At 42.7% G+C, this 70,829-nt stretch overlaps 4 protein-coding genes across 5 annotated transcripts; all 4 read right to left on the reverse strand.

Annotated features, from left to right (window-relative positions):
• Nucleotides 1–2,729: 2,729 nt before the first annotated feature.
• LOC102050210 (serine/threonine-protein kinase SBK2-like) lies at nt 2,730–12,796 on the reverse strand. Its single transcript, XM_055705551.1, has 4 exons — nt 12,707–12,796; nt 4,831–5,020; nt 3,876–4,078; nt 2,730–3,607 (listed from the first exon to the last, which is right to left on the reverse strand). The coding sequence occupies exons 2-4, from the start codon at nt 5,009–5,011 to the stop codon at nt 3,038–3,040; spliced, it is 954 nt and encodes a 317-aa protein (XP_055561526.1). The 5' UTR covers nt 5,012–5,020; nt 12,707–12,796; the 3' UTR covers nt 2,730–3,037.
• Nucleotides 12,797–31,880: 19,084 nt separating this feature from the next.
• On the reverse strand, nt 31,881–39,858 carry CMBL (carboxymethylenebutenolidase homolog). Of its 2 annotated transcripts, none has more exons than XM_005434480.4 (6): nt 39,708–39,858; nt 37,025–37,247; nt 36,125–36,232; nt 34,895–35,037; nt 33,339–33,430; nt 31,881–32,310 (listed from the first exon to the last, which is right to left on the reverse strand). In XM_005434480.4, exons 2-6 carry the CDS (start codon nt 37,237–37,239, stop codon nt 32,131–32,133), a joined length of 738 nt encoding a protein of 245 aa, XP_005434537.1. In that variant the 5' UTR covers nt 37,240–37,247; nt 39,708–39,858; the 3' UTR covers nt 31,881–32,130. The 2 variants fall into 2 exon arrangements, with proteins under 2 accessions (XP_005434537.1, XP_055561243.1); XM_055705268.1 differs by lacking the exon at nt 31,881–32,310 and adding an exon at nt 32,690–32,916 and having other exon boundaries at nt 39,708–39,798.
• Nucleotides 39,859–41,827: 1,969 nt separating this feature from the next.
• Nucleotides 41,828–45,984, reverse strand: LOC102048126 (carboxymethylenebutenolidase homolog). Its single transcript, XM_055705269.1, has 4 exons — nt 45,815–45,984; nt 44,769–44,911; nt 43,911–44,002; nt 41,828–43,203 (listed from the first exon to the last, which is right to left on the reverse strand). Exons 1-4 carry the CDS (start codon nt 45,865–45,867, stop codon nt 43,048–43,050), a joined length of 444 nt encoding a protein of 147 aa, XP_055561244.1. The 5' UTR covers nt 45,868–45,984; the 3' UTR covers nt 41,828–43,047.
• Nucleotides 45,985–56,585: 10,601 nt separating this feature from the next.
• Nucleotides 56,586–62,044, reverse strand: LOC102048298 (carboxymethylenebutenolidase homolog). The gene is made up of 5 exons (XM_005434481.3): nt 61,839–62,044; nt 61,096–61,203; nt 59,064–59,206; nt 58,553–58,644; nt 56,586–56,871 (listed from the first exon to the last, which is right to left on the reverse strand). Exons 1-5 carry the CDS (start codon nt 62,042–62,044, stop codon nt 56,692–56,694), a joined length of 729 nt encoding a protein of 242 aa, XP_005434538.1. The 3' UTR covers nt 56,586–56,691.
• Between the last annotated feature and the right edge of the window lie 8,785 nt (nt 62,045–70,829).

The following is a 70,829-nucleotide window of genomic DNA, read 5'->3' on the forward strand; positions in this document are numbered from 1 at the left end:
TGGGCAGTTTCATCTGTTTCCCCAAAGATGTCAGTGTTACACCAGTTCAAGTTTTCTTTAATTTGGAATAAACCCTTAAATCTTGCTAATCCTTTCTTGTTGAACCAGTTTTGCATCTTGTGCCCAGCTCTGCTGAGACCACCGCATGCAACACTGAGCAGTTCCAAAGCAGAGATGCTGGGGGCCCCACACATCTCCAGCTGCAACACATGCTGTTCTCAAAATGAAAAATGTTGCAGCATGGTTGGTGCTGGACAGGACCTCTGGAGATCGCCTAGCCCAGCCTCCTGCTCAAAACACAGAGCAGGTTGACCAGGGCCCTGTTCAATCAGCTTTTGAATATCTCCAAACACAGAGAAACCACAACTAATGTTCCAGTGTTTGGCCACCATCACTGTAAAGCCATTTTTCTTATGTTTAAATGGAATCTTCTGCATTTAGATTTGTGTACATTGCCTCTTGTCCTATCACCCAGTACTGCTGTGAAGACTCTGGCTACATCTATTTTGTACCCTTCCATTGGTTATTTATACACATTTATAAGAATAGAATGGAATAGAATAGACTATTTCAGTTGGAAGGGACTTACAGCTATCATCATAACCAAAGAGCGTTCCCAACTGACAAGTATTTCTTCTGTCCATCAGAAGTTCTTAATTCACTTAATGTATGCTTTATTGACTTTGCATAGTACTCCATCTTCTTAATCAATACAGCATAATGTAATTTTCTTTCTATCAATAGGCCATGCCTTACAAAAGTTGTGTAACACTATGAATTTACTTTATTAAACACAACTTTATTATCAAATAGAATGTTGAGTTGAGTGTTGCATTCCAAAAAGCCATGTTCCTGTTCTATAATTCTCTATTAGTAAGCATCTGTATCAGATTTTCCATTATTTTCACTGAATAATTGTCAGCTACCTGGCCTGTAAATCCATTGGTGTTATGGCTTCTCCCCTTTTTGTTGGTACCTTAACACTCCTGTGCTGTTCCAATAGTAATCAAAGAGTAATTAAGGCCAAATCTCAGCCGGCCACAGCTGAACAACATTTACTATGGTTTTGGGTAATGAAAGAGTCTAAGAAATGGAAGCAGCCAGAAGAAAACTGTGTCTTGAGTAGGGTAAGCAAATGCTGGTTGATAAGATAGATTGGGGAGTTGGAAGGAAGACACAAGGGTTAAGTGATGTAGGGAGCAGGAAAAGTACAAAAGAATAGTATGGAGGTGATGTTGCTGAGAAAGGAATGAGTGAAAGTTGCTTACCAGGAAATGGATAGTAGAAAGGGGATGTTAGTGAGGAAGGCAAGCAGTGGTAAAATGCCAGTGGGTGAAAAGAACTTGGAAAAAGAGAGCTGGAGTCTGGGGAGCTACAAAAGAGTATGTGCAGGAAAGGATCTGAGATGAAAGAAAATCTGGGATGCTAGAAAGTGTGGTGCTTGAACATTGCATTTTTAGAAGTTACAAAGCCACTGAGAATGGATACTGAGCTGGAGATGTTTCCAGGAATAAGATCAGGCTAAGAGCTGGAGGGGATTACCAACAGCGTAATCCTGGGGACTGGAAAGAGGAGCAAAGACGAGTTTCTAACACCTAATTCCCTCCTTACTACCTCTTTCCAGGATTAAAATGTGCACCTAGAAGGACATTGCGGGATTAGGAAGGGTGTGTTGCTGGGGAAGGGTTAAAGCAGTGAAAGGAAATGGGAGAAGAAAAGTCTTGCAGAGGGGTAACCAGGCATCTACAAGAGCATGAAGAAAATTCTCTTAGAACCTGAAGGCAGTATAAGGGAGGAGATGTGCTTGGGCTGGCATTGGATAGTCTTGGAAATGGTTTCTTGGGACTGGAGGATTCAGGAGAATAGGAGCAAGGAAGAAGTGGTAGTGGAGGCTTGTACAGAGGGGCTGGCTCTACGAGGAGAGAGCAGTCAGTCTGGAGGAGGATGAGGAGTGAGAGCAAGGCAATGGTGTAGGACTGCTAGGAGGTATCACTAAGGCAATTTTGATGGGGTTATTCATACAGATAAATTTATGTAACCTGTGGTTACAGCTCCTCTGTTAGCCTTTCCCGGTGATGCCCAGGCCAACCACCCTCACAGTGCTACTGTCTTCTTAGCTCAATCATACATGTGGATGTTCATGAGAGTGAGCTCACTTTTCCACTTGCACCTAAGCCACTCAGGGAGGCAGAGGGGTGAACTGTGCTTTACCAGGGCTCTCAGTGTTTGCAGAAGGCCATTCTCCTAAGTGGCAGGAATTAGAGGGGAATTTTTGTGCAAACTAACACTAAGACTCCTGCTGCTAACAACCTCTGTGCACAAGAGCCTGTCTGTTAGCTGGTTCTGAACACAAGGAAATGGGAAGAAACCTATGGCAGTGGGTAGGTTACAATGTGTGATTCCCAGCGGCTTTCTCCAGCACTCCACCTCCATGGCTCCCACCACCTTCTCAACACCATCATCAGTCCCCAGCTACCATCTGCAGTCATATGCTGGGGGGTCCCCAGCACTTCTAACCCACCATCCTGAAGCCACCCTTCAAGGATCCTGATGGAGGCCCAGGCAGCATCCAGGGGTGGCCCCTGCCTTGCGCAGGTTCTGTCGTGCCCCTGCTCCCCCACAGCAAGTGGGGCCCCACAGGCCTTTTGTTATGAGGGAAAAAGAGCCACATACAGAAACACAATAGTACATGTTTTGCTCTATTTTGAGACAAGGCAGGTGCTGCAGCCCCTAGAAAATGCCCTGGAGTCCCTGTTGTCAGGAAGCGAGAGGTGCCTCACATGCAGATAGATATTTCCAAGAGGAAGGAGATGTTTTCGAGCCCCAAGGAAACACGAGGAAGTTGCACTGGGCAGCCATGGGGTTAGGACCATCAGGGGGGGAAGGAGCCTGGCTCCATGACAGCAGGGAGAGTACTGCAGAAAAGTTGCTCTCTGGGTCATCATGGCCTCTCACGCCCGGGCCATTGTAATGCCCCAGACCCCACAGCCCCTTGCCAGGTGAGGCATGCCTTCCCTCCTCCCATGGGGAGCAGGCTCTAGGGCTTCACCACAGCCTCCTCGCTGTGCCCATCCTCCAGCCTCCAAGGGCAATCCACATAGCGCAGCGCCCCACTGACAGGGCCACGCTTGGTGGGATCCAGGGCCAGCAGGCTCCGCAGCATCAGGGCAGCCTCAGCCGTCAGGCGTTTCCAGTGGCGGGGCAGGTCCTCCTCCAGGCCTGTCTCCTGCCACAGCATGAAGTCCTCAAAGAAGGGGTCATCTGGCAGGCTCTGCTCCCAGGGGAAGTAGCCTGTCAGCAGGCAGAAAAGCAGCACGCCGAAGGCCCAGGCATCCAAGCTGGTGTCAATGGGCACCCCCTGGGCATCAGTGGTGTTGCTCAGCTCGGGGGCGGTGTAGGGGATTACCCCTGCCACCAGCTTGAGCTTGGTACCCTTAGGCCGTGTAAGCCCGAAGTCAGTCAGCTTGATGCGCCGGCACTCGGGATCAAAAAGCAGCACGTTCTCAGGCTTGACATCACGATACACGAGCCCTCGGCTGTGGATGAACTCCAGCGCGCTCACAAGCTGCTTGGCACACTGCTTCGCGGCTGGCTCGGGGATACCGTCCTGCACAGGGAGAGAGGCAGGCGGTATGGCACACGTGGGGCACCTTGGCAGCCCTGCCAGCTGCGCTGTCACCTGCGTGCTCTACACTGGGGGACACTTTTGCATTTCTGGTCTTGCAAGCCTGAAGCTGCTTCAACACTATAGACCCCAGAGAGACCCACAGCCCACTGCCTTTATCGCCCTCCCTCCGACCCAGGCAGACTACACAGGGACAGGCAGACAGGAGGACAGTCCCAGTTCCCATGGCCTTGTAGCAGCGCTCACTTACCCGGGGTTTGATGATAGAAATGAGGTCTTTGTGCAGTGCTGGTTCATAGAGGAAGCCATAGTATTGGCTGGACTCAATGGCAATTCCAAACATGCCGATGATGGCAGGGTGAGTGGCAAGGGAAAGCGCCACGCAATACTCGTACAGGAAGGTGTGCAGCTTGGTACTGGCTTTGGGTAGCAGCTTGAGAGCCATAGGAGTCCCTGGGGATGGGGAGAGTGGGTTAGACATCCCTGAAAGTCACTTACCCCAAGGCCAGACAGAGAAGGCACTGAGTAGCCATGGGTCTCAACACTCACAGCCACAGGGAAGTCTCTGGGATGAAGCTTTCTGTGGTTATATCCTGTGGACACCAGATCTGGGAGCAGGCATTGCCAGTGTGAGTTTTGAGCCAGTCAGGGCATGCACAGGAGCACCGGGCAGAGCAAGGGAACTTCAGGCTACATGGGCCATCAGTCTGGGATGAGGAAGCGTAGTGTCAGGGCCTCTGGGCACTCACAGGCCTTAACAGCCTGGCAAACCCCACCTAGGACCCCCACTCACACATTCTCTCCATGGGCCTTAGGGCACCATTGAAGTTCAGGCTTGGGGCTTCACACTCTGCCTGAGCTGTGTGGTGGGACTGCTGGTTTCCAGCTGTATCACACCCACAGTGGTGCCTAGCCATGAACCCTATTGATCCTGACTTGTGGATTGACATCCCAGCTTGACCTTGGACCTGCTGCTTCACTGTAACCTTGCCTGATGTTCTGGGCTGCCCCCTGGCATCACCTTCTCCTTGGCCGGGTGCAATGGGATGATCCCTGGCTGGGGAGGTCTCTACCCCACCGGTCTCCCTGGGGACCCCCCATTGTACCTGGTGCCTGGCCGCAAGGAGCCACCAGCCCACCCAGCGCCCTGGTCAGCAGAGAGGAGGCAAGGCACAGTAGCTCATCGGGCGCAGTCGGTTCCTTACCTCTCTGCCTGTGGGTCACTAGCATCACGTGGCCATACTTGCCCCTGCCCAGCTCCTTGATAACCTCATAGTGTTCGGCCACCTCGGTGCGCACCAGGCTCTGAGCTGTGATCTCCAGAAGCTCATCTAGCACTGTTGGTGCTGCTGTCCCTGCCGCTGCCACAGCTGAGCTCTTGGCCATTGATGAGCGCTGCAGAAACACCACAGCCCAAGTCAGGAACATCACAACATGCACAGAAAAAAACCAGACTGGACACGCCATGTAAATCCTGCCATGGCAGGGGATATTTCTGCCACTTGGAGACTGAGCACTCTTGTAGCTGTGCTAGAGTTGAGCTTGTGCTTTTATACAGTACACCTCTGGGCAAAGACCCTCATCATATAAAAGGTCCCTTTATTGAAGAAGACCTCCTTCAGTCCTCTAATCCTTCCTGGCCTCCAGGCAGGTGCTTTACTCTTGTAATTGAAATCCCTGGAGCCTCTAATTTCAAAGACCTGGATCACCTTTCTGTGCCAGCTATACTAAAGCTTGGCCTTCCAGGCCTCCTCTTACTCTAGTCTTCAAAGTGTTAGGCAACAAGCAAAACATTAGCAGGGTCCCAGATTATCAAGCATGACCCAGTCCTCTTGCTCTCCTTAGCCTATTGCAGCAAGACCGTGTCTCTCTACTCAGAAACCCACCCCTACTGCTCATTGAAGAAAGTCCTTGAGGCAGTTGCCCCTCAGGCAGAGGCACAGCTAGCCCATTATAGAAAAGGGACTGCTAGTCAGAGCCAGTGTGCTCTGAGCAAGTCGAAGGTTGCTCAGTACCTCTGACTGATGACACATCTGCTGACATTTCTGACCCAAAGTCACTTATCTGTGCAGCCAAGGAACTTAGGCAGGAAGGAAGCTTGGACTTCAATGGCATTTTGAGCTACAGCCAGCTGCTTCTGACCCATTTCAGAGAAATGCTTTTTCAGTCCCCTCAGCCAGCTACAAGGCAGCATTTTAAGGCACCTGTGGCAGCACTCTCCCCATGACTATTTCCCTATGCTCTGAACACAGGCACTCCAGGCCTGGGAACCCATCCTGGCTTTGGAGCAAGGTCACAGAACCAGAGTCACAGGATGGTCAAGGTCAGAAGATACCTCTGGAGATCACCTAGTGCAACCTCCTGCTCAGAGGAAGGTTAACTAAAGCAGGTTGCTCATGACTGTGTCCAGACTGGTTTTGAATATCTCCTGGAATGGAAACTCCACAACTGCTCTGGGTAACTTCTTCATGTCTGGTCACCATTATGGAAAAAAAAACTTTTTCTTACGCTTAAATAGAAATTCTGTGTTTCAGGCCCACTGCCTCTTGTCCTGTCATTCTGTATCACTAAGAAAACTCTGTCTGTGTCTTTTTTACAGGTATTTACACACATCAATAATATGATTCCCTTGAGCCTTCTCCTCTTGAGGCTAAACAAGTCCTAACTCTCTTAGCCTCTCCTCGTATGAGAGATGATCCAATATCTTAATCATCTTCACAGACTGGATGTGTTCCAGTATGTCCATATCATTCTGCTGAGGAGGCCAGAATTGGACCTGCTACTCCAGATGTAGCCTCACTAACACTGAATAGAGGAAGGATCACCTCCCGCGACCCGCTGGTAGCACTTTGCCTAAGGCACCCCAGCATGCAGCCCAAGAGCCTGAGTGCTGCAGCATTTTCAGATGAGTCTTACACACTGTGCAGTGAGCCAGAGCTCTGATGTAAACCCAGTGGCTCATATCTGCACCTACAAACTCAGGATCTCTTCCCATCAAATATTCCATGATAAAGGCATATCACATGATGCCTTTCTGGGGAGGAAACAGGACCTCACATTGCTCAAAAGGAATATGGCATCCTGGGAATATGAGTGGGAACAGAAAGAATTAAGTCTTTTCCCTTAGTTTTTATATTACTCTATCTGTGACAGAGCTTATTACAGTTCCTTCAGGTCCCAGCCCCCACTGCTGCTAGCAACCTACAAAAAGGCTGGAATTGTATAGGAGACAGGGACTATTTGTGGGACAGTTCCCCTTCTTTTCCCTTCCCTTCTTGCCTAGACAGCACTGCTAAATCTTATCCAATTCAGAAGCACAAAGTAATTGGCTCCATTTTTCTGCAAAGGCTTTGTCTTGATGTGAGAGCCAACAGCAGCCACAGTTAGTACAGTCCACAGGGAGTTCAACAATGAACAAATGCATGCATGGGAGGGTATGAATGGAAGGCTGGGGAGAAATTTGCAGGGGAAGACAGTCTGAAAAGTATTTTAGAGAATTTGCTTTGATGTCCTCCTGTTTGCTGCCCAGCCAGCACAGCTTGTGAAATTCCACACAGCAAGGGCATCGCAGAACCCACAAATGGACCCACACGGCCACTAACATTTCCAAGATGGTGTTGCCACATTGAAATGTTAAAACAAACAGTTGAAAAAGCTTTTTAAAGAGTCCTAGCTAGGAACATAGTGAAAAAACTTAAAATGTAATAGAACTTTGAAAGGCATAGACCTCTCTTTGATATTAGATAGGGTAAAGCCGCACTAAATGGGGAGTGGAACAACAGGGGAGACGTCTGCTTGTCTTGTGCAGAACACATTAGATTTATATTTGTGAAAAAAATATCAGAAGATCTTTTCTGTAAGACAGTGTTCCTCCTATATCAAATTCATGGTCATATACAAGTTCTTGTCAGCAAATAGTTCATGATCTTCTCACATAACTTAATTTCTCAAACTTCAGTTAGATAAAATTTCTTCCCTTGTAGCCTAGCCAACTATCAGTGCTATCTAACCCAAAGTTAGAATCTTTTCACTGCATCCACTTAGTGTATTATTCAATAATTATATAATTTTCAATATCTATTCATTAATCTGGTTTTTATTTGTATTGAATTATTTATTATATGATTCATCTACTCTGTTTTTTATATGATTAATTCATTCTTTCCTATTTACTGTGTGAAAACTTGCTTTTGTGAATGGGACAATGTGCTTCTCTGTGTATTCTTGGTTTTCACTCCAGCTTTGGGAGTCAATACACTTCAGTCCATAAGGTTTTGCAGTAAAAAACATTCCAAAAAGCTCTTGTGTCTTTCCACTCCATATTTCAAGTGAGCTGCAATACAGGTTGCAAGGATCCTTAATTCCATACATGGCCCCATTGGCATGGGAGGGCAGATTGTCTGGGTACAGAGTAGAACATCAAAGTGAAATAGCCTGGAAAAACAGAGCAACCGGAGGATATGAGTAGAGCATCTTGAGGAACAGTGACAATCCTGTGGGTCTGATCAGGGCTTCATATGAATGAAGCCCCAGCTGTGGTCACTCCAGAACAGTTTGCAGGCTTTGGCTCTTGCTGCCCTTGAGTAAATTGATTACAGGATGCAGTCCATACCTCAAGGAATAGCCAAAGGTGTCAGGTCTTTCCCTGAGATACCACTGCCATTAGCTAGGAAGCTCAGTGAGAGCCAGATTTAGGTCACTACTGAGTAGAGTGTGCCTGCGTGCTCTGCACCTGTCTCTGTTACCTTCTAGAGTGCCATTTGCCCTTTGCAGAATGACAAGCACTGGGGAGGAGGCCACCAGGCCTGGCCAGGATGCACTCACCATTTGGCTGTGCTGTACTGAAGATAGAAAGGAGGGTCCTTTTCAAAACTGTTCTTTCCTCCACTGTCCTTACTGTCTTCATCCCTGCTAGGGGTCCTGTTTCCAGGCTGTCAATATGTGAAAAACCCTAATTCCACAAAAGAGTCTCTGATTACAGCAGCAAGAAATTCACCCCCCTTCCACTATCTCAGATGCTTCCTAGCTTCCTGAGTTGAGAAGGAGCCAGCCGACAGAGATATAGTATCTTAGTCTAGGAAATGTTATTCCGGAAATGTTATTCTAGGAAATGTTATTCTTCAACCAAAATGATTAATATATTTGGTCCAATAAAGCACTTCATACATGTCAAGAGCCAAAGACAGTATAATCTCTGTGTAACAGAGATGGTGCTATGACATCAGGATCACAGAGGGTTTTAGGCTTTAAGGGAGCTCTTGAGATCATCTAATCCAATTCTCCTGCTCAAGCAGCAGCAGCTGTAGCAGGTTATCTAGGAAGGTGTCCAGTCGAGTTTTCAATATCTCCACAGATGGACATTCCACAACCTCTCTGGGCAACCTATCATGCTGTTTGACCACCCCCAAAGCTTTTTGGTTGTTTTTTTTTTTAAAAATGTTTTCTTCTGTTTACATGGAATTCCTTCATTTTAAGTTGTGCACATTGCCTCTTGCCCTGTCAATGAGCACTACTGAGAAAATTTTTTCTCCCTTTTCTTCATTCCTTCTCATCAGGTATTTATATACACCAACAAGATTCCCTCTGAGCCTTCTCTTTTCCAAGCTGAAGAGTTTCAGCTGTCTCAGCCTCTCCTCATATCAAAGACACTCCATTAAAAATGGCCTTGAGCGTATGGCACGTAGGTCCATTTTCTTGTCTGATCTTCTACAGAGCTTTAACCCTAACTCAATAACCAACATTTAGGGCACCTCTTACAAAAAGTCATGCAGGCTTGATCCAAAGACAAACTTTGGTCAACTATATATAAAAGCCAGTGTTAATATTCTTGCTGTTACATATTTATATGATATCCTAATCTGAATTTACCTAACCTGCTGCTAAAATTTCTCAGCCAGAGAAGAGTTTTTTGGTGCCTGTTATATTTCTCCTGACTCTTGCAGGGTTTATATGCACTGTGGTCAGAGGTATGACCACAGCCTATGAGAACGTATTTTAAACTAGATTGAGTAAAACTAGCAGGGTACAGCCTGAAACTCAGACTATGTATTTAACCGATGCTTTATTTAGGCTTCACAAACCATCTGGCACACTCTACTTCTGGGGTGACCACATCAGTTAGTTAAAAAACAGGTAGGAAGCTTCCAGAAATTGTTGTCACATTTTGAATTTTGAATAAACATCAAAATTTTGAATTTTGAATAAACATCTCCATGCTCTCTGATCAAGACACTTCTCAGTCTTCTTATTGGTTAAATGCCTTCAAGCAACCTTCTGTCCAATTCTTAAATCAAGGCCTATTCTCCAGCTCTCAAATCTATCTTATGGCTCTTTTCTGAAGCCTCACCATTTTTTCACACACACACACACGCACACCACACACCCCCCATTAAAACACCAGCTGCTCCTGAGGGAACGCCTCCTGTGACGCATTCAGCTAGAATTACCCTCTGCCTTATGCTGTGGTCCCAAGATGTCTTTTTGCAGGAACGTCACACTGAGAAGCTGCACTACCTTATACATCCATTATGACTCCAAAGTTTTTCCAAATTACTGTTGGGGTTTTTTTTCAGGAAAAAGTCCACTCCCTCTTTAAGTCACTTTTTGGGTGCTGCCTGCTTCGTTTCTACCTGAATACTTTTGTACCATGTTTAATAAAGCACATTTTGCTCAAACAGACTTGGTGTATCAAGTAATTCACATCACTTGGTGTCTCTGTTGTTATCTAAGTGCCGTGTTCATTTCTGTCTAGGGGCTGTGTAAGGACCCTACCTGTGGGGGCTTTCCATTGACCTCTAAGTCATTGGTGGGACTTTGGAGCAGTGCTCAGCCCAGTATTGGTTCATAGAGCACCTGCCAGAAACATCCCACCCACTCATCATTCCCTGAAAGCTACCTGTACAAATTCATCTTGGCATTGGTCAAAACCAAGAAGCCACACATTTTTACTGGATTTTAAAATAAGCCAAATACAGTGGATATTAATGTATTTTATTGGTGTCCTCACTCTACACAATTCATTTTATTAAATCCTGACTCTGTTATAATTTTTTACCTTTGTCAATGATCTAGAAGATCTAGAGGAAAGCACTGAAATCATCCAGAAAATGTTTGCAAATGACACAAAATGGGTTTGGGTAGATAATGCATTGCTTGATCAAACTAGTACATGCACATACACACATACAAACACCTTTCAAACAACCAAAGAAGTCAAGAGTTTATTCTGGTATTGAGTGACAGAATAAAAATTAACGTGTTATTAATTAGACAATTCTAAGTTCTTCATGCTGCTTTGCAGATAAAATGGGCACCGTGTGAACTCAAAAATGTAGATCTGGTACAGCCTCATTTCCTTGGCAAGCCTTAGTATGTAGGATGATACAGAATTGCACTAGAAATATCTACAGTGATACAGATACACAACTTAAAGATACAGAAACAAGTCTAAGAGAATAACAGTACAAGGGTTACTGATGTTTCAGATTCCACTTTTGCATTCGTTCTGCAAGAGTATTGAAGAGAATGCCCAAAAAGTGTCAGACACAGGAAACATCAGCAGTGAGTGGCAAAATGGCATTTTCCAGATGCTAAATTAAGAAAATGAGCTTCACTGTAAATGAAAAAATAGATATAGCCATTCAGTTTTACATAGACTAAGATAGATTATAACAAAATAACAGATCTGCTCTGAGGCGATATGCCTCTTACAGTGAACTCTAGTTTCTGCAGAGGTTCCTATACACAGATGCCCTGAGACAGTCTGAAATTTAATCTCTGAAAATCAGCTGAGTTAGGAAAGCTGTATTTTTTAAGAGCTGGCCACCTGCTAACGACTTTTGCGCTAGAACTGAGAGTATCATGCACCAGTGGATTTCATATTTTTATTAGAAGTGCATTCCTTCCATTTGCTCTGCTTTGCATTCTTCTTTATCTACTTTTTAATGATATTTTTGGAATGTTAAAAATATACTTATGTGAAATCTTGGTTTCTCTAGGGTAAATTTCCTGAATTCTTCTGAAGGACAGCTGATGGGTCAACAGAATTAGTTCTTGGATGTTTTCTTTCTTTTTTATGGTATTGATGAGATCACAGTTCAGCAAGCTAGCCCTGGTGTCCAGAGTCTGATGGAAAAAGGACCAGATTAAAACCATGAGCAAGGCAACAGGGCTGACAATTACAGGGGAAACTTCCAGGGGAGCAGTCTTTTTAGCTTATCAAACAGATAGCAAAGAATTGAGACTACCATCTGTATGTACCTTTGTGGGAACTAGAATGTCACTGAAGAGGGCTCTCCCAATTAAGTTAAAGCATTATAATAAAACTAATAGCTGAAGCCGAAATGAGGCAACCTCAGTTGCGGTGCAGATTTTGTGAAGAGGGATATTTTCCCCTAAAAAACCCTCATCAAACAGTATGGAAAAATACCCTTCCATCTCTCGAACTTTTAAATTAAGAGCGGTACTTTTTTCCCCTTAAAATGTCCTCTAGTGCAAACCACATTTAATGCAGAAAAGGGATCAGAACATGTTATCGCAGCGGTTGTTTCTGGCCTTATTGCTGGTACATTTATGAGCTGCTTCTTAAAACTGGTCAGCAGGCTAGTGTTTAATCTCACCGTGGAGAACCGCATGACTGTCCCCTTAGCTGTATTACGTATTGCTCTTCTTGGGCAGAAACACCTAGCAGGGTCCCCAGAGAGAGAAAGCCTCTCCCCAAAAAGCAGTACGCCACAATCTCCGCACAGCAGCCTCCGCAGACAGAAATCGGCAGCAATCTCACTGGAACAAGCCACATCACACCCTCCTCCCAACCAACCAGCTGGTACTGTGGCACCATCCCAACGGACACAACCGGACACAAAGCAACCTTTTGGGGCAGAGCCACCTAACGAGCTCACCATCAACCAGATGTGGGAAAGCGGGTGCACTCCACGTTGTGACGGCGTGCTACACCGGAGTCTCCAAAACCTATTTGTGAGGGGTGGGTGCCCTTTTACGTGCCTGTCCAGTCTCATTCATCCTGCCACGGCTGTAACTTCTCTTCCCACTCGCCTTCCCAGTCCGTACCAAGCCTCTCACCTTCTCCAGCAGCGCAGCGCTGACGGCCGGCCGTGGGCTGCCTCGCTTCCCTCGCTGCAGTCTCCGGGCTGGGTTCAGCTTGCGCCGAGCAGCCGGAGGGGCTGCCAGGCATTACGGGGCTAAGCGTGACGCTCCGCCCCTTCCCCATGGCTCTGGCCCTGGGGCACGCTGCCTCCCTGCTGAAGGTGACCTCTGGGAGGGAAGAAAAGAGGGGGAACCAGGGGAGAAAGGGGCTATCCATCTGCCCTGTTTATGGAGGGGGAGGTGTGGCAGGGACTGGGGTGGGGTTGTTTCTGCTCTAGCCATACCATCATAAGCCCCAGGGACCCTTTGGCAGACCCACCCTTTTCAGCCCTTCCCTCCAGCTTGGGCTTCCCTTGCAGCTGAGGGAGCAAAGCAGCTCCCCAGGCTGCTGCATGGTCCTTGCTCTGGGGCTGTCCCAAGTGAGAGTACGTGTCTGATGGCAGGGCTTAGAACAGCCGTGGGCTGCCAGAGCTTGCTCTTGGCTACCAAAGGGGCCGAAGACACGTCAGTCACAATTGCCTGTGTCAGTAAGCATTGGAGACGAGGCACAAACCATCGCTGGTTCAAGCTCCCTTCGTGGGTCCTGGTGGGTCAGGCTCACACACACCAGTACTACAGAGTGTTACACTGAAGCTGAAATTATTAATGGTAACTACAATGATTTGCAGGCATTTCACCTGTTCTCAGTACCTCCACCTGGACTACAGTCCTGTGCCAAAATCCTCTTCCTTCCACTTGAGCATGGAGAGGAAATCAGCTCTCGGGAACATGGTCACCATGCAAGCCCTAGATCTTGGCTCTGAAGCACTGGGGGTTTTTGTCAAGGATATGGATCAATCTGTGTATCTGAAGCAGCGATGTGTGCAGCTGTGGCATAGGAGTGTCACAGCACTGGCCTCCCTGTTCCCTGGAGCTGGGGACATGCAGGGAAAGGCTTAAGCTGCCCTGACGAACCTCTGTGCTTCCTCTGGGGGCACAGTATGGTGAGGAACGCTGAGAGAGGACGGAGGTGGAAGACAGTCTAACAGAAGAAAGCAGAGCAGCCCCCACAACCGTAAGTACTCTGGGTCTCCAGCACAGGACTGAACCTTCACAGGCTTCTGACTCAGTGCTCTGCCCCACATAGAGACAATCAGGTGAGTTGCACTGGACTGCCATCACAGACCTGTGCAAACTGCTCTGCTGCCACTAAGAGATGGTGCAAATTGGAAGGCAAGAGGAGCAGCACAGTCAGGCTCCCAGCTGTCCCTGTTTTCTGGGTAAATGGTGGAGAGTGAAGTTGTGGTGCTGATGACCTAAAGGTCTAGTGCCGTTCAAGACTGTCCCTTCACACCCATTCTTGAAGGATGCGGCAGTGACTGGAGCCTTCGACGTGCAAACTCCTTACAGGCAGGAACACTACAGCTAGGGGTGGTGCGAGAGTATAGAAGAAACCTAGCCGATATGCAAGAATTCAGCACTGGGATAAATGGTGGGGGACAGAATGGGTGAGACTGTTGCCTGTGCTGGAGACACAAGTCAGAAGTCGAACTGAGCAGTGTCCCTTGGGACTTGCTTGAAGCCACAGATACAAGGCAACACTGGGAAAGTAGCCCAGGTTCCCTGACTCTCGAGTCCCTCTCTCCTCCACTCCAGTCACTAACTCAAACCTGCTTCCAGATCTAGGAACAAAATACTGTAGTCTTCCTATTTTTTTCCATCTTATTTTTTGAGACAGATTCCCTATGTTTTCCCTTTCTACCAAGAGTGGGACCTGCCGAGTGGTTTGGCTCAGAGAAGTTACCTCTTTCACAGCCTTACCTGCAGTGCACCAACAAGCAGCATTTTGGCTGCAGTCTTGGACCTTACCTGCAGTTCATCTAACACTACATCTGCAGGGCTTGCCATGCATTCCCACAACACAGGGAGAATGTCACGTACTGCGTGTGTATCATGTGTGTGTAGGACTCCCTGCTCTCTGCTCCCCGAGGACTGGCCACAGAGCAGCTGTTGGAGGTCCTAGGGCCTGCTGTCCTACTCATGAAGTCAGCATTCATGTATTTCAGGACCTCTGTAATTGAACACCTACACCTATCTCACCCATGCTGCACACATTTTGTCCTGCTGGCAGTCAAGATACTGGTCAAAGTCTGCACTGGCAGAGCTGGAAATATGATGTAATCAAGATTGCCTTTGTCTTTTGGAAAGTCAGTTCCAGGCTTTGGACTTGAGGATACACTATCAGCCATGCAGGAGAATTTGCCTTCAGCACCATAGGTAGACCCACAGAGAATCTTCCAATAAGGTCAGTTGTGGATCTCTACACATCCTTCAGGCAAACTCTGGAGGCAACCGTTGGAAGTGAACAGAAGAGGAAAAGTGGAAAAGGAGAGACATTACAAGTGGGCATTAATGGCACTTCTGTTCAGCTTGCCTAATATTGTCCACTGCAAAGACGCCTTTCAGATGCATGTTTATGTTTTGTGGCACATGCAAGCATTGGGGACGGCGTATGATATCTTAACAATAAATACTTTGTGAAAATGCATCCCTTTTCTCTTCTGAATTATTGTTGGTTTAGCACAATAAATATCCTGTCCCTTGTATGCCTGACTCAGAATAGGCAGCACACAGAAAAACAATGGAATGTGAATGTTCCCAAGAGCCAGATGTGGCAGCCAGTGTCACACAGTCATAGCAGTGACACCTGTATGAGGAACAGCTGGACTAAAGCAGCTGCAGTGAAGGACCTAGTCAAGAAGGACTCTCCCACATGTCTTTAGTCCCTCCTTCTCTTCCCTTATCCCTTTTCCTGGGCATACACACAGCAGCCGATATCACTCCCATCTGAACAGCAGCAGTTCTTCAAGTACACACCGTACACAACTCCAAAGGATCAGCTTCCTATTAGCTTGTGCTCAAAAGTCACACAGTACCAGATGTAGGGTTGCAACTGGAACACTGCCCCTTCAAAGAGAAATCCACCAGACTCCAGCAAGTACCCAAAGAGCCACTGAGAGAATTGGCTTAGCTATTCCAATGCACCATTAACAGGACACTCAGTTTCTCAAGTGGTGGCCCTTAGTGTAAACCCTTTTTCACAATATCCGTGGCTAATGACTAGTGAATTCCACAGGAGGTAAGCTGGGTGAGAAGGTCTGTACTCCTGTTTCAGAGCTACCAAACCCCACCTAACTCTAGTTTTCATTCTGTACTATCAGAGGCACCAACAGCATCTAGGAGGATCTGATGCTATTTGAACCCAAAAGAACACTTTTCAGTGGTATGGAGGCTTATCAGCAGGGGTATGTGTGAGAGAAAGATGCTGAAATGCGAGCATCAGGCTCCTTTACTAGGACCTAAAATGGCACTGCTCATTTAATATTGTAGTCTATGGCAACTATCAGTTTGTCTGTGTATATTCAAACTGCCCATAAGCATTTACCCAGAACACCACTGACGGCAGCTTTTTAGAGCACTCAGAATTCTTTCATTTTCAGTACTCATTTCACTCAGCCCTTTTCAGAACCGGCTTTAGGCCTGATGCTGGGGTGGGACTATGTCTTTGACTTTCCCCATTGCCTTCCTACTTCTTATATTAATAATTCTGTGAGTTGCCAGCACTTTCCTCCCCTCCACCCTCAGCGAGCAGGCTAGGAAGCCAATCTGCAGGGTGCTGCAGGGTGCTACAGGGTGTGGGCTGCCTCCTGGACAGAGAGCTGGGGCCCTGACCTCTCTTCAGCACAGGCAGGGTGCTCAGAGGAGTCCACCAGCTGCGCAGACCATTTGTGCTCTGAGGTCATTCAAAGCTACGCCATCGCCGAGGAATCTGCTGGCCGCCTTCCTGATGATGCCGTACAATGTCCCACCTCGCTTGCCAGATAACACAACATGCGCATGCTGGTCCCAGGCCCCACTCCCCAGAGGTACTTCCCAACCATGCTCTCTAGCTTTGTCAAAGCCCCTCACACCTGAAACTTCTGGTCATCCACTGACCATTATATCTGCTTCAAAACACCCTGCCCAGTCCCACTTTCAGTCTGCTCTCTTCATGCTGCTGTTGGGTGTGTTGGGTACAGAGTGGGTTGCAAGAGGCGGTGCTAATCCATGGAGATCCATGAGCACTGATCCCAGTGCCTCAGAGCAAGCTGGTGCGGTGACCTTCCACCCCAGCACAAGGACAGGGACTCACAATAGCTATATTTTTAACCTTTTGCATTGTGATCTCTCTCAGCCTGTCCTGCAGGGCTTAAAACAAGATACAATATCCAGTATCCAGGATGCACATCAGCCTTCTTCCGGAAGCTCAATGGCTTGTCTCCACAGGTAGGGCTAGGGACTGTCCTGTGCGGGTGGCAGCTCAGCTTGCAGCACGCCCAGTGAGACGGTGCCATCGCAGGAGGCTGAGTTGGCCAGGGCTCTGGACAGCCTGGAGGCAGATCCTGGGGAGGGGATCCCTGCAGTGGGGCTTTGCAGGAAAAAAGGCTGGACTTGTGGAGTGGGAACTGGTGGGAGAGCATGTTTTGCTGGGAAAGTGTCCTTCTGTCAGGGTAGAGAGAGGGGCCAGCTGCTCCTATGCATCAAGGAGCCAGAGACAAGGGAGATAACAAGGCTGGCAGGACAAGGGCTTTCCAGCCAAGGCTCATCCCAGAGTTTCCCACAAGGTGAAAGCGCATTCCCAGGGATGGACTCAGGTTCAGCTGAGTCCACGTCATAAGGTGAGCTTGTGGTGATGAAGGGGTCCAAGCTCCAACTGAGAAGTTGATTTGCAGGTCAGGGTCAGTTCCAGAGGTGGTATCTGGTGACTGCCGCAGCCCGGTGACTGCCAGGCAGGTCTGAGGTCAAGCCAGGAAGTCAGCCCATGTGCCAGGGTGCAAACAGCATCCATGGCCAGACACAGCTATGAAAGAGGGGTAGACAGACCATGATACAGCTCAGGCAGGTAGTAGAAGTCCAAAGCTGAGCTGAAAATGGGGCTTCCTGTCCTATGGGCAAAAGTTGCATGTGGAGGGCCCAGGTGAGGCTGGTCAGGCCCATCAAGACCTATCAGTGCCCTTGGGGCAAGGCAAAGTGATAGCTCCTGTCAACCTCTCAATTTTTCAGCAATTTCATGTCTGCCTCTAGCAATGGGCTGAAAGGCAAAGGATGGTCCCAGTACCTGAGGAAGGCTGATACCTCCTGTGCTACCTTGCTTCACGTCTACAGCTTCGTCTTCACAGGGCAGTAGGCCAGCACCCTGCAAAGCATCTTCCACCACCCAGCCCCTAGGGATCACTGCTGCTGGGACGTTGTCCCTAGTGTCAGTGTCTCACCTCATGCCAAGGTACTGCATAGGACTCTTCTGGGGCTGTCCACAAAACTGGGAGGGAGGGAGGTGTCCCCCATGGGATTTCAGCAGCGAGTGCCTGCTTTCTGACAGGTCTGGGTGGCCAGAGGACTAGGAACACTTGTGGGTGCACATTTGGGGCACACCCAGGTCAGCTGGGCTCTGGCACTGGCCAGGGGCATTGCAGCATCATGGTGCCAGGAGGCCCCCCTTGAGGTCCATTTATGCTTCCCAGCGCCCGTCCCAGGGCTGCTTCAGCCACGGTCATTTCTGGGAAAGTGTTTTGTCCAATTTTCTCTGAAAGACATCCAGTGACATGGGCTCCCAGCTGCCTGCAACAGTGCTGCCTTCTCCAAGGAAAAAGTGACAGAGAAGAGAAGCTGTAATAGCTGTAATAAATAGGTATAATAAAACTATAATGGGAATAAGTAAGGTGAAAATAAACTACTGCTCACTGTCTCTTCAAAAGACAGAAGGACTAAAGGCAGGTCCAAAACAAACACAAGGCTTCCTCACGCAGCACACCTTCAGCCATGGACACCTTGCCTCAGAAGAGTGTGGGTAGTAAACATTTGTGTGGTTTCATATAACAAGTCGATGGAGACGCTGCAGAGGAAAAGCACGGTTAAATACAAAGATTCAACATCTGTCTCAGACTGCTGGAAGCTAGGATAGTATTTGGTGGATTTATTACATACTTCCTTGCTCTTATATCTTCCACATGGAATTTGCCACTGGATGGTCTCACAGGCAGGATAATAGCACTGAACAGTGTTTTATTCTGATCTGGTTCAGCTGTTGTCATTCATTCCGCTAATGAAATGCTGTGGTGGCACAAGTATGCTGCAGCACCCCTTGGGCAAAGCTAACAAGGCAAAAAGCTCCATGGCCCCGCTTTTCAATGACTTCTCCCAGAGCAGCCCCATACCTGCTGTTTAAATAGCTGGTGAGTCTTGACACCTTTGCAGTCTCTCCCTGCCAGGGTGACAGCTCTCAGGTGGGTCAAGGAGGTAAGATGAGAGGGAGTTTGCCTTGTGGGTGGAACAGAGATGTCACAGGACAGAGGGCTTCCAGAGAAGGAGTTGATGCCAGCCCTTGACAGTGGCATCCTGGATTGTTTGTCATTTCTATTAAAGAACCACCTGTGAAGTCTTCTATCTGTGGGATGGTACCAGAGGAGTGGGCAGCAAGCCAGCCTTTTAGAAAACAATTATTTGGTAGCTGAGGGAAGCTCTCATCTTCATGTCGCAGAATTTAGTGAAAGACAGATCTGCATTCACCTTATCCAACCACCTTCAAGATTTTATAAACCTCACTGATAACTTCTCTGAGCCTTCCTGTCTTCAAACTGCAGAGCTGCAGCCTTTTCTGTAGTTCCTCATAAAGCAGCTATTCCATCCTTTTGATTGCCGTAGATGCCCTTCCCTGTGCCTTCTCTAACTCCCCCATGTCTCTCTTGAAATACAGAGACCAGAACCGCCCTCGCTGCTCAAGATCAGGATGCATGGAGGTTTTATATAGTGCTAAAATGGCATCCTCTGTCTAACTCTAAATACTCTTGCCAATGATGCCCAACATCTATTGTGGCTACTGCTGCATGAGCCCATTTATAGGGTAACGACAAGTCCAGGACCTTTTTCCTGTTTTACTTGTTAAACTGTCTTTATCTCAGCCCACAACTTTTCTCACTTTTACTCTTCTGATCCTCTCCCCCATCCCACGGTGAGGCAAGTGAGCAAGTGGCTGCGTGGGGCTTAGTTGGTGGCTGGAGTTAAACCACAACAGTCAGGCAGCTGGACTAGATGATCATTGTAGGTCCCTTCCAACTGAAATAGTGTTGTATTCTAGTCTAGTCTATTCTGTCCTGTCCTGTCCTGTCCTATCCTCACTGCTTATTCATCTTGACCCTGAGAAGTGCCCCATGCACTCTATTTCCTTCCTGTCCTTTACCCAGCATTCATTCCATAAAAGGACTTTTCCTCCAACCCTGTAGCAACTTAGTTCCTTTAATAACTTCTGGTAAGGAACCTGTCAATGGCTTTTTGGAAGTCTAAATATATTACGTCTCCTGGATCCCCCCCCCCCCCCCGTGCTTATTGAGACCCTGACAGAACCCAGCATGACAATGATGCAGGCTTTCCCTTTACAGAAGCCACAACGACTCTTTTTCAACAGACTGTTATTCACATACTCATTGTCTTACTCTTTATTATATACACCACTCTCTTACCACAGATGGAAGACTCACCAGTAATTTTTTATAGTGGGGGCTTGCACTGGCAATCCAGTGCTCTGGTACAGAGACATTAATGACAGGTTATACAGCTTGACCAGCAGTTTATAGTTCTACATTTGAATTCCTTCAGGACTTTCAGGCAAATGTCATGCAGTGCTAGTGACTTACTAACATTCAAAGTATCTGTCCCATCTTACTTCAAATTAAGCTGTCTCCTCTGATCAATCTACTGCAAATATGGCATCGGGACTGGAAATCTCCCCACCAAACAAGGCACTCGCTGCTGGAAGGTGTAAGAAGCAACTGTATCCTAAGTCTTCTCTCCCAGACAGACATAAAAGAAAGGAGCTTTAAAGCTCCCTGAACTACCTGGGAAAAACATTTGAAGTCTGAGGTCTTGGCAAATCCACCTCTCAAGCTGAATTCTCTTTGTCTCTTTCCCAAAAGCATGGCTACCAGTGTGGCTGTTGTTGTACAGCTGCAAGGTGATACTATTGAGGGGCAGAGGCAAATCAGGACTGGTCTGGAAAAATAAAGTACATGGAAACTGAACTCAAGTGATACTAGGGAGTGATATTAAACTAAGGAAAAGTTCATTAATTGCATAGATTCATTTAACTGCTTTGAAATTCAGTTCCATAGAAGTGATCTGTTACATCTAGGACCTTCAAGCCTTCATTTTTCTGAACTGGGGACCTTCCAGAGCCTGAGCTTCAGCTTTCCTTGTCACTGTGGTCCAATGATTCATCTCTGGTATGAGATGACACTAAGTGACTATCTAGATACGTGATTGGCTGAGGACCTGGGACAAAAATTAATAGGGGGCAGATGTGCAAACAGGCAGGCAGAATCAAAAGAGGCAGAAAAATCTCCTTAGCCTGATGAAACGTTTTTGGATGAACATGCATAGCGAAGGTAGGGATTTTGACTTCAACATCCCTGCTGCCACAGTTCTTCTCCACAGAAAAAGGAGGCAGGACAATTGTGGCTGCCTTGAGGCAGACCCTGATCCCTGCTAGTCTGGGTTTACCTTCATATTATCCTACCCTATGGGAGCTGTAGGACCTGCCTGCTGCTGTAGTCTCTAGAGATGTTTCAGTTAGCGTAGCCCATCCAGGGAACTGCCCTCTGAGAGGTGAAGTGCAGGCATGGCACAAGCTGTGTGCCATGGGTGCCCAGCTGTGCTCCCTTCCTAGGGGAGCTCAGATACAGTTTAAGCCTTCCCAAAAGCAGATTTCATCAGCCTCTGTGACCACACAGAAACAGGCTTCACTCATGGGAGGTTCAGTCCTCTCTCATCAGAAAGTCAGAGAAGGCCGCTGGTGCAGAGACATGAGCAGGGGTGATTCCAGAGATTAAAGGAACAGATCCTCCAGGCTAACCCTGAGCTAGCTCACCTTTATACCTTATAGCTGGTGGCTCCACCAGTTCTCAGCAACCTCACATATGTAGTGAAACATTCCTGCATTTTGTGGAGAGGCTTTTCTCTTCTAAGCCTTAGTTCTGAATCACAGAACCAGGCAGAAAGGATAAGTCCAGGATAAACACATCCATCTTATTGTGACCTGAAATGCTCAGGTTGTCGTCTTGTTCATGTTACCATGCAATGGCAAGGTCTTCTGCAATGATTTTTCCTTACCAGGAAGCTCAACTACTATGATTATTTTTTCAAAGAAGTCTGTGATTTTGGCTTCTTGCATTGGACAGCCCAAGCCTAAGCATCAAAGCTGCCAGCAAGTCACGGTACATACTACAGATGAAGACAGCGAACAGTGCTCAGCATTTCCCAAATTCAGGCTTTGGCTGTTCCCAGCTGGACCCCAAAACTGTGCTTGTAGTTAGTGATCTGAACACCAGAGATGTCATGTGAAGCAGTAACATATTACTATTTCTGACATACGGCAGTGCAAACAGAAAGCTATGGAAGGTTGACTTGGCAGTCTTGGGTTAACAGTTGGACTTGATGATCTTAAAGGTCTTTTCCAACCTAAATGATTCTATAATGTTATGATGTACTGAACAGGTTTGGGAAATTCCTGAATAGGCTTGGCCAGTAGGAGTGGACATACACCAAGATGCTAAACCAAAATGTATTATCCAACCCATGCAAAACTGGGAACAGAAAGTTTTGGCCTTGAGTCACATCTTTCTTGTTCTTTTGTACCTTGATCAATCCATAGTGACTCCAACAACTGCAAAAGAATTGCTTCAATTTGCAGCACATTTTGGCTAAAATTGCACAAATATTCCAAAGAAGATAAGTTCAGAATTATTCCAACAAAATTATGTGTAGTATAAACAGAAACTAGACCTAGAATAATAAAAAAAAAAAAAACCAGCAAAAAACCAAAAAATACTCTACCAAGACAAAATAGTAAAAACTTGAATCCACAGTTCATTTTTTAAAGGATTTTATTTCCTAGTCATTTCTAAAGACATTTTTATAAAAACTGGGGTTGGGGGTTGGGGTGTCCACAGGCTTTCTAAAACCATAAATGCTAGTAATAACTGGAGGAACTCAGAGTACCCAAAGTGACAGTGTATCATTGCCCAGCCACCTAGTTTCCTGAGATATTGCTGCTCTGTACCACTGTGCACGTTCAGTTCAGTACCAGCTCACTCCTGCTGAACAGCCTCACCGCACAGCTGAGCTAGCACAGATCACAGCCTTGCACTGCAGGAAGCTGGTCTTTCCGTGTGAGCATATCCATATAAGTTCACCTAAATCATTGCTATCAGTCTTTTGCTCAGATGAAATTCAAAGTGCTTTTTACCACAGCCGCTGACCCAAATTTGTGAACATAGCCAGCTGTCAGTGATAAAACAGGACCTTAAGTACATATTTTCTTCCATTAGGAAAGATGCAGATCAAAGCCTCTTCCGTATTGGCCATATAAAATATTTAAGAACTATCCATCTCTTGGGGTCCCTGTACTATATACTCTGCTGTTCCTTCAGAGGAGGAAATGTCTAGGGTATTTGTGATGGTCTGGCTGGAGCATGAATTAGGTGTCTCTGTGTAATGTTGTCCAGTGGCTCTCAGCCACAGCTTGGAAAGTTGAAAGCTCTCCAGCTAATGCATTATTTTCTTTCAGTGATCTCATGTTTAAAGCATCATTTCCTTAGTCTTAGGCTCTCCCACGGGGTCAGTAAATTCTACATTCAAAGAAGATATTAATTCCTTGGTGAGTGACAAGCTGGAATGGCGATTTGAGCTCTAATCCTTCTCTTGAGTGGTGAATGGAGCATCTCATCATTAGTACATCAGACAGATGCTATCAAAGATATCATGGGAATAGCAAACACCAGCAATCTGAGCCAGCTGGAAAACATTAAGAATTGGGATGGTCCCCTTTCCACCCCATCAGCCTGCACTGATCTTTGCTGAGCGCTCCCCACCTCCTTCCTACTGGTATAGCAAGAAACAATACAGACATCTTTCTTTTTGTTTCTCTTTCAGCTCTTTTTCTTCCTGCAGACCCACCATTCCCTAATTTGTCTGGGAGGAAGAAGGAATGAATATCTAAAACTTGTTTCACTTTATTCATTCCTGTTTTATTTCTTTCTCCTTTGAATTTCCAGTTCCTTGCCTTTCTGCCAAAACATCCTGGTTCCTCTTTGACACCCTTTGCATGTACCACTTGGTATCAGCCCAGCAGAATCAGTACATTTGGGGAGGCAGTGAAATGAGGGCTCAGCAAGGGAAGGGTGTGCATGAGACCCCAGAAAAATCCCAGATGCCCATTTTCCCTCAAGATGCTTTTGTCTTTTTTGTTTTATTGAGGATTAACTTCCATCATCCCACCAACTTTGCTGTCTACTTCCTGCTATGATCCTGGGTTCAGCAGTTCCTGGGAATTTAACTTTGCACTTTGGCGTAAGGTCTATGAATCATCCAGCAACAGCCATGAAGCAACACAAGGCACCTGTCTCTTACAGTGCCTTTGGTTGCAGCATGGTGGAGAAAGGCTTAGTGACAGCGAGAACTGTTTATCTCCTCAGATAGCACATTTGGAAATAGAAATGTCTCCTGCCTTGCCTCTGCAGTGCTGACCCACTGCCTCTCCTTTGAAGCAGATCTCCCTTTATCTCTCTGCACAGAGGGGCTCTGCCTCCGCTTAGTGCCGCTTGCTTGTGGCTCCTCTCCAAACAAGGTACTAACTAACATTGTCGAGTTCAGTCAGGGCTGATTCTCCCCCCATTAAGTCAGGGAAATGGAAGGAAGGGATGGGATGGCTGTGACTTTCAGGCAGCACCACCACTGCCAGTGTCTTTCCCTACCCAGACACCCCACTTCTGCATGTCCTGCCTTACCATCTGCCTCCTACACCTTTCACTTGCCTGTGTTTTTTCACTTCTCTGTCCTCACATACAGACAAGACTTACTCAACAGATTCTTGACAAGCAAAAAAAAAATCGGCACAGCTGAGCTGTGTGCAGACTAATGCAGGTGGTCTTTAAGGGTCAGCCCCAGATCTCTTTTCCTCTTGTTCACAGAGTATCTTTGCCTTCTCATTGCTGTCCTTGAATGCTCTACTTTTCCCAAAACTCTCTGATTTTCAGCAACCTGCACCACTCCCTGCTCTCCTTTGTGTCCATCTCCCGCACCCTTCCCTCTCACAGCCAGCCATGAGCTCCCTCTACACCCCACCTGGTAACTCTTCACTCTTTGCCTCTACCAGTTTTGTCAAAGACTCCTTCTGCCTCCTTCCCTGCCATACCAGAAAGAGCACAAAGCTGTGCCATCCCTTCGTATTCTTTGGGCTCTGCTGCTCTGCCTGCAGTCATTTGCCACAGGTAGCTGCTCGTGCAAAAAGTGAGAAAAGTGCAACAGTGAGATGTTACACAGACAGGTGATTAGGGCTGGGCCTCAGCAGTATTTTGCAGAGGCAAAAAAAGAGGATTATGTTCATTCTGTGTTGCCAGCCACTGCAGTACAAGCCCAGTCCCACTTGGAAGCCCTTTGCTATAAATAATGATTCCCAGCTGACATGACCTGCAAAGATTGTTTAAGCAAAGCACCCTGTTGACAAGGCTACACAGCTTTAGCCTGGATCAGGCTGTGAGCTGAAGTTCATGGCTGCTTACAACAGCCTGACAAAGCCAAACACAACAGTGTCACTCTCTGCCTTGGTGTGCAAAGTGACATCAGCAAAGCATGGGCTGGAAATGAGCAGCAAGAAGTTGCATTGCTGCAAGGCATTGTTATTTCCATTTTTCTGGCTTTGAGTGATTTTAATTATGTGATTTCATAGTTGCATTAGCAAAGAAGATTCTACTGTTTTATTTATTTAGTTTTCCTTCTACTATTTGTTATATTCCACCATAAAGAGAGAACGTTTCTTTGTTATCACATCTGAAAATACAGATGTGATATACATCCTGTATACATCAGGAATACACTTGGGCAGGAGGTGAGCTCTACTTTACTTGCACTGTGGACCCAGAAGTTGCTTTCCCCTGTAGTGGGTAACAGACACAAGCAAGCCTGCCCCTTTAATTTTGACCCAGGTTACCTGTCTCCTAGAAAGAAAAAAATCTGAGTGAAGTTGAGGTTAACCAGCTGGGTGAGCAAAACAAGGAAAAGCTGGGACCTGGGACGGGATCATCTTACCTTGCACTGCTAACCTGCTGGAGCTGATAGCTGCTGCACACAGCTGCTCACAGCGACAGTCCTGCTGGCAGGGGAAGTTTTCACAGCTCACTGCTCTCTAAAGCAACTTCGCAGAGCACCACAAAGTACAGTGTTTGCAAATATATACAACTTGCAAACTACACCTTCCCCCTGCATCTTTTTCTCCTTGCAAAAATCAGTGCCTAAAAACTACCTTGAGCTTTTTGCTCTAAGGAGTCAGAGGAAGCAATGAAGTTTTGTCTTTACTGAAAGACACAGGGGTTTTCCTTGTGATTAGTCATCTGAAGTATCTTGGCAACTTTCTTAGTTTTCTAAGGATTCTTGAAAAAAAGAAAGAACCTTAAAGAAATCTTCAACAATCTGTAAGCTTAACACCTGGAAGAAAAACTAGGGAACTGTTTAATAGTGCAGTTGGAATAATTTCCAATCCCCTTAACAAATAACATTATCATAGCTTTGCTGAAGTTCATGGCAAGCTACCAGCCCAGATGTAAAATTTCCTCATCAGTTCTTAATATAGCAGTGGCAGGAAGGGAAGGGAAGGAAATGTATTGCCACAGGTGCCACCATCTGCTCCGTGGTCTGAAAGAGGAATTTTGTTTTGGAGCTTTATTAGCCCATTCTACTCCTCGCTTTCTGAAATTCAGCATTTGCTGGACTCTGATATACTTCAATGCCAAAGATGAGAAACAGGCAAATAAGTAAAATGTGCTGAGGGAGGTTTCTGAAGGCATAAAGAGGAGGCAGACAACAAAATCCCATCACTCTTCCCATGGGAGCTCTGCAACAAAGTACTTTTCGTGTGTCTGTCTTTACTTTTTCTTATCTTAAATTAAATGCAGCTAGATTATTATATGTCCTTGTAACAACATTACCTACCTGAACAATGGTCTCCTCACTACGCCTTTCCAGGTGCTAAGCTACCACTCATTGCCTGCAGGGAAACACATTGAAGAGTCATTAGTTAAAGGTATGAAGTCCAGTTTGATTAAAACCTGTGCTAGATAGGCAAATATGGTCCTAAACAACAAGCTTAGTATGCCTAAGCAGGTGGGCAAAATGAGTTACAACAAGGCTTTCAGATGGGCTAGAGCTGAATCTATGGGTGTAGTCACTACTACCACATCTTCCATCAATTGCCCGAGTTCACAGATGGTCAGGGTTGGAAGGGACCTCTGGAGAACATCTAGTCCAACGCCCTGCTAAAACAGGTTCACCTAGAGCAGGCTGCACAGGACCAAGTCCAGGTGGGTTTTGAATGTCTCCAGAGGAGACTCCACAGCCTCTCTGGGCAGCCTTTCCAGTGCTCGGTCGCCCTAGTTCTATCAGGTTCAACTTCTGGTCAGTCCCCTTGCCCTGAAGCCTCACTAATCCAGCACAGCAATCAGTCAGCTTTCTCCCTAGGGCCTGCTCTGAAAAAGGCAAAGACAAAAAAACCCTCCAAGACAGCAGCAGAGTTCCTTGCAGCCAGAGGTTGCAGCTGAGGAAGGAGAGCTGCTCCTTACACTAGAACAGCTGGCACTGTGCACAGGGTCGTATTTTTAAAGCAAGTGCACAGTCTTTTATAAGCCACCATAAAGAATAGATGCCATCTTGCCTGCAGGCCAGAAAATATATACATATATATATATATATATATATTTATTTATACTGACTGAATGCACATTATTTTATAGGAATAGTGACATTGCTGTGTATGCATGCGTGTGTGCATGGGGGGGGCGGGGGGAGCGCTTTTCTTTGTCCTTGCGGACAATGGCCTGTACACTGAAAGCCCATTCATGTTTGGAGCTTAGGAGTCAAAAAAGCTGAGAAAAACTGTTCAGATAAAATAGTGACTATCTGGTTTAGACACCACAGTAGAAATAATAATAAAAAAAAAAAAAACACAACAAAAAAACCCACAAAAACCAGTAAGTGACAACTTGACAGATGAATGCAGAAAATGGAGCAGAGTCAAAAAGCCATCCTGTTGATTAAAAATTGTTGCCATAAAGATTAAACTGATGTTCACTATGCTTTTTTGTCCTATCTATCTCCAGTCCCTGAGGTTTCCCTCCAGAAGACTTCTTCCACTTTATCCAATGCCACTTTCTTTACTCAGGCATCAAGGATTCTTGGATGCAGGCCATGAGTCTTCCGCAGTATAACACTTTCTTGGTAACTAAAAGCCCACACAAAAGGTGACGTTCGGGCTAGTGTAGGTTCTCCCTTCCATTTTGTCCCTGTACTGTGTGAATGCCCTCAACAGGGTCTAAGTTCCCCATATCCCCAGGGTTACTCTCAGCCCATTCACTCTGCCCCTACTCCCCTGCATCCTGGTTGCCCCCCACGTTTCCTTAGTCCAGTTCTCTCCTGTATCCTCTGACAACCCTTACACAAGCAGTTCAAGTCTTTCTGTGTGCTGACTGGCCAGCCAGCAATCTAAATAATACAAAGAACTGAGGAACCCACACCACACTGTTTTGCTCAATGCAGCAAGTCTGTCTCATCTGTGCTGTCCAGATATTCTAGAAATGTATATATATATATATATAAATAACACTGAGCACATCACTACTTTGTCGAATTCATTTGGAACTGATCAAAAAGCTCTAAAGTTAATACAAAGGAACTGACAAGACAGCACAATGCCCAGGGGACAAAAAGCATCTACGTGAGGTCCCCTGAGTTTTTCTGCAGTGTTTTTCAGGCCAGTGTATTTCTGCAGCTAATTTACTCATATGAAGGCTGCTGGGTTCAGTAGAACTGAACATTATAAATCTGAGTTTTTAATGTCTAACTTATATGGCTGTATGTCAGCGCTCTCTGGACACAAAGGATATTTTCAAATGTGAGTTTTGAGAATGTGTGTGTGGTTTTTAGTAAGGTAAATATTAACACTGGCAAAATTCTGAGGTTTCCATCTTAGATGCCATATTTCTACAGAAAACAAACACATAATGAAATGCAACACCTGTTCTACAGCAAGCCACTCTGAATTCTCCAAAGAAAATTAATTTTGACAAAATACTCCTAAGATTCAGTCTTCCGCTGTCTCAGGATAAATTTGGCAAAGTTTAACCCAATTCCCTGAGACATCTGTTCATTCACATAAAAAACCAAGCTGGAATGGTTTTCTAGCAAGATACTACCTTCTGAGAAACCAAGGCTCTTTTATTTAAAATCTGTGTGAGACAGTAATTGTAGGGAGTTCAATTTCATCAACTCTGTCTGTTCTCATAGCAACCCTGATAAATTGGGCATGAATCCATAGCTGGGGAAATGAATTCACACTTTACAGACTATCTGAACAACATACACACGGTGCTTTCTTCCAGGAAGGTCTGTACGTTGTTATCTTCCCGGCACCCCAGAGCTGTGCAGCCACAAGCATCAGACATGCCTGCACCACTGAATGGAGGCATCTGCAGTTCTCTCACATGAAACTGCTTCTTCTCTATATGCTGAGTCCAGAACCATGTCAGGACTGGCAGGAAGCTCAGAAGTCCCTGTGTGTCCCTTCCCTCCATCTGTAGGTTGCTGGGGAGCAGCACAGATCCAGCCCAAGGGCAGGATGAGGGAAGTCATCATGGAACTTCTCACCTCCAATGCGGAGGGACTGTTTTTACCAGCATGAATCATAGCAACAGTGCTCTGCAGACCTGAAGAGGCTTTCCCTGCACTGACCGGACCTACTGAAGACAGGCTTATCTCTCCTGAAACCAAAGAGCAAGGAGATGGGAACACATCACACCGTGCCCAGACCAGAGAAGAGCACTAACGGCTGACTGAGAGCATAAGCCAAGGAGCAAGGGAAGCTTTTGCACTTTTACCTCAGAGGTCTGCAGAAAATCTTTTTGAAAGACAGGAGAGCTTATTTAATATCAACTCAGTGTCCTGCAGGGAGAACTGTTTTCTCACAGGAGATACACAGTGCATTGCAGGAGGAAGTGGAAGGAGTGACATGAAGAAGGGGTTTGAGATGGCAGGATGGCTGAAGAACCACTGTGGATGTGGGACCCCCCGGTGGGTGACTCCAAAGCAGAGACACTGTGGAGTTCAAAGACACATGTGCAGCTGCAGCTTAGGGCTGGCCTGGCAAGTGTGTCCCCAGCTAGGAGGGAGCCAGAGGGAAGGTGAGGGAGCTACCAGGCATGTCTGACAGAGGTGACTGCAGAAAGAAAAATATTGTGGGGTAACGAAAACAACTGAGGGGCTGCATCTTGAAGGGCAGTATTCCATGAAAGCTGAGGGTTCCCTGGGCTCACGTGTATTTCAGCTGCATTCAGTAAAATATTTTAGCCACATCTATTCCCTCAGCATCACAGATGCAGGCAAGACCTCACCACATGATTGCTGTGAATTACACCGAGAGGGACCGAAGGACCTGAAACACAGTGATATTCCCTTAGTCACTAGTGTTGGGTTGTGCCTTACCAATTCTGATACCCAATTAAACCACAATAGAGAGAAACCTGATGATACTGGAAGGATTAGTGGAGATAAGAAGGTAATGTCATCCAGGCTGGTTTAGATTCAACTCTGAATGAGGAGCAGAGGGTAGGGCAACTGCCTGAGACCATGAGAGGTGACACGATTTCCATCAAGGTGATTGTGAAATGATGTCATGCACCTTCCTGAAAAGAAGGAAGGAGCAGCACCAGAAACTCAGCTGATGCTGGGGCTTCTGATGAAAATACTGTGAGGGAGAAAGGAATGGAGGACACCAGTACTTAGTGAAAGAGACATTATTAAATGTCAGACAATCCTGATGCGGAGGAAGGGCAGACAGCACAGCAAGAGGCCATTGCAGCTGTGTCCAAATGTCTGCAAGTGTTTCAGAATCAAACAGGAGTAAAAGAACAACACACCCCTCAGAAAGGCTAAGGCAGCAGTGTAGTTTACTACTATCAAGCAACACAGAACTAGTAATAAAATTATTTGTAAATGCATCAAAAATGAGAGAAGGGCAAAAGGAAAGTGCTGGCTATTAGCAGGAAGAAGAACTAAGCCCAGGAAGTTTGGTAAAGACTGAAATATCCAGAGCCATTTGGATCAATCTTCACAAAAGGTGATTTTAGCCATATTCTGAATGAAAGAAATTTTATAGTGGAAACAGGAGCACAGGTGTTTGGAAGGGGAAGTAAAATTAAAATGAATAACTCGATGTGAGAAGGTTTGAAATTCGCCTCAGGGATTTTAAGCACCTCTGTGAGCCATGAGCCGTGATGTCTTTGAGTGCACAGACAGACATGCAATGTCCCTGGGAAATGGAGGACAAACACGGAGGCCAGCCTTTCCGTGGAAGAAAGGAAGGCACTGGTAGCACTTTTAAGCTGTTGGTAATGCCTGAAAGATATGAAAACAGATTATCTAGAAGTCAGTTGATAGGCATGAAGTAGATAATAAGATGGCTAAAGGAAATAACAAGGTGGCAGCCAACAAGAAAATCCTGCCCACCTGAGCATTTTCCCTACTAGACCAGTCTGGAAATGGAAGAAAAGGGATTAGAAGACTTCACTCATATCTTCTTCCTATGCTCTCTGTGTGTCTGATGGCAGTCTCCTATTCCTGCCTTGTTCTTCTTTCTCTTCTGAGTTTTCGTGCTCTTCACAGTCTCTCTGTGTCCTACCCTCTTCTCACTTCTCCAAGTTCTTCTCTGGTCCTGCATGTTCCTCTAGTCACTTCAGTCATGACTTCCAAATTTTGCAGCCCACTTCCAGTCTGCATACACTTCTTCCTATTGTTCTTCCACTTCCCTCTTTCTAGCTCTGTTTCTATGGATTCTGGACAGGATAGCCTGTTTCCAAGAAAACATCCCAGCCTTTCAAACCAGTATGATATTTACCTCAAAGCTGAAAATCACACAGCTCAGTAACTCTAAACACGGCTTTTTTGGAGAGCATTTATCAAGCATGAGTGGAGTTTTAATGACTTTCTTATCATAATGATATTAATACAAAAAAGTGAAACTTTCAGATTCTACAAAATATCCCATATGAGATTCTAATGATTTGAAGATACAAGATCAAATATAAAAGACATTTTTACATTTATAGCTCTCAGCATTTGAAAAGCCATTTCTAAGCATCTACTTAGAAGACAAGTGCAAATAAGTAGTGTTATTGCAGAAGTGTTTTATAAGATACTTTGTTTGTTTTAAGAACATTTTAATCAATACAGTTTGTATGATTTTCTGGTTTCCTACAACAATGGATTTATTTTATGGGCATTTATTTATGTTAAAGATATTTATTCAGCCAGTTGATCATATCCTTTCTTCCTTCCTCAATGTAAGGTTTATCTTGAGGATTGATATCTTCTCTTTTGCGATGTACAAACCCATGTGTCTGTCCAGGGTAAATTTTAACTTCATAATCAACTTTACAGTTTTGTTTAAGCTTCTGCTCCAGCAGAGTGACCTGTAACACAGAATGTTCCATGTTGGCTGAGTACGGAGTTAACATGTTATGAATTTACAGTCCTCAAATTGCCCTGTTTTTTTACTTTTCTGAGAGACAGACACAGTGTGTCCATGCCATCATTTTCTCTTCTACTAATTTTATACCCAAATGCATTTCTGTTACTACACTTTATTTAACTAGGCTTCCCCCCGCTCCCCCTCCCCCCCAATAAAATAGTAGCATGTGACTGTACAAAACTGCAAAAGAGTATACGGGTTACTGTAATAACACCTGTAAAGGTAAAAACACCTATTACTCAGTGTCATCAGAAGGTTCGCATGTAGTGATCACTGTACAAGTTACTGCTGATAGGCCCCACCAAAAAAAAAAAAGAAAATCAAGGCAAGGTTTTTAATTAATTTGAAATTGAGGGAGGAGAAGCACAGATACAAAATCAGCAGTTCAAAGCTGCTGGCATTTTTGGCAGGATAATTAAAGCCAACATCACTCAATGAGGGTGTGTCTTCCTCTTTGATCCCCTTGGTTGATAATCATCTTTCTCCAGCCATTCCCCACCCAGGCTCCCCAGGAAGGCTGTTGACAGAGTACCAGAAAGGAGAAGCTCTGCAGGACAGTGGGAGAAGGAAAAGGATAGTCACAGGATTTTTTAATTCTCCTGGAACTAGTGATTCCACCAGTACAGGTGAGAACTTTCTTCTGATTTTATGCACCATCAGTATGATTGAAGAGGGTTTTCTATCCTAAACTTGACAAAAGTCTTCCTTTGTATTCTTGTCCTTTTCCTCCTAGGAACTCTCATATAGAAATCACCCATATTTTGCAACAGAAACAGAAAATATTTTTTAGTGTCACTGTAAAACTTTTTTATTTGGACATAAACAACATAAATTTGTGTAGAAATACTGTAAGAGTGAAAGGGGAAGAAAAGTACAAGTTAGTTTTCTACTTTCTTTTAATTAAATATCAAATTACAAAACAAGCATGAAAAGCATTAAAAAGACAAATATCTCTGATGGGAAACTCACCTGCTCCAATGGGATGTGTTCATCCTTTTCAGCAAAAATGAAGAAGGTGGGATGAAGCAAATTGGATCTGTCCTCAAAGAACCTGATGACACCTAGGGAAGAATGAGCACATATACAATAAGTCATGTTACTTCAAGTGGTTAAATCGCTACCACAACTCTACAGTCAAAATAATGTAATTTTGTGTATAATATATATATATATAAATAAATAAAGTAATGGAATTAAACATGCTTTGCTTAAAAGTCCCTTCGGTTGTGAGAACTTCCTATGATGTGGGATGTCATCCAGTACAGAAAGACTAGCTCTGCCTGAAAACGTCAGGGAAGAATTGTTACATTTGCCTGGTTCTTGTGGTTTTCTTTAAGCACCTGCTTCTGACCACCATCAGAGACAGGGTCCTGTGAAAGATGGACACTTCAGAGCTGCTTGTCCCTAGCCTGGCATGGCCATTTTTAAGACTATTGTAAATATTCACCAGTCCATATAGTTAGAATTGCAGTGTACATAGATTTATACTGATATAAATTAATAACAAATTGATATTGTAATTTTTACAATTAAAATATATTTTAATATATATAAAAACTAACCAGCTACCACCCTGGCCACTCTTATCATTATTTCAATTATTACAACAGAAAAATAAAATTATTCATATGTTAGCAAGTGGCATTGCAGAATTGACTCAGCTGATCAGCAAATCAGTGCAGCAAAATAGTTCCCACAATCATTCTGGAAAAACACATTCAACTTCCTTTCATCTCAACTGAATATAAATTGCCTTGGGTTATAGAGAAGTACAGAGTTTTATAACAAAAATATTAAGGGTAGCATATATGCGTTAAGAATAAAAGTGTGAGAGTACAAAGGTTAAAACAGAAAGTTAAAAACAGTTCACATTAATAACAAGGGACCACTGCCAGCAGTAACATTGAGGAGTAAGTTGTTCATGCCATGATCTGAAGGGCTGCAGCCTGTGCAGCCCCCAGCCCAGATGAGTCATCAGCAAAAGACCCTCCACAGGACAGCAAAAAGGTTGGAAATTGCTGCTGCCGTGTCTTTCCCTGTTAGCCCAGCGGGCGAACAGAGTACCGATGTGTGCCAAATAGGTTTACCAAAACCTAAAAACCAGACAGTGGGCAGCCACCTGTCCTGACTTACGCAGACTGAGGTAAGCAAGATACTGTGGCAAAGATCCACTTCATGGTAACTGTTGGCTCCTAAAAGATATAAAAGATGTACCCAGAAACCATTTTGTCATCACCAGCCAAGAGGAACCTGAGCCATAGGGAGGCCTTGACATTTGGAGTCCCTTGTATGCCATGTAGCACAGAAGCAATCGTGGCCATGCCACTTGAATGCACAGATCTTGCTTGTTATGATTAAGTGCAAAAATGTGAGTGTGCAAAATCAAATTGCTTAAAGATTTTGTAGAATAAAATCACCTTCTTCCATAAGATGTCACACTGAATTTTGTTACAGGAATACTCCTACAGAGTAAGTTCCTGCACCAGTCACGTCTGCTCAGAACATAATAGGTATTTGAGACTTACCATAGAGGGACACCCCCGTCTTTAAATTGGGATTTTTCAGCATCAGATGTTGTACTGCTGCTCCACCCCAGCAAAACCCAATGACACCAATCTTCTTTGCACCACATTGCTCCCTTAGATACTTCAGGATGACATCAACCTCTCTAAGACATGTAAATGAAAGCAAATTAAGGCTCTAGCTCTCTTCCCCTGGCCTCCAAGGTGGCTGCTGCTCAGAGCTGCTGGCTAGGCATCTGTCTGCTTGTGGGAGGCGATAAGTGACTCCTGGTTTTGCTCTTTACTTCACTTATCAAACTGTCTTTATCTCAACCCATGAGTTTTCTTGCTTTGTTCCTCCTGTTCCCTCCGCTGTCCCTCCTGGGAGGAGTGGCAGTATAGGTTCCTGGCTGCTGTCTGGGGTCAACCCACAACTAGTACAACTAGTGTACTACTAGTCATTTCTAAAATACAAGAGAAACTCCAGGGGAGAAGAAAAAGGAGAAAATCAGTCTTCCTAGACTCTGTTACTGGAACCTAAGGTGATTTTATAACCAGCAGTCCAATTAATTTCACAAATGGCAATAGTGGTCTTATAGGCTAACACAAATAAAAGTTTAAGACACACAGCCCATCAAGAGCATCCCATTATCACAGATGTGACTATAGGTAAACTATCTCTCATCAGGGAGACAAATATTTAATGAAATTGTGGAAGTAGATTTGAGATTGTTGCTTCAAAACCAGCAGTAACATACAATCAAGCTACACATCAGATAAAAATGGGAATAATATAGCTAGAAGAATGGGAAAGTAGTATTCTTTGAACCAGCTGGGATCTGGTGGGGAGCAGGGCCAATGTTCCCTAGTGTTTGGGGACTGTGTTTGCACCCTATCTAAAATGCACGGAAGTTGTGGCTACATGCAGGAACTGAATCAAACCGAGGTGGAAGTAGCGAGCTGCATTTTCTAGCCTTTGACGGTTCTTTTCTTTTGAGTCATTCATCTCACTTCTACCCTCTGCACAGGTAAACAGTGGGTGCTTCTATTCTTTTCAAAGTTCTACTTTTCTCCAAAAAGTACCTCTCACATAATCACGAGCTTGACCCACAAACTGCATGAAATTTCTGGGTTTGGACATCCAGCTGTATTTGACCCATTAATAATTTAGGATCTAATCCTGCATCCTTACTGAAGCAAAATTCCCTACAAAAGGAGGTTGTACACTTGCTGGATAGGGAACAATGATTGTACTTGTCTATTTTGCCGGCATTTCGGGTTTTCAGCCAGTCATTGAAAGTTGCCCAGTCATTAGAAGGTTTCCAAGCTTCTTGTCCCACAAAAAAATCTGGGCAGATGGCTCTGCAAGAAACATGAAAACATTTTATGCCCATGAAATAATACTGATAAAGGATTAAAGGGAAGTCCATGTGTACTACACAACAAATTAATTTTGTTGAATATACATAGAATTTAATCTACATCAAAACTGTACAGCAACCCTCATTATTTTTCTACATCTAATAAGGAGACTTAGCATAACTTCTAGATACATATTGCCCTGTTAAAATTCATTAATCTGACAAATTGTAAACTGCAATTGAAAATACTTTGTTTCCTACTGAATGTAAACAAACAAACAAACAAACAAAAAACCTACAGTTTACATGGTACATACATTTGGGCTAGAGGAAATGCTAATCCTGTAATACAGGAAAGAGGATACCCAATATGGTTTTTTCCATATTGGAAGACTTATTTCTTTCTTTGACACAAGCTGGTACAGTTTACCTTCATGGAGTGACTTTCAGCTTCTCTGGAATTTTTACTGTAATGGCAAAGTTGCACAGATGCTACATTGGGAGGAAGGAAGCAGGCTGCTTTGGGTTCATGAGGCATGAAAGATAAAACCAAGATTTTTTTCCTGTTTGGCCTCTCTTCCTCTGTGCTTGCATACTATCTCGCTATGGTAGGACTACCCACCTATGTTAGACTTCTTACACTGTTTTAAGAAACAGGAAACTCTTCAGAGAAACATGTAAGGGAACCCTATGAAATTATTTCTATTTGTATGGTTTATATAAATTCAGGAAATAGTTGGTTCAACAAACTTCCTTATTAAAAAGACACTTTGAAAACAGTAGCATTTCTTACATGTATCCACTAGTTGTTAGCATATCAGCCATGTATCTGGTATTCGGCAGTTGCCATCCAAATATATCATGAATCACAATCACAGCTTTGTCTGTGCTGGCAGGTGGTTTGCAAACATACGCCTTGATGTGCTCAACTTGTACCTCCTGCCCACAGCCTCCATAGTCAAACCTGTCTCCAATATCACATGGGCAGGGCCTCGATTCATTAGCCATGCGTGATACTAAAGAACAAAAATTATTCAGTTGTGAATACCACATCATACCATACTGAAATAGATCAAAACACAGTAGTATCATAGACTTCCATTTTTGAATCATTACAGTGACACTGTGAACATGCTGATTACTGTTAGACCTAAAATGCAACATTAGTTAATAAGCCCACTGGGGTTTTCTTATAAACAATAATCTCTTTAGAATTACTTATATTATGAACTCTACAGAGGGAATCTGGTATATAAATAGGACTTCCATGCTCTACAGTAAGTAATGCAGTAAAAATTATGTTATGACCAACCAGCAACACAACCATCACAAATTATTTAAATAGCAATGAAACCAATTCTTTCACTCTTCATCTTGTGTATGTCCTTGTCAGGAATACATAACTTTCTTTAGCATAGACTGTAAAGGCTTAATACAGGACTTGGTGTTTTCAAGAAAAAAAACCAACCCAACATGGCTACTGTGTAGAAAGATATAACTTACTCTATTACATATATTATAGTACATAATTACACTTAGATTAAACATGGTATTTTTCTTCAGAGACTTAAGATTTTCCATAGCTTACTTTTCCAGTGTCAAGAAATCCTTTTTCTAACCACCTTCAGCCTCAGCTATTGCAAACTTTTGAAGGAGGATACTTAAGGGAAGTGCCAAGAAAAATATGCCAGCAAAAGCCAGAGTATAGAATTGTATTTATTTAAAAATTAATAAGGAATGCATTCAAACTCTAAGACAGGAAAAAAGAAAACTGAACATAAGGAAAAATTCCTTCAGTTGAGGCAAATGTTTTATCAGGAATGTAACAGTAGGGTATAGTTAATTTTTTACAAACTATTGCTTAAACTAAAACAAGCAATTCACAAAGGTCAAAAAATGCCAGCAGATTCTAACAGAGATTTATGTAGCATCTTGGTCTCAAGTTAATGATCTTATGCCATTGACCTTATGTGCACAGAGCATCTGCAAATTATTAAAGAACACAAAGAGAATTTAGATAAAGCTTTACCTAAATGCTCTACCGATAATTTTTGTGTACTAAGAAAACTTTGCTACTACAGAAAGAAGGATGTTCAAACTTTACTATGTTGAATACACTGACAGAGAGAAATGGGGAAAAGCAGATTACTGAACAGTCCCTGACATAGTGGGACTTAAATAGCTGTGGCACTAAAAGGACAGCTTTAGGAAAACAAACAAACAAACAAGCAACCCTACAACCAGGAGTTTTGCACAGAGTTCCAGGGACCAAGATGCTCTGGATTGGCAGACTTTAAAATTCAGACTATCCCAAAAGGTACTAGCAGAGCTAGGGTTGCAGATCCTGTGAGATTTCATTTTCACAGATCAATTCAAGACAAGCTTTATTGTGTTCAAAAGCTGTATTAACTCTGGGCACACATATATACTAATCCTCTACTATATTTTTTTTAAAAAAAATAAGCCACACCCACCCAGAGGTGTTTTTTTTCACATGTTCTAGTCTCATGTATAAGACTTGTGATTTAAAATAAATGTACCACAAAAGAAATATTAATAGGTAAGTATATAAGACAAAATACAGTTTAGAGTTGATAACTAACTTTCCATTCACAAACCATTTCCTTTTGATTAGACTAAAATCAGAAAAATATAATAAACCCAGAAACTTAATATTAAAGAAACATACATTTCAGAACTCCAGAAACACAAATGCAATACCTTCACCAGTCCTTAAAGGCTTTAGTTGCAAACATTTCACATTAGCTGACAAAACGTAAAGCAACATCTAAAACATAAAATATTTAAAGATGCAGATATAGCAGCTGAGGAAAAGAGCTCCAGACACAAGCCTGTGAGGAGTAGTGTTGGCTTGTGTGGTTTATAAGCCATACAGACTTTGCAAGCTTTGTAGCGTAGTCAAAACGTTCCAGTGTTTCAACATTTGCCATAGTATGCATTACATACAAACAGTATCTTCTTCCATTTCTAAGACGTTACTGAAACATTCCTTAAAAATTAAGCCCCCTCCTTACATCCATCAAAGCTATTCTTTTATATCTGTAAACCCATAGCCTTGGTGTTCCACCACCTCCACCTGCAAGTACTTGAGCATTTATTCGAAGACCAAACAGTAACTTCATTTTTCAGAAACATGAACCTACAACCAGAGAAATATGAAGATACTGCTGTGCAGCTCTTTCACTTCCAACAGACTCTCCTGAGTCCTCCTCCTAAGAGGTCTTCCTCACCTCAGCAGGGAAAATAACAGGTTTCTGAACCATCATCTCAAACATTTAGGGGAAAAAAGTAGCCCCCGATAGCATTTAAATCAGCATGCACTCTTTAAAAAAAGCACGTACATAAAAATGAAAGTCCCCTGAACATGCTGAGTCAGACCTCAGCATGCACTTGTTTACATTTCTTAGGAGGAAAAGCCATGAAAGTTTAAAAAACTGAACAAAACCAATACCTACCTGTAGCACAGCAAGTGTGTGAGATAGTAGAGGCGAGTCACAAGAGTTCAGCGTGGATGGTTAGTGCTGAATGTGATCCCAAAAGGAAGTGCTAACTCATAAAAATGAAAGCGGTGAGTGTAAGCATCAGGTTTCTTCAAATAAGAGTTATGTAAGTTACTGCCCTTATCTCTGCGTATTGCAGAGTGACAAAGTTGAAAGTTCTCTCTTTTTAAAGCTGTTAATTTTACTGCTAGCATAGGCAGGGTGTGCTGCTGTGAGGAGCACTGCAATAGCTGAGTACCAAAGCCTCTTTTTAACTTACACAAAATGATATTGAGCATTGGAGGTCTTTTCAGCTTAGGAAACATATTAATGTAGCTGACCAATTCATTTAGATGATTTCTTTTTTTTAAAAGGGTGCTCCTTTGCTTTTAAAGGTCAAGGTGGTATCACTTTTAAACATTATGTTGGCATTATTTCCTCAGACTATTTATCCATTGGTAAAAGACATATCTAAAGTCATCAGAGGGGTGAAGCAGTGAAGTAGAGTTATCATTTCAAAGCTGTATACAGATAAAGCTTATATAGTATGGGGAAAATATTTTCTCTTTCAGAATGAAAATAAATAATATGTAAAAAGGTAACAGTTTTGTAGACCACTGTACATATAAGTGTTTAAAATACATTTGTATCCTTTCACAGGATATTTTATACTTTTTTTTTCCTTTTGAATTAAAGTGACTGCATGATCCTTGTATCCCTCCCATACTAATGATTTTCTTTTTGTTGGATTATTAGGATTATTCTGTAACAAGCTTTATCTAAGGATATTAGCAATCCAAAATTCACTGTTTCCTCAGAGGCACATCTAAAAAGAAGCACTAAATGCATTTTAGCCTACCACACTTTTGCCTTAGGAAAGCAACCAGCCTTGCAATTCAGTCCTCATGTGTAAGCTGTTTTCCCGTGTTCTAAGTCAGTGCTTTTTATTTACAATTCCAAAAATAAAGTCAAATTTTAAAAAAGCCTACCAAAGAACTCCACAGTGGAGTCATAAGGTTCAAAACCCACCCTTTTCTTTTGGTCTGATTTTTTTTGGCTTTTCCCACTTGCATACTACAAACAACACATTATAGCATGCAGGGAGCTTCATTACTCCATAGCAACTTCAAAGAACAGTAGCAAAATACATGAGAGAAAAAATGGCAGTTTAGATCATTCCTAGAAAAGAAAAAAGACAGCAATGTATGCAGAGCCTTCTTGGCTTAATCAATGGAGTTGCTTAATTACATTTCCACTCTCTTAGTCACAGTAATGTGGCTCTGGAAATTTTTCTTTACACATAAGACTATTCCCCTTTACCATAATACTAACATTAAACTCTAGAAATTAAATGGCTTTTACTTTGATATTGTTTCATGTTCCTTGATAGGCAAGCCATGCAGCTTTTTTACTTCAAAGTCAAAACTTAATTCAACACATTAATGACCTCTGTACATGCAGTTGGTTGCAGTTTGTACTGTAAACACATACCTGTTTTGGATCGCGCATTTCCAACTCTTAGTGACTTACAGTTCTCATGGTTTGGTTGTACTTGTAGTAACTTGTAGCTACCCTTTCACTTCAAACAAATGCTGCGTCTCAGTTTGGTTTTTTCTTTTTGCTTAGTCACGGTGTTAGTGTTACAGAACACATGCCGTTTCAGTATTTATGAATGACTGCTGTTCTTTAAATATATGCCCTGATCGTCCTCTTGCACATTAGGCTAACCTGCTAATGCTAATGGAACTCCACTAATCTCGAGTTAGCCAGGTTTTACACCAGGGTAATTAAGGTACAATAAACTTCCAGACTTCTACACTCATCTCCTGCAAAAATGTGTTATGAGAGCAGTATCACCTAGGTTAACAGCTGGATTAATACATTACATATAGATGGTATTGTATGAAGAACAACAGTTAATAGGCAGCTGCAAGCCAGAATTCTCTGAAGACCTCCCCATGGGAAAGACAGAGGGCCATTACCAGCATGTAAAAGAGGAAAACATGGATGGGAAAAAGCAAAAGAAATTAAAATCCCATTGAGAAAGAGATGGTTAATTAATACTGTTGACTGTTTTTACATGAGACACACCACAATGTATGTTGCTCTGATATTTAATTTGAGACATTGTCTTTAGTAAAATTAAGACTTTCCTAAATTACATTTTCTCCCCATTAAAGCACATAGCAGTCTTTATTAGTAGCACTGAGAAGGTGAAAAGGGACATAACATTGTTTTCTTTTTCTTACAACTTTATAAGTACCAGCACCCTGTGAAGATACTAGGCAGCTGGTTTAAAACTAATGAATGCAAGCCTTTCTCCCCATGAAGCATAAATTAAACCATGGAAGTCACTGTCATAAAATGCACTAGAGGTCAGCATTTCAAGCAGGTTCAAAAAGGGTCTGGCAAATCCACAGAGGCTAGGTCCGTCCATTCAACACACTGCTCCAGTGCCAACATCCACCTCAGGCACAGCTCGTCCTGAACAGCTGGCTGCCAGATCGTGGAGTGAGAGGGACAATTCCCTGCACAGCCACTGCTGGCCCCTGACAGAGGCTGGGCGATGACTAGATGCAATCTGGAGCTGATGCAACACTAGATTTTTCTCATATCATCAATGGGAAAATTACGTAACAAGACGCATTATGCAAAAATCATGTACCATTTCTTCTTTAAGCAGCAACCATGGTTGTAAGCCACACATTAAAATGCCTTGTCTGCAGATTGCACGGCACTTTTGAATTCCTAAACTGACCAGGAAATCACCTACAGTGTTTCACAGAACCAGAGGTAATCTGAGAAAGTAGTACTCCATCTGGACAACCTTAGCCACAAGATATGCCCACTTACGTCACCTGTTAAATACGAATCCGCCACCACCATACCAATCAAGAAAGCCTAGTCTTTCAAAATAAGCTTCACCAAGCAATGTATTTGTGTCCCTAAATTTTGAACCTGTGATTTATGTAGATTAGATGAACAGTGGCCATAATACACAAATAGATTAATTTAACATTAGTCTTATTTCAAACATTCAGATAAATCTCAAGGAACTGGAGAATATTAAAACGTGACACTGCTAAGTGAAATCTAAGACTTCTTCAAAAGAACATAATATGGAAGTATCCATTAGAATCTACTGACAAAAACATCTAAAATAATCTGTTTACTTATTTATTTGATTTCTATTTCAACAAACCTTCCCCTCAGTTTTCTAAAATGTGCCATCAAAAATCTGCACAGTGTATTACATAACTGGATTACAATTTAAGTTGCTTGTTCTTCTATTAAATGTATTTATTCAGTCAGTTGATCACATCCTTTCTTCCTTCCTCAATATAAGGCTTACCTTGAGGATTGCTGTCTTCTCTTCTGTGATGTACAGAACGATGAGTTTGTCCAGGGTAAGTTTTAACCTCATAATTGACTTCACAATTTGTTTTTGTAGCTTCTGCTCCAGCAGGGTGACCTGTAATAGAGAGCACAGTCGTAACTATATCAGTATAGCCATATTACAAATGCTACCATTCTTCATCTTATTCATAATCCAACTCCCTAATTTATAATTCAGGCTAGAAACTAGTAACCAAGCTTCATATGGGCAAAACAAAAAGTAAAATTATATAAAGAAAAAACACCTTTGCAGTAAGGGTCTAGAAAATTTGTTAGAATATAAAGGCAGGTCAACAATCTGCAAAGATATGGACAGAAGTACTTCCTATATGTGAAATATATAGCAATGCTAAATACACTACAACTGAACAAAAGCTTCTAACAACACCTGTGGATGGAATGTGGTGTATCCTACATGGTTTATGGGTTTCTGACCAATAGAAAACAGTATCATCCAGCAAAGGATAGCTCTCTGAGTACAATACTTCAAAAAATACTTCAAAAAAGTGATGACATTTTGATAAAGCTTTCTTACCTGGGTTACTAGCCATACTTTTACATACTTTTACAAAGGAATGAGGCTTAAGAAGAAAAAAAAATATCTAGTTTTCATTCTTTGCCTAGGTTACATTAGCCTTCCTGTTCTGTTTTGCTGCATTCTGCTCCATTTTTCTCCTTATTTTTTGCCCTTCAAGCAGTATCATGAGGCTGAGTTTTGATTCCGAATTCTGGATGGAATTTTAAACATGCAAAAATGAAAGAAGACAGAGGTTATTAGCATACTTGATGAAGGGGAATGAAGTCATCTTTCTCAGCAAAAATGAAAAACGTAGGGTTCAGGAAAGTGGCTATATCATCAGAATTCTTGATTAGTCCTAGAAAACATTAAAGAAACAAAAAAAAATCACGATTGACTTTTAAAGGTGAAATCCAGCTTCAAATACAGCACTCTGCTTCTGCAGTGAAAGGTTTTCAAGTCTCATGCAATATGCAGCCATACATACTAGCTTTACTTTCAAGCTACTGTAACCATGACTCCTAGTAGAATACCTTCCAAGATTGTAAGTCTATTTAAGCCATTTTCTTAAGATACAGACAATATCTGACTTAATAAGACTTGAAAAATACCTTCTGTGCATACAAGCTTGAATGTTTTGAGTGGCTGGGAAAGTCAATGCTTTAGTAAATAGTACAAAATTTACATTCTGAGAATGTTAGCAAAGGGCAGCTTAGCTATCCCAACTTCTTGAGCAGAGCATAAGAGGAAAGCTGGTGTTAAAATAATCACAATCTAACCTCGCAGAGCTACAGCAAAAATAATACTCTGCTCCTAAGAGAATTTCTAGCTCTGCAGCATGCAGAGCAGTAGTAAACAGGAAAAGGGAGCTAAATCAGGAAGGTGACTGAAGGACAACACATATGTCCGTCCAGATCTGAAATAAAGATGTCTGCTATGACCCGTTCTGAAACTAGGAGCAAAAACCTTCACCACTGTCTTCGCGTAATATCTTCCCTACTCAGCTGAAAATACCTCTCTTCATCAGCTGACAGCCTGATTTGAAGAAACAATGTTAGATGAAGTACTTAAGCAATATAATATGCATGTGTACCTGCTTGTATTACATCCCTGTATTTACCTACCATAGAGAGATACGCCAGCCTTTAATTCCAGGCATGTCATTATCAGGTGAGATACAGCAATACCACCCCAGCAAAAACCAATGACCCCTAATTTCTTTGCACCATGCTGTTTCTTTAGATATTTAAGCACAGCATCAGCTTCTCTGGAACATACAAGCAAATGAGAATTAAGCACCCATTGTAAAACCAGTATTTGAAAATTTGAAAAGAAAATCTAGAGATGCATAGAAGATACATAAAACAGAGATCCCTATATCATGCTGTTACTATATTTTCTTTCACATACTTTAAATAATTCATTATTTCAGACCAATAGTACTGGTTGCTAATCTGAAATAATCAGAAAGAGAGAAAAAAAAAAAAAAAAAAGACCTGAATGGAATTAAATAATAATGCAACGTGATCAACATATATCAAAGGAAACCTAAAGAGATGGAAAGTAGATGATTGATTAAACACCTACCTAAGGGTTAAAATAAGCTAATGAAGTTTTGCTTTGTAAATGTAGATAGAAAAAGTAATAAAAACCTCTCTAGAGAATACTATTCATTAGACAGTCAAAATGCTGACAATAACTGTAAGCTAATCCCATATATTTGCTGCAGGAAAGTCAATGTAACAAACAAGGTAGATCTTTTCAGAATTTATAATGTAGCTTGAAATACATCTTATCAAGATTCTGTATTCTGAAAAAAACACATTTACCCCTGAAGCAGATGTCAACATGCAGAAGCAGTAAAGAGAAAGTATTGGTGGCAGTTAAGTCTTTTGTATCACCTCAAAACTATATTTTCAGCCCCAGTTCCTTGCCCCCTGCGGCACGCAAGCTATACACACCCTTAATACATCAGCCTCGCAAATACCACATCATCCACCAACACACACAGACAGAAGCAAATTAAGTGCCAAAAAATTCTTTCTTCACTGGAGCTAACACTTGAAACGTGAATCACCTGTAAGAAATACCAGGCAGAGCCCAACCCTTCCTCCCCATTGCAGCGGACAGGGGACAGATTCCAAACTAAAAAGTTTCCACGACAACTGACCCCTCTGAGAAAGGAGGGGAGCTCTCTGGAAAGGATTCAGTTATGTCTCCCATAACCTTCTTACCGAATACCTAAGCCCAGCAACCTTCAATGTAGCTACTACCAACAGTCCAAGAAAGATATTTGCTCTCCCAGGAAGTTAATTAGTTTGGTCTCCAATTAGACTCATCACTTCTTGTGTCACAGGTCATTTTTAAACCATGCTTTTTGAGGCAGAGGAAACAACTTGAAGTCTATAACAGCTGATGTTATCAGCATCAGTTGACAAAACTCTTCCCTAAGCCACTGCTGAGAGTTGTTCTTGAACTCTATTCAAGGCAAAAATAAAAGGTCACTGATTCCATCCACTTTAAGGAGGCATTAAAAAAAAACACCTTCACTGGTAGATTAGCTGCACCCAATCTCAAACAAACAAACAAACAAAAACAACAACAAAAAAAAGCAGTATGTGACAGCAGCAGGCAATGGGATATCCAGTTCCCTGACATCTTGTTTATTTTCCTAGTATCTTGAGTTTTCAGCCAATCATCAAACTTGGACCAGTGATCAGAAGGCTTCCACGTTTCTCTTCCCACAAAAAAGTCTGGGCAGATGGCTCTGCACACACAGACACACACAAAAAAAATTGAAATTGAATTAATTAATCAATCACTGAGATTTTTTTGACCCTTCATAGCATGAAAAGTTTCTATCCAGGCATAATTTTGTTTTGATTTCTTTTTTCTAAGAAAACAATGTTTTTAAATATCATTGTTAACTATTCTACAGAAATGCCTATGAGCTTTAGAAATTATTTATAGGTATCTATATATGCTTTTTTCAATTACTAAACCACATAATTTGTGATACAAATCTGGAAAATACAAATATTTTTATCCCTAGTATTTTACCTGCTGTGAGTACATAATTTGAAACTATACACAGTAAACCAATAGATTATCTTGTAAAAGATTATCAGACTAGGTCCTGATTATAACAATTATAGATTTTGCGTACAACATAATACCATTTAACATAAATCCATTATTAATGGGTCCCACTTAAACAAAGACAATTAGATACAATAGTTATTTACTGCAGAGTGTATTATGAGGCTCGGAAAAAAACCCAAGCACTTGATGGACTGAGGTCAGCAAGGACCAAGTGAAGAGAAAATGTGTGGGAAGAAAGGGAGGAGCATATTTCTGGGGACATCATCTGGTGACTGGAAAAAGGGAAGTACAGTAGGAGTCCACTCAGAACTAAAGACTCCCTGTGTCACAGGGGTGCCCAAATCCTGGCTCAGGGTGACCTCAGCTGAAATGTGTTGTGTGGCCAGCAGCGGAGTTGTGGTGGTGCAGTCACTAGTGGATAATGCCGTCTCCTCATGCAGAAGGAAACAAGCATGGACTCTGGAGGCTGCCAGCACTAGGTCACCCCCAGATGCTGCTGGGTGTTCTCCCAAGTCCAGCCCACAGGGAAACAATGGGATCCCTGGGAAACTATGATCATCATTCACTTACTGAATGCCTTTGGCTCTTTCCCTCCTCAGACACACCGTATGTATCTTAATGATCATGGTGAAATGACTGGATCAGCTTGGCCTAAAGCAGACCAAACTATGTTGCAAGCATTTTATTTTTTTTCAATGGTGTTTGATCATTTCTGTGAAAAAAAGCAACAGTGACATCCACAGCATACTGGTGTTTGTAAAGGTATAGGTATAGGCAAAACTGCACAGCCTTTGGATAAGTACCTGTCAGAAGGGCAGAAGGGCTACGTATTGCTTTGAAAGTGAACCTTCCCAAGACCAGGTAGAAGAACAGGTTCTTCCCCACTCAGACTAGCCTGATAAGACACTACAAGCCACCAGTCTTAATGTGGTCTCTGAAATACAGCTCTCATAGCTCCTCATCCACACTAGGAAAACATACAGCTATTTTCCTCTCAATAAACATTGGTGCACCAGTTCAGCAGCATCTTGAAGCAATCAGGGAAGACACGCACGGCCTCTCTTTATTCAGTCACTGCTACCTGAAAACTCTCAGCTCTCCTCCTGCCTTGAGCAATTGAAACACCAGCATTCTTCCGTTGACCACTGTGGATTAGCAGTACAGGTGGAGGGAGGGAAAGAAGGTATTACAAAACAAAGTATGACGTGGCATGAATCACAGGAGAAAATTAGAGGAGGTAAGGTAGTGTGAAGACATACCAACTCATCAGACACTGGGTACTTTTGACTGAGCAGACTCTTATTGTAATAAGGAAGCACACTGTCATACTAGTGATTTGCCAGTATCCTGCACAGCATGAGAGCTTTACGTCCAGCCTCATGAATGATTGCATTTGGTCACAAGACAAACATATTTCCAATCACACAGCAGAACAGAAGATGTCCAGTGCTCAGGAAAGACAGTAGCAAGGAGCAGACTAATGACCAGTTCATTGTTCCAGTGTATCAGAAAATCCTAATCCTCACAATGGTAGTATCCTTATGTTGCAGAGACACAGAGCTCCTTTCAGCTCCACAGGCAGATCTCAGCCACATGGCAACTGTCTGCTGACGTCTTCTGTCACACTCCATAGACTGAGAATAGTTAAGGCACCAACTCTCCGTACTAGACCACTACAGAATTAGGTGGAGGTTTGCTTTTTGGAACTGCAGGCCAGTCTCAATGTTTGTAATGTGTACTGCAAATGGAGTACCTTGCAGCGTATCCCATTACTGCAAGACATGGCTGCATTTTGGAATGTAACTGCTGTAGGGCACTGAAAATGAGTGTGAAAGATTTGTGGGGCGAAGGGGATTGTATTTAATACCCCTTGTGTGCATATGAAACATTCATATGCACGTATTCAGTGTGTACATTCAATATCATGTTCAAAATACATGACATTCATGCATATTTCTGCCAATGACAATTTTTTTAAATACGTCATATAATTTACCTTGAATGACTGTTTACTTTAAAAAGATTTCTAAAAACAGAATACACACTTTTGTTTCATACTGAAACATACTATATTTTGAAGCCATCTCACACTGCTGGAAAAATTATCAGAATCACTTTTTACTGCATCACGTTCTTAATATTCTATATATTCTATATGTGCAGTCAGTTCTGTAAACAGCAAATTACAACGGAAGCATACTATGCTCTGCATCATTTCACAGCAATGTTCCTTTGTGGTTTTGAATTATGGAAATACATCACTCAAACTGCCCTGGTAATAGTTTAATGAATGGGAGTAACAGTTCTAACATAAGGCTAGAAATCATAAAGAGTGGGATTTCTTGGAGAAGAAAAGATTTATTACATGTATCCACTAGTTAGCATATCAGCCATGTATCTGGTGTTTGGGAGTTGCCATCCAAATATATCATGAATCACAATCACAGCTTTATCTGTGCTGGCAGGTGGTTTGCAAACATACACCTTGATGTGCTCAACTTGCACCTCCTGCCTGCCACCCTCATAACCAAACCTGTCTCCAATATCACATGGGCAGCACCTCAATTCATTAGGCATCTAGGAATCTGCAGGAAAGCAAAAAGGACAAACAGTAATATAATTTATTTTCAGTAACAACTGTAATTATGGATCATAATCTTCAAGCAGCCCCCACAGCCCCTTCCAGACACCTAGTAATACCCAACTGATACTGCAAGTTTAGAAGTTAAAGCTCCAGGTGTTTATTGTAAACAGGCTCTTGACACCAGCCCTCTCTGGCTGCCATAAATATTGATGAATTCCAGGTCAGTCATCACAGCGCCAGAGTGTGGTAAGGCCAGAAGAAAGGCTTATGTCAGTCCACCATTCCTAGCTTTCTGCCTGGAGCAATCCAGTGTGTGATAACTACTATGTCATGTCCCCACACACTGTGCTTCATAACAATTCCTCTCACGTGGTCTTACATCTCTTCACAGGCTGGCACCTGGTAACCCCACAGTCAACGCACTGCTTTTCTGACTACCTTTTCTCCTCAAGTTTTCATTGTGCATGTCCCCTTTCCCTTGCTCCATGGGGAATCCAAGGCTGCTGCCCTACATGCACTTTTCTGGTCCTTTGTACCACCTGCTGCATACAGTCCTTTCTCAGGGAACCCATCATTAACTGGCATCTCTAAAAGTTCTAACAATCAACTCGAGAAAGTAAATCAGCAGAGGGTTTTCTCTGAGTTACATGCTATGTAATCTGAACTAAGAGTGGTCAGAGGAATACAGAGACGTACACCAATGTTGTGCATATAACAAAATCTCATACATCGCAGATACATAACTTCTCTCTAGAGGTGTACATTTTAAAGGACAAACTGGAAACTACTCCATTTCTCCTCAAGTGAAGAATGGTTTCTGAAGAGTTTATGACCAAAGAGGTCTTCTCAGAAGAATCCCCCAAGCCCAGCTTAATTTCTTGTTTCTTTCAAGTGGAGATAGGCCTCTGTAGCATCTCTTTAAACCCAACTAACTTTTGGTGCCCCCCCACCTCTTTCCCCTCCACCAAGCAGTAGGTGGTCATATACAGAGCCTTTTTTTCTACCTTAGTCTGATAAGCTGTTTAAGTTAGGCCTGCCACCACTCTTAAGCAATAAAAATGGCACCGTTTGCTTACTAACAAGAGCTAGTCTCTCTTCCTGTGCAAATGCATGCACTGGAATGATATTCCTTGGTCTGGCTGGTCCTATTACTGAAGTGAAATGCAGCATGCTGGCAATACAAATAAAATGCACTCTTCAATGCTTAACTATTCTTTGTTAGCAATATATCTAAACTATTTATCCCCTTCTAGATTTTCTAATTCAGACAGATGTCAAATAAGACCTTTAATACACTCCCAATACTCCCTGCCCTCTTCAATTTCTCTGCAAGTGGGTAACATGGTAAATGGTATTAAAAACAAAACAAGAAAACACAGTAAACAAGAAAACAAATTACCCTGAATGCTGCCTCTTTACACCAGTTATGCTCTTTTCACAGGACTATGCACTTTGCAGTGATACATGGAGAGGTTCCCAGCACCAAGAACTGGCCCCCTTCAAGGACGTTTCCCGACAATGACTTTTCCGAACAAAGCTTGTCTCCTGGCCTTCTGCAATCAATCACCACATAATCTCCGAAAGATGCAGCTGGACTTTAGCTTGCCAGTTAGACTGACTGACATTACAACGAGGCAAAAGTACCTTTTCTAAATCTCAGGCAAAGCAAAGGCCTGAGGCTTTAAACGCACTCTGTATAACTGGCCAGATTTAGAACAACTCTCCTACCATCATGCTTGCCAACTGTTTTCCTTCACAAGCAGTTCATCTGAGCAGTAAACCAACAAAAATTGATTTCTATTTAAGTAAAAGACTTCTTTCTTTTAAAACATATATGTTTAAATATATGTTAAAACACAAGCTGTGTTTAAACAAAAATAACAGTATTGCCAAGTTTTAATAAACAAAACCAATGTGCTGCAACAGTAAGTTTTTTTAAAAAACATAATGACTCAAAGAATGTTTACAAATTATTCACAGAAAGCAGTAAATCATCTTGTATTGCTGAGGCTATCTCTACAAACAAGCAGAAAGCACAGCATAACCTTCCTTTGAACAGAACGTGTGCTTGGTAAAAAATACTAATTAAACCAACATGGATGCAGATTTCCAAAATTATGTAATAGTTCACAGAAGGGATTAACAGAGATGTTGAGCAGACTATGAGCAAAACACTATTTTTCTCACCACACCCCACTGAATTTACATGGTACAGCTAAAATACATTTAAATAAAAATTGCAAGAACCTATGTTTTCAAAGTTGCTTGTTAATTGAATTCTAATTTTCACCTACATGTAATTCAATCACCACAGATTTAATGAGCAGAAGGTTGTTAGTTTAGGAATCTGACTGTATTCGCAGTTTAGATCAGCTCTTTGCATTTGTGAAACTTCAAATGAAATACAGTTCAAACATGTCTTCGTTCAGACACATGAAGACTTTTAACGTACCAAGTACTCAGGCTTGATTTCCACCTAAGAAATCAGCTGCACTGTCATCTCTTTTGACTTTTTTTTTCAAAGCTTCATGAAGTGTAAGTTTCACCATGACTTCAAAATGCTGCATATCTTGCCTTTTAAAAAAAAAATTACCCACTATACTTTACAGTCTTACAGTTTTAGACACTTTGTCACATTTTATCAAGCCCACACAAGATATCTGGCATTTCCATTGCCTTGATTTACTCTTCCCAGTTTCCAGATTTAGGCTATCACATAAGCCCCATCTATAAAATAAAGCCTAATAGCAAAACAATTTTGTTAAGACCCAGTTTAGGCAGAGTCCAATCTGTGAACTTCTAATATTGTGGCCATAGCACAACAGCATCTGTGCTGTTCTCCCACCACAGTGGCAAACCTAGGGCTACAGCATCAACAATGAAATAGGAAACAAGGCTCAAAACAGCTCTAGTTTGAAACACTTCTGTGCTTTCTCCTTCATCCCTCCATTTATTCTTCCCATTACTCATTAACACATCATCAGCCCTTTTCCTGCTTCCTCTGTGGCATGCCATCAGGGCAGCAGCTCCCTGTTGCCTCATCCAGGGAGCTCTGATCCACAAGTGATAGGAGTGCCAGACATGAAACTGGAAAAAATGGTCTCCACTACAGTCTGTATCATAGCAGAGGCTTTCCCTACCTTTAATGAGCACTGGCGATGCTTGGATGGCAGAAGTTCAGATTTACTAGGTGCTATTCTTTGAATGCTACTTCTTCAGTGATATATATTTGGGTTGCCTAAGGTGCATCCCTCCTCAACTGAGTTTTAGTTTGCTGAGCCATTTTAGTGTTATTTTGCACTATTTGGCCAATCAAGTTTAAGTAACAGAGAATTGTGAAGAGATTAACTCAGCATTTTGGAACTAATACTATCTGTCATGGTTAAAATCCCCTTAAGCAGTTCAGTATACCTCTATTTATATTTGTTCATATGAGGAAAAAAGATCTTACTCACGATGAGCAAACATAAACAGAATACCCTCAGGGTACAATTCAAATCATGCTTCTTCCAACTCATTGGCTTATCAAGTTTTAATGATATCCCAAGGCAATCTGATTTTGCCACGTACAGGAGATAAACCGATAAACATTCAGCCGTGCAAAATGAAATTCAGGGTGTGACGATGTGTCATGGCCAGGGCTCCCTCTGAATCGAGTTCCAAGGAGGAGGTGACATCCCTCCCTGTATCATAACCCAGCAGGCTGCAGTGCCTTGCTGCACGCAGGGGCAACGTTCAGCAGCTTCGCTCACTGCAGCTCCCCGCTTAATAGGAAGGCAGGTTTCCTGGCAGCGGTGTACCTTTACTGCTGGATTTACCTGGGACCGCTCAGGGTGCTGATTATTGTGGATGGAGCCCCTAGAAAGTCTGTTTCATGACAAGCAGGGAGAGGGGCTCCACCTCGTGGGCATCTCCTGGAGCAAGTACGGCCGAGGAGATGCTAACCCCCGTGCTTTTAACGCAGCGCTGGGGAGCTGCCTGGCATAGCCATCTGATCCGGCCTGAACAGAGTTGCCCGGGCTGAGCAGCTAGGGGTTACTTACAGAAAGCGCCCCTCTCTCCAGGCGAACCACCCTCCCCTTTCTGCAGGCGTGGGGGATCCTGCCTCAGTACAGCATCTAAAGACCCGGAGGAAAGTTTACACGCTCCTTACCTGCACACTGAAGAGGGTGGATGAGGGCAGAGGGGAACGAACTGGGATGAGGTCAGGGCATCCACCACCACCGTCAACCGGCCAAGCCTAGGAAGAATTTATCAGGGGCCCCAGAAGCCATGGCACCTGTGGCCACATGCTGTGAATGGCAGGAGAGCCTGGGTCCCCAGCATGGCTGGAGACACCGTGATGACCTAGGGCTCAGCACATTTGGAGAGGAGTAGAGGCAGGATTTCACACCTCTTCTCTAAAAGCTGTTCACACAACCCAGAGCTGCGTTCCACACGTGCTATCCCACAGCTGCAACACCCAGCTCATTAGCTTCAGCTAAGGAGGCTGAGGAGATGAAGACACGGACTCCTGAATCCACCCAAAAGACCTTTTATTAGTCCAAAACCCATGCTTATATATCCTCGTTCGCTGTTCACATGCACCATACTAAAATATCTTTGGTTAATCGATACTGTTCACACACTTCTTGGCTATGTATAATTGGTTAATTACTAAGCTACAAACACACTGAACTTCTTGCATTTTTCTCTCTCTCTTCCTTCTTATCTCTGTGAGTTTCATGTTCTCAGCCAGCTGCCGATGTGGCATTGCGCATCCGCTCCAGCCTTGCTTCATATCCCGTTTTTCTTCCAGGCGTTCAGCCAACCTTATCTTACTTTCTTTCTTCTTTAGTCTTCAAGGTCCTTCACAGGCATCGTGGCCTTCAGCACTTGCCATAAAGCTCTCTACAGGAGGCTCCCCACTGAATGCTTATTTTTAAGATGCTGTGGTATTTGGGAAAGCGAACAGGAGAAAGCTGTTGCGCAATGTGTGTTTCTAGCCCGCTTCAAACAAGTTTTTAACACCAATGCAGCTAGTATCTTTCAGTTCAGGACAAGCTACAGCAGACGCTGCTCTCCCAGCTCCCTCAAGTTTATATTTTTCTGATTAGCAAAAGCTTCACCACACTCACCCTCGTCTCTTACAAAAATTATGTTATGTATGGCACTGCCTTCACAAACCCACAGTACTTGGAGGATTTTTCTGAGGTCATGAAGGCACACAGGGACATGAGTGGTGCCAAGGAGCTCCCTGAGATCTGTGGGAATGCTGCACGATCAGGACCTGGATGTTTGGCTATATAAGATACTGTTAGCAACTTGATGCGGCCATCTGGGGACATGGGCTAACACAGACTGGGGTCATCATGTGGAAAGCACCGAGTTGGCTCGGAGATTTTGGGGGCCAGAGGAGGCTTGGGGTTGAAGGTGCCCCTGGAAGGCACCTTGTCCGATTCTTAGCCAGACGGCGCCACTCAAGGCTTCACCCTATGGGTTTTTGAAACTCTCCAACGAGGGAGATTCCAGCACCTCTCTGGGCAGGTTGCTCCAGAGCTTGGTTGTGAAACACCCTCCCCTCAGAGCTCAGCACTTCCCCCAGCACCTGCTGCCTCCTCACTTTCCTCACCTTCCCCTGTGCTCTCGAGAGCCACAGCCTGCAGGTGGAAGCTGGGAAGGGGGGCAGCACCTCTTCGGGTCCACCCAGCACCACCTGCAACCTGGTCTAGAGTCACAAAGCACAGCCAGGGAGGTACTTAAAACCCCACCATACACACGTATTTTTCTTTTAGCCTTCAGTCTGGGTGCTGGAGGGAATCTATTTCAGCAAGTGGGCGCTTGGTTGCAGAGCAGGGGGCCACCACTGCCAGCTTTGCAGAGGCGCGGCGCCCCAGCAAGAAGGGCAGCCACTGGAGAGAGACCCCCATGCTCGCTACAGAACACCTCTCTGGGCTACAGCACAATGCCTGTATTTTCCACTTCAAATTGTAGTCTCTCTAACTGTTGAACATCCCCCATCACCATGTCTATAGCACTGCCTCAGTTGATACGGTGGCCCAAAACGCGAAGGCAGATGTGCCCACTGGCCACACTGGGAGCCGAGCAACGCGGGGTTTGTACAACACCTCTAACCTGATGTCTCCTCTGCTCACAGTGGCTTGTTTAACATAGCCTGCTGAGGTGCACAGGCAGCCAACATACCGTGACCCATATCACTAACACTGATAAGGTAGCAATGTGGGAAAGTGCTGAAAATTCCTGGTGTCAAAGGGAAAGCAATAGCCATGCAGATTGCTAGCCTTGATTTACAGCTACTTCAACAAGGCAACAGAGTGAGAAACCGGCAGATGTAGAAAATAAAAAGGGGCATGGGTCCCTTGGAGCATCTCTAAGTAAACTCAAGTTGCCAAGTCATTACCAGGGCAATGAAAAAAAAAACCAACAAAAACAAACAAACAAACAAAAAAAGTCAGCAAGTCAAAAAACCTGGAGCCAGTGTGGTGACAGGGATTTTTATTATTGTTTACATGTTGTGCACTTGGGAGGTGACAAGGGTGATAAAGGTGAAGAACTTGATAGAGAAACAAGGGGTATAATGTTAATATAATAGAATATAGCAAAGGGTATACTGTAAAACAAACAATATAATCAGGACTGAATGGGGATAACTGTTTTCCAGCCCTGTGCCTGATCACCACAGTCTGGACCAGGACAAAAACCACACAGCATTGGTGCCTGGGTTACTAACACAGGCAGGAGGGACTGGCTATGTTTTTTCCTTGATGTTGATGAGGGAATACTAGAAGTGCCCTTCTTAATATTGCCAACAGATTACATGGAGGGTGCCACGTACCAACATCGTATCTTCCTAACTCCTTAACACAGTGAAGTGTTTGTTTCACACATGGGAAATTCTGCTCAGTACAGGAGTATACCTGAGACAAATGTTTTGTAGTTAATAAAAAAAAAAGTCTGTATGCAAACCCAGCGTATTTCCATGTAAACACCTATGACCATCAATCATCATACCAAAATAAAGCATGAAATTATTCAGGTAAATTCATGATGAGGTCATGCTCACTAGCAAAGACAACTGGATAAATGATATCATTACTATTGATGTCGTAATGCAGAAAAACAAAGCAAATACAAAGCAAGATAAATTCCAACAACTTTTTAATGCTTAATCATCCTTTAGTCCAACTTTGATTTCACAATCTTATGTAAGTCTTGTAAAAAAACGATTAAGAGCTATAAATTAAAGTGTTCCTATTTTTATTTATGACAGTTTTCAAAACCAGATCATTTTCCTTTGACTGTTTTCCTCTCAAATTAAATTAAACACTAATCTTGAAGCCTAGTGTTATTTTATGCTTTTGTCAAATGAACATTTTGATCCAATCAATCATATCTTTTCTAGCTTCTTCAATATAAGGTTTATCAGCAGGTTTCATATCTTCTGGTTTCAACTGTGCAAACCCATGAACTTGTCCAGGATAAACCTTAATTTTATATGCAACTCTACAATACTGTTTCAACTTCTCCTCCAATAAGGTGATCTGTAAAAGAAAGCAGTTTTCCATTATGTTGTTGGGGTTTTTTTAAGTCTGCCAATCATGCCATTTCTCATATCTCTACATCTTTGTCTTTTCTCCATTGTCACACCTGAAGCAGGTTCTGTTGCTTAACAGATGAGAAAACCCCTCTTTGGAATGTAAGACTAAAACATTTTTTAAAAGTATGGGTGAGTCTAAGAACCTCAACAGTTAGTGCAAAGATGGTTTGGTAAATCTCACTGCCATAAAGGAACATTTCTATTCAGAGACTTAGGCTTGTAACCTAATTTTGAGCTCTGATCTTGAGAGAACATATTCCCTAAATCTCAGTGACTCTCAGTCCAAAACATTTTGATAGGCTTAGTAACAGAACTTAAGAAAACACAGAGGGTTTTCTAGTTTACTGTATAACAAAGAGACATTGCTTCCGCACAGTTTTTTGGTAAGTACACACATGCTTACACACAGAGTAATAATCATATGATTATGTACCTGTATACATGTGTAGACATTTTTGTGCTCAGTTCCATTAAAAAGTCAGAAAATAGGAGAATGAACACTTACTTTGCCCCTGCAAGCTTAATTTTACTCATTGTGCAGATTAGAGATAGTACTGTAATTATTTTCATGTTAACTTCCCTACACAGAGAGAGAGAGCTCTTTATAATTCAGTGCAGAAAATAATGTATTTGAGGGGGTTTTCGGTTTGATTTTGTTGTTTTTTTTTTAATGTAGACATTTTTCTTACATAATCTGGACAGATAGTTCAGAGAGAAAGCTTCAAGAGAAAAATATATGGCTTCAGTGTGTAATGCATGATGGAAAAAATGCATTTATGAAAATTGTGCCCCTGGGAAAAAGACTCTTTCACCATAAAAAGGGGACAGGGAATGAAGGATTTGTTCTGTGCAGAGGAGACACATATCTGAGGTACAGCTCAACATGCTGAATAACACAGTTAAAAGTAAATATTGGCTTCTGCATTCCCAGAGCACACTGCCAGTTCCTCAGTTAGACCCTAGTCCTACACAACAAACTGTGCTAGAGGTGGTATGTTATTCTTGACACCGAAGAGAAGGAATTTTACTCACAGAAGGGGGCACCAGTTTCCTACCCATATATTTATCCAGCCTCTCAGATATGCTTACAATAGGGGTTATATCAGAATACAGATGACAGCCAGAAGTCAAAAAAGAGTCCACAAGATGTCATCATATTAGTCAAAATTCATGCCCAGTCTTCTGGCACAGTTCATTTTGTCTTCTTGTACCAAAAGCAATTGGTCCACATCATTAGAAAGTTCAGTTACTAAGCTGAAATTACTTTTTTCCATTCATATTTCCAAATTCAATGGTCAAACTACCTGTTTGCTTGCCCATAGCAATAGTGTCTGTGTCCATGTTTTTGAGACATTTGGCTCAAACCAGCTGGATCTCCCTGCCCAGTTTCACACTCTGCTGGTCCAGCCACTCAGAGACTGATGACTGGTCTCTAGTGCATTTCTCACCTCAAAAAAGCAGCTTTGAATAACCTGAGCAAGATATGAGGGAATTTTAAACGTAAGCAAAACAATCCAGCCTGTCTGATTTTTCATACCTGAAAACAGTTTCTAACAAGCTAGGGTTTCTGTATGAGATAAAAGAACTATGGGAAAAGAAGAAGCATTTCTAGTACAAGAGCTTACCTGATCATATGAAATAGTGTGGTCTTTCTCACCAAAAATGAAAAATGTGGGATTTAGTAAATTGTATCTTTCTTCAGAGTCCCTAATTATTCCTATAATGTTATTGAGAAACAGTGTGTTAGTGAGGTTAACATCCTTGCAAGATAAATAACAAATTAAAAGACAAAATTTGTATTTAGGTTTACTGGTTATGTACATTTTTTTAGATCAGGACAGTTTCTATTTCGATGGAGAAAAAAGCATTTGGAAAATATATTTCTCCACTCTCCAAGCACTAAAAAAAATTATAAATATTAGAGAATTACTGTGTAAAAGGAAGCAATTTTTTTCTGCTTTACAGCATTCTTAAATTTTTATACCAATATAGCATATTGCTGAAATAACCATAATTAAAATCTGCAACTCACCTTAGAGCTGAGTATTTACAGAAGGTGTTACAAAGCAATAACTAGAGTTACAAACTATGCATAGCCATGCGAGCCCATGTAAGTTTTCATGTGTTCTACACTACCATAGAGGGACACCCCAGCGGTTAATTGAGGATTTTTCAGCATCAAGTGATGTACTGCCATTCCACCCCAGGAAAACCCAACGATACCAATCTTCTTTGCATCGCTTTGTTCCTTTAGATACTTCAAGACAACATCAGCTTCCCTAAGACATATAAACAAAAGTAAACTAAGGAATCTATTGCAGAACCAACACTTGACAATTTAAGAAGTAAATTAAAAGAGGTACATGATTTTTTCTGCATCTGCACCCCCAATCATTTAAAATAGAGAATACTTAAAAAACCTATTTCAGCCCCGAGCAGTGGCTTCTATTCTTAAATGGGAGTTAACATCTCTGGTCCTAGTTTAGGGAAGTACAGGTGTAGGTACTTAAATACTTACCTGAATTGTGACCTGCTCCTTTCTTTTCAAAACAAGCAAATTTTTAATTGAATCACTTTGTCTAGGACAGGACAACTAAAGACAAGACATATCTGCAAGTAGAACAACATCTTGCATTATGGATTGTAGGAATAGATAAGCTTCACTGTGCTATCTCTACAGAGTCCACCTATTTAGATAAAGATTTATCCTGAGTATGGCATTCCTGTTGTATGAGTTAATATTAAGATATCCTACCACGTCCACATGTAATACCATATTAAAGTAGCAATTACTCAAAATTAAATTGTCAGTAACTATAATGTTTAAAAAACAGGTATTGCATGAGGTATAATGCAAAAAATATGAAAATTGGTTTTAATGTAGGCCAGAGCAGGTCAATTATTTTTTTAATTGCTAATTTCTTAGGTCTCAAGAGTTTTATCTTTTTCATTATCTGCAGTTTTATTTTTAAATGCAAACTGCATATATTAATAACTGTATTTTTAAATATTAAACATATTAGTAAGGTCATCACAGGTTTGGTTAGGCTGACAAAAAGAAATGAGAGTGACATGAGAAGGAGATCATGTCCTGAGCCTGTAGCCAGGGATTGCACTGTGAATGGATGGGATCTCTCGGATTTGGTTTGTGTGGAAGGGTGCAAAGTCATGGGAATGTTGGATTCCTTGTGCTCTGTGGATCTGACCTAGAAGCAGCTACCAGTGAAGCCTCAAAAGACAGCACAGGCATGTCCTTGAAGTGTAAATTGTTTAAGACAGGGTTCAAGTACCTGCTCACTCTTTGGAGCAGGATTTTTTACAGGTGTTAGTCATTTGTCTTTTCAAAAAATTTGCTCACAGTTTCTGCAACTATACAGTCAAAGCTTTACTGAGAGGTGTTGAAGTGAGGCTGTGACCATTGGGACCTCTTGAAAGGGTCAGAAGAATACTTGTGGCTTACAAGATGATAGCTGAGTAGAAGGGGGGTATCACTGCCTCACTATCATCTTCTGAAGTTTTAGGTTGTGGTGATAGATACTGAAGAAACAGTAATGTCTCCCATAATTCAGGGAAGCCTTGTTACAGGCACCGCTAGGCTCTACAGATTTCAGATGTCCTCTATTTCACATGGCCCTCTATTTCACATGGAGAAAAACGGTATAGCTCAACAGATATATCTCAGGTTTTGGGCAGTCTTGCAAATTTTTATGTAGTGCAGCTCAGGAGAATATCATCTGCACTTAACTTATCTACAAAGCAGAATGCAAGATGGGCAAGTGACAACTGGCAGATAACATGAGCAGTTGTGGAAAAGACTTCCTCCTTATCTTGAGGAACTGGAGGCAGAATCAGCCCTTGCGGGTGAGAGTGCTGGGTATTTCATAGCCTGTGAAATACTGGCTATGAGCCTGTGTGGTCAATATAACGTAGTTAGAAAAGGGCCCAGGAAAACAAGACAGGGACAATAAGCAGGGACGGACAGAGCAGATGATCCTTTCCAAATCCCAGCCAAGACAGTGCACAGAACCACAGAAGAACTGCCCAGAATAAGCAATTGTGTGTGTGCAGACACCTTGCCATGCTGTGAGGTGCCACTTTCAACATTTCATACAAATTCTCCTCTTTTGTTGGATGCTTTTTAAAGTTCAAGTACAAATATATATCTTACTTGTCTACTTTCGTAGGATCATGATGTTTCATCCAGTCAGCAAAGTCAGCCCAGTGATCAGTAGTTTTCCAGGGATCTGTGCCCTTGAAGAAGTCTGGGCAGATGGTTCTGTGTGAGACATGGAATCAAGCAAACTTTTAAGTCCAGGTAGGGAGAATCTGTGAATGTCTAAATGTCTCCTAATGTCTTCTGCTCCAGAGTACACATGCACACGGTTACTATCTGAATCATATTCTACTCATCCTGTTCTGCCAATCAGTGTAGCTAAAAGTGTGTATCTTTGTACAGAAAAAAAACCAACACACAAATAAACTCTCATTATTTCCTTAGACATACTTAATACAAAATAAAGGGGATTAAGCAACTCTCCTGATTCTATTTAAGCACATATATCTCCCTGATAGTAAAAGCTAAAGCAACTATTCAAAAGGTTTGATTCTGAAAAGCTTATACAACTTAAAGATAGATACCAACATTTATCTTTTAATCACCCACACTGCCACATAAGCACAAACACTGGCACTTCGTGACTCTGCTTGTGGCTTTGTGCTCAGGTAGCCATTTTTGATGGGTCATTTTTAGTGACCTCATAGGAACATTTTGTCCCTTTGCATTTTTATTAACTCAGACTGAAACGGTATGGTTGCCCTATGTGTATGGGAAATACCATATGCCGTGCTTAGCTTTGGGCCTGGAGATCTATCAGTGCATTTAAGAGGAAGACAGGAAAAACAGTTGCTTACATGTATCCATGACCTGCAATCAAATCGACTATATATCTAATATCTGGGAACTGCCATCCAAATATATCATGAATCACAATCACAGCTTTGTCTGTGAAAAAAGATGGTCTACAAACATATGCCTTGATGTGCTCAATTTGTACTTCATGTCCAAGGCACCCATATCGAGATCTTTCTCCAGTATCATATAGAAAAGGATCAGCCATTTGGAAACCTAGAAAAAGGGAAAAAAAGAGAGCAAGAAAGTCAAAATGATTTGTTAACACACATTATTATGGGCAAATAAAGACAAACGTGGCCTGCAGAAAGGAGTTCAGTAACTTCTGTAAACAGCATTGACATCCTTGTCTGAAAGGAGAGCAGAAAAAAGCAAAAGCAATGGTCCAGTGAAAAATGTCTTAGTCCCTTATATGTTATTGAGAAGAAAAATACCAGAAGCAAAGTTATAAAATTGCAAACAACCTGCACGTGTAGGTCCTGACTTTCGTGGCACGTTTGTTTTGCTCCCATGCTGCTCCATCAGCACTGGTGTGAAGCAGTATGACTTCAGATGTCACTCTGTCCCCAGGCATGGGCCATCGTGCATGTCTTCATGGGGAATCCCATGCTGGTTTCTCTGAATTATGTGATAGGTAAGGACCACAGCACTCAACTGCTACAGAAAAGTACAGTGTTCGGTGATGCTCTCAGTGCTGGTGCCAGCCAGCCAGCTAATCTGTGCTCTTGGTAGCAGCACCACAGCTGTTCTGGGAGCCTATGTATCAGGTGCAGTTGGTGAAGGACTGCAGCGTGGATTTGTAAATTAAATTCCAGTGCCTTAGGCCCATATGCCCTTGAAAGGGATTGCAAGAAAACAAGAAGATAATGCAAATCTCATTCAAAACAGGCGAGAGTATTTGGGTTTGTCCCTTCTCCAAAAATAGCAATTGCAGACAATGAGCCAAGAGCTGTACTAGAGAGATTAAAGTCTAAAGTCATTGTGACTCTGTGTCAGGAGCTTGGAATGGACTCTGCAAAAAAGTAGAATGTGATCCTGTAATTAAAAGTAGTGTTATAATGCATCTATACAAGGAATCCAATTAAGTCTGCAGGGGCACTGTTAATAGGAGCATTTCCTAGCCATGTACTGACTTTGAAACTGTACTTGGGGATACAGTACACACACCTGCATATACATTATGACTGTCTCCACTTCATCATTTCTGCATCAGCCTATTATTTCTGTTTGCATTGTAACATGTACATCAGAAAACTATCTAGTCTTCATGGAAGTGCAGCACAGCCTGGAAAACATGTATACCTTCCTCAGCTCTCTATTAACCGCAGCAGCGGAGAGCTAGGTTTACTGAGTAATGGGAAATTTTGCCTAGGCAACATGGACACATTTGGAACCACAGCACAGGCAGATTGAAGAACAGAGAATCGGTGACACAGAGACTCACCACTTGCTTATGCCTCACACAACAGTTCCCAGCTTGTGCTCAATAACAGCATCCAAATTTTGTATGTGTTTAGCCTGCCTTATACCCAAGACAATCAGCCTTCCCAACGTGCAGTGCAGAGACATCATTCTTCCTCATCGTCTCCCCATCCTGGGCAGGGCCAGCACTGTGTTTGAGCAAATATGCTCGATTACAGCTGTAACCCCTGGCTGACACCATGGTGTAGAGAGAGATACAGGAACTGATCTGTGGATTTGCTGCTAGAATCAAGCTCCTTCAGAAATAGCCACGAGGTGGATGATCTCACATTGTGAGTAATCCCCTGTGCTGATAACTGAGAACTGATTACATTTGTTAATTGCTCTCCCACCTTTCTCAACATCTGAATGTCAGGGTTGGTTCTAGGAAGCTTAAAGTAGCCTGAACTTCAGGACTAAAATCTCCATTGTTTTGGCATCATCTGAAGGTGGAAGTTGTAACATGCATGGGAAAGTATCTCCTAGTTTAATCCCCCCATAATACACCTGAAAATGCTTGAGATGTCCGTTCATGCAAAAGTGCTTCCTATCTCTTTGTTTTTTACCTAAGATGAATGAACTTGTTGAAGTGCAAGAGACTGCCTGAAGAATTCAGAGGCACTCCCAAAGACAGCTAACACCACTGGCTTCTGAGATGGCAGCCACAATCTTATTCCACTAAGGTCTTTTGTTCAGAAGGGCACAACCTATGGTGTCCCCTTCAAGGAAGTAGTGTTTAGGAGGCATTAAGCATTGCAATAATTGTGAAACAAGCTACTCTCTATCTGTTGGTTGCTTCCCAGAAATCACTTTTTTGGCTTATCTTCATGGATGCCTACTCAGCTGGCTCTTCTCCAGGCACCAGGCTGTGCAGCATGTTAGTAAATAGCCACACCTGAACTGCTTAGAAGTCTTCAATGGGATCCTGTTCAGTCAGAAGCTTTATTTGTTCCCGCCCAGTTTGTCCCACGCAATGTGGTGTGGCAAAGCAACAAGCCAGGATATTTCCTACCTGTCCTGTCTCACCTCATTCCCTCTTCCCACCAATTTCAGCCATTACACTTTTCCTTTTCCTGCTTTCCCTGTGGCACAGTTCCAAGCAGGCGGCATCTCAGCTTTACATCCTGCTCCTCATCGCTAAGCTTCAGCACAGAGGAGACGCAGGGCCCCGTGGGAAGCGAGGAACAGGAGAAAAACTGACTGCTGCCAACAGGGAAAAAAAGACTGATGTCCATGAGTCTGATGACATTCTTCTCATTAAGAGAAGGCCTTCTTATGGCTTCTCCTTCTCACCAGTAGTCCTGCTCTCCCTTGGATGTCTTGATACAATTCAGCTTTTGTGCAAGTAACATAAAAACTGAGGAGAGTTATTTACTGTTATCACAAGGCACACCTGGGCTCCCTCGGGTGTAGGACAGACCTGAACTAGTACATTTTAAGGGAGCAACAAATGACATGGTTAAATCCTGCCGAGTCTTAGTTTTCAATAGGAAAAACCAAATCCTTACTTATAAGGTGAGGCTAAAAATCTTTAAAAAACAATCAGGTAAAACAGGGGCAAAAATAGTCCTAAGGATAATCCCCACTTCTCAGAAAGCTGAGTACGAGCACATGACCTCAAAGTGCTGTGCTGTTTGGCAGGACCTTGGACTAGTCATGCCAAGAGGTGACATCTCTTCCTTTTTCCTGCATCCAGTGATAACATTTTAAACTCCAGCAGTAATTTATTTCAATGGTAAGTGCTCTAATGGGCCAAACAGGGAATAGAATGGGAGTTCATTACCATAAAGGCAAAAGAAATTAGGATGGTCCTTTAATGCGATCTTGCTACTGGTGGACATGAAATGGTTACCAGTGTCCTCAGAATTATTGCTGTGCCACAGTTGGCAGCAAGCACTCAGAATGCAATCGGTCTTTCCCAAAGTTGACACCCTTTATCTTCACCTTATCTGCTCCCTAATAGTTGACTTTGTGCATTTTTTTACTGAAACCAAAACAAAAGTCTCTCTTTAAAGGAGTGTTTTTTGCTGAATGTTTCCTGCCTTTTCAAAGAGCTATAACTAATCGCTTTGCAATTTCAGATTCCTCCCTTTTAGCACAGTTAAAAGTAGTTAGCAGTTCTCTGCTGCCAACTCAGTCTTTGTGGACCAGTTTGCCATCACATACCTGGAGTACAGGATCCTGTTTTAGCCCAGCTCGCCTCTTCTGCTCAGTGAAACACCAGCTAGTTCTTTCTAGACACAAAAAGAAGAAAACCAGTCCTGCTGACAGTTTTGCTCCTGCTGCTGCCCATCCAGTTTCCAGGTGCTCTCTTCAACTCTTGTGCAGACTTTGGGATTGGGAGGTGAGGAGGAGAGGCTTAGCACAGGAGTCATCCCGGCCGGAAGGGGTGGGGACAGCTCATGCAGAGAGGCAGGGTGCAGCAGGCTCCGCATCGCTTGCCTTTCACCCTACCTTTTACTTATTCATTATTTAAGGAGTGTGCAAAGCAAGATGCACACAAACACTATACTGCTCTTATTTTTTTATATCTCTAAATATATGTAAATTCTAACAAAATAGTTCAGAGATGTTGAAACAAGGCTGCTGAGTCTTATTATCAGCACACTTCAGTTTTCTGGGAGAACTTCCCTTTCAGACCTGTACACTACAAAGTGAATGATGTGTGTGATGCAACCGTTTAAGATACTGCAGAATCTTTACACCACAGCATTCATAGCGAAGGCATTTAGCATCAGTGGTGCATTTGCTGATGCATTGTTAAATTCAGAGATGTATTTTTATAGTACAGTCATGCACTTTTATTGTTCAGAATAAAAGTCTTTAATGGAATTTGTGCCAAATTAAGATTAATCCATGCTGGCAAACTTGCAGCATAAAAACATGGAAGTTTCCCTAGCACTCAAAAGAAACATATTACAGCCACACCCACAAGTATTCCCAACAAGTCCAAAAGTGTTCCAGGTTATTTTTGGTTAGACTTGCTTTCAACAAGTTAAAAACATTTGAGTCTGAGCTGGTTGTTATTGATGGTGGCTCATTGAAATTTTCCGTTCCTATTTCCATAATGGCCTTGTATGCAAGGAACTTAGCCCTCAGGCTGATGCCTACTATAGCTTTAGTTTTTCTTGATGTCTGCGCATTTAATTTCCTTGATGTGTGTATGCTGGGGGGGAGGAATGAGAGAGACCAAAGACCTCAAAGAAAATGACAATGTCATTTCAAGTCAAAGATCAATAAAGAAATTTTGATCCTAAGTATATATGACAAACAAGTCCCGCAGTCACTCTGTAGATGCTCAGCAGTACTCTGTGTGGTAGTGACCACTGTGTAATCTGAGGACTATGTAAAACAGGTGATGGCTGGTTTCAGTTCACCAAAATTCAGGTATTTACAATGAGGATGTCTACATGTCAGCAAGGTGACTACACTCCCACAGTTGTCATCAAAATTTAGGGTGTGATTCACACTCAATGGGTGTCTTCTTTAGAATGAAATGGATAGTCCCCTAGATGCCACCACTTGTGCTCATCATGGAGTTTAATGGCAGTCTACCCACCTAGTGCAGGTGTAGATTGCTGTGCTGAGTGCATCATCACTCAGGTAAGATAAGTCCCACCTCTGTGTGCTGTGGGAGCCACACACCACTCGAAATTAAGGTTTGTCACGACCTGACAGAGGGTGTTTGTCCTGTCATACCTGTCAGTAGCCTTGCACATCAGGATTGTAAAAGAAACCATTAAAAAGATTGCTTGTGTTGCAAGGGAGGGAGTGGGGAGAGTTCACTGAAAAGATCCCATTTTTACTTTGATATTAACAGCATCTTGCTTGAGCTTGCCTAACCCGACCTGAGAGGGCATGCTGTACTCAGATCTACAAGACCAAAATACTGTCTTCCTACCTTGCCTCTGCAGAACTTGGGTCCATCCAAGCTGCGGTCCCCTGTGGAACAGATCGGGCCAGCAGAAGCAGACATCTGATCCCACATGCATGTCACAACCGAGTCCTGTCTTTCTGCCCAGCATCTCTGATTGGGGGTGGTTAGGGTGAAAGGAGACCAAAGGACTCACTCTGCTGTAATGCAAGCCTTTGCCTACACACTGTGATTATGTTTGACCTGCAAATCCTAAATCATTTAGATCTCACATACTTGAAGTCTGTCTCTTTCTCTCTAAGATATAATCACCTCTGTAATGGACTCAGTATTATGGAGTTCATTGCATCTGTGCATGTCCCACAGTCTCAAGCATCTTACACATTTATTTTTTTAAGCTTGCTGTGAACATCTCTGGTTTTAGGGTTTAAAAAGAAAAAGAAAGGAAGAAGACAAAGAAGGGTTGGAGTGAGCACAACAGATGCACCTGTTCAAACACACAGTGGTTGAATTTCTCCTTCACCTGAAACACACAGCTTTTTTTTGTTTGGTTTTATTTTTTTTTCTCCCCGAAGGTTTGCACCAATACTGCTCCAATTGCTTCTCTTGGTTTTATAGAAATGGGTGTGGAATAAAACCTTAAAGTAAATTCTCATGACTGTTGGCTGCGTTTTTAGCTGTATGTTAACATAAGCAACAAGATCGTAGGACATGCAAGCCTGTTGTCCCGAGGCAAAATAGAAAAGTATTCCCTCTCAGACAACTACTGATAGATAAAACCCCAGAAAGGCAAGTACTCTGCTGGTATCTAGTGCAGAAGTGAAAGAGTCCAACAGAGAGACCAACGGACAGGCTTAAACATGCCCCTTTTACTGTCACCTGGTACAGTATTTGGAGTGCTTCTGGTAGCAGTAGACTTGTCAGAAAGTTATGATTACTAATGTTATATTTATGTTGTGAAAAACCTGTTCAAAGCACCTATGATAAGTGATGCTCTGCTTGCAGCCTAGAAGCTGCAGATGAGGCCAGAGGGATGGTGAGGACCCCTCTCCTCTTGCATGGGTCCTGCTGGCAACAGCAGCCCTGCTAAGGAGTTACCACCACTGAGGGTACTTTGTGAGGAGCTGGCAGAGAGGCTCTCAGGAAGGGTTAGCAAAGAGGCATGGTGGGATGGGGTCTGAACAGCACAGCTCAGCGAGGCCAGCTGTAACAACAGTGAGGGCTCCATATCCAACACCTGCCCTGAGAGCAAGAGGCATCCTTTGGGAGTGGGGTGGCTACAGCAGGGGAGCATAGCTAGTCCATCTCACACATCATCACTGAAAAGAGAGCTTAATAAGTGGGCTTATAAGATGGAGTTGGGTTTGGGGGTTTTGCTTCTGTATGTTGCTCTGTATGTTGATTCCTTTTCCTCCATCTAGTAAAAGGCTGCGTATCTAAACTTATCTACTGAGTCATGACTTTGGAGGGAAGAGAAACAGCTTAACAAATCTGATTTCATTTTCCAGGTTTTGGCTTCAGCCTCTAGTTAGTGCTTGAGTAAAGACCCTTGGAAACTGGGCCAGCTCTTGTTATGGCAAATCAAGGCTTGGCAGAAGGTTTACATGTACAGATACTTTCACTGTCATTGGTGAAAACTAGTCTCACACTTGAAACAATTTTGTTCTTTACCATTTATTTACCTAGCGTGGTACTCTGGAGTTTATGTCTGCCTTTGCCTGGAGCATTAAAAAAATCTCCAGGAATTCTCTGATTCAGTTTGAAGTGAGGCATATGTCTGCTCTTTCCCATGCTTTCCCATGTGTCTAAGAAGAAAGACTCCTAAGTCTCCTCTGTGGGAGTGACCTTATCTGCTTCATCTGGTGCTGGCAGGCACCGCCGCGTTCCTTGCACTAAGCAGAGCACCCACCATTCCTCACAGGGCACCAGGACCCAGGCCAGGGCAACTGCTCCTTCTTTGTTATTAATCTTCGTATCTTTTGCCATGCTCCCACTCCCCTGCATTTCCACTTGCTGCTAAAAAATAGTGAACTCGATCTGTCGTCATCTCTCCCCTTTTGCTATCTCCCCCTTGCATCTGTCCCCTTCCCTGGCTTTCCACTCTGCTTCATTTCTGTAAGTTATTTCAAGCCACTGGTGTCAAGTGGTTTCTGGTTCTCCCTTTTAATGTCCATCTGAGTGTCCCATTTTTCTTCTGGGCTGGCTAGGGTCAGCTCTCAGAGTACACAACTCCTTTCCTCCCTAAAATCAAAAGTATGGCTCTGACCACAGGGACAGAAGGATGATCAGCAAAAAAATGTTTTCAAATAAGTATGTTGCTAATTTGCTTGTTGGCATGTAGAACTGGTTGACATAACAGCTTCTGGGTTTCTCATGCCTGGTTTGGATAAATATTTACCTAAAATAAATTGTGACTGGTTAGTCTCAAATTTCCTATTTTTGCTGAAAGAGCCTGTGGGATTTCAGAGGGTGTGTTTTGTGAACTTTATAGAAAAAGGGTGGAGTAAAACTGTAATGATGCCAAAACAATAACAGGAAAAGTATTTTAATATTGCAGGTGACATGCAAAGAGGCGTATGAAAATTACCTAACACTGTTCAGGTGTTTCTAGGTTATTCAGTAGCTCATCACTTTATTAAGAAACACTTCAAACGGAATTTTGGTATAAGGCACATGACTCCGAATAATAATGAATATTAATAACAATATATAAGGAAAACAGTATATTTTGGAGCAATGGCTCCAAAATAGGTACCCCGGATCAGATGCTGCATTACTATTGCAATGAACAATATCAATAGAGACATAAGCAAGACAATAGAGTTAAGATTACATGGATAATTGCATGGATTATGGTCTGATTTCCTTATCTAAAACCCTGAACATCTATTTTATGCATGATTTAAGAAGATGTCTATTATTTTTTCTTACTAAATATTTTGTTTTCTTCTGTAAAACTACAAAAATTTTGAATCAAGAAATTACTAAAAAGTACTTTTCCTTTCAGTTATCCACCATTCAGACAATCACCTTCAAGGACGAAGTAATTCCATGTATTTAGTCATTGAAATTTGAATTTTGTATGCAGAATTTTCCCCATAAAATGTTGATTTTAAAATAGATTTATTTGGTCTGTCTTGCTCCAGGGCACAAGTACTTTTTTTTCTTTTCCTTTTCTTTATTTGGTATGAGTTATCTCATACAAAACTCATCCAATGTTCATTTTATATTTCAGGAATTTTCTGGGATTAATCAGCTAGAAGGGGGTAATTTTGTTTGCTTGTAATTGGAGCTGTGATTGTGCTAAAATATAAACACAATTTTGGTCTTCAGTACAGATAAGTTGCCTTGGATAAAAAGCTGCTCTTTGTGCCAGTAGAATTTACCCCACTTTTCAGAAGAGGCAATTTTCATGAGCAGAAGTCTGGCTTCTCCTCTGTAAACTCTTAGTGTGCACTTGAACAGTTTAATCTGGCCGAGATTTTAAAAAAGATCCTTTTTAAAGCCAAGAGCACCCAAAAATCTCCACTGACATATGATCCCCCACAGGTTGTACAACTTCTAGATGACCACTATGGTCTTTTTTCCTAACTGGAAACAGGGAAAATGTTTGGTACTGTCACCAATTATTGAATTCTGGCAAAAAATTACTATACTG

This window comes from Falco cherrug, chromosome 3 (assembly GCF_023634085.1).
Source record: "Falco cherrug isolate bFalChe1 chromosome 3, bFalChe1.pri, whole genome shotgun sequence".
Lineage (NCBI taxonomy): Eukaryota > Metazoa > Chordata > Aves > Falconiformes > Falconidae > Falco > Falco cherrug.

Bases quoted from the DNA above. Each gene is read 5' to 3' on its own strand.
- LOC102050210 (XM_055705551.1), bottom strand. From the start codon at position 5,011: ATGGCCAAGAGCTCAGCTGTGGCAGCGGCAGGGACAGCAGCACCAACA. The intron at 4,079-4,830 runs GTAAGGAACCGA...CCCCATCCCCAG, and splicing joins AGTGACCCACAGGCAGAGAG to GGACTCCTATGGCTCTCAAG. The intron at 3,608-3,875 runs GTAAGTGAGCGC...CTCCCTGTGCAG, and splicing joins TTTCTATCATCAAACCCCGG to GACGGTATCCCCGAGCCAGC.
- CMBL (XM_005434480.4), bottom strand. From the start codon at position 37,239: ATGGCTAATGAATCGAGGCCCTGCCCATGTGATATTGGAGACAGGTTT. The intron at 33,431-34,894 runs GTAAGTCTCAAA...ATTCTTCCCTAG, and splicing joins GACGGGGGTGTCCCTCTATG to GTGTCATCAGGTTCTTTGAG. The intron at 32,311-33,338 runs GTGAGTTTCCCA...TCTGTGTTACAG, and splicing joins AACACATCCCATTGGAGCAG to GTCACTCTGCTGGAGCAGAA.
- LOC102048126 (XM_055705269.1), bottom strand. From the start codon at position 45,867: ATGGGAGACATAACTGAATCCTTTCCAGAGAGCTCCCCTCCTTTCTCA. The intron at 44,912-45,814 runs GTCAGTTGTCGT...TGTATGTTCCAG, and splicing joins TCCCCTCCTTTCTCAGAGGG to AGAAGCTGATGCTGTGCTTA. The intron at 44,003-44,768 runs GTAGGTAAATAC...AATGTTTTCTAG, and splicing joins GGCTGGCGTATCTCTCTATG to GACTAATCAAGAATTCTGAT.
- LOC102048298 (XM_005434481.3), bottom strand. From the start codon at position 62,044: ATGGCTGATCCTTTTCTATATGATACTGGAGAAAGATCTCGATATGGG. The intron at 61,204-61,838 runs GTAAGCAACTGT...TGTCTCACACAG, and splicing joins ATTGCAGGTCATGGATACAT to AACCATCTGCCCAGACTTCT. The intron at 56,872-58,552 runs GTAAGCTCTTGT...TTTCTTTTACAG, and splicing joins ACACTATTTCATATGATCAG to ATCACCTTATTGGAGGAGAA.